Genomic DNA, 72,089 nt, shown 5'->3' on the forward strand with positions numbered 1-72,089 from the left:
CAAGAAAGCTGAAGAGGGACTTTTTACAAGGGCTTGTAGTGATAGGACAAGGGGGAATGGCTTTAAGATGACAGAAGGTAGATTTAGATTAGACATTAGGAAGAAATTCTTCACTGTGAGACGCTGGCACAGGTTGCCTGGAGAAGTTATGGACATCCCATCCCTGGAAGTGTTCAAGGCTAGGCTGTACAGGGCTTTGAGCAACCTGGTCTACTGGAAGTACAGTCAAAAGAAATATTTGGAAAATAGTGCCCTTCAGAGAGAACAGATTACAAATGCAAGAATGCTTTCCCCCCTTTCACAACCTGGATGCGATTCGTTTGTAAGAGCACGCCTCTGCAGACCCCTGAAGTGAAGCAACAGTTGCTGGGAGTGAGGTAATTGAAAGGGGGAAGGGGGCACATCATGGAGCACAATGGTAAAGCCCAAACTTCTTATCCAGGAAATGCTCCTGGGGATGCTATTGAGTGCTGAATGCTCACGCGTTGTTCAACGTAACTGCCTGCGCTACAGACAATATTTAGTCTCTATAGCAGCAGCATAGCGGGAGCTGGAGATGCAGCCGCAGGAGCAGGGTCGGGGGTGGGGACGCGGCTGGGAACGGATTTGGGATGGAGTCGGGCCTCGGCGCGCGGGGCCTCGGCGCCCTCTGTCGGTCGCAGCCGGTGGTGCCGGCTGTTAGGGGAGGTGGGGTTACTCGGGTACCCTCTCGGCTCTGGTGCTGAAAGCAAAACAGCTTGGAAGAGTATTTTGTCTTGTCTTGAAAAGACTACCGCTGGCTGGCGTAGTGTGTAAAATATCGATAAACTCCTTCCAGTTGTATTGACAAGGGGGAATAGAAGCGCTGGGGGGGGTGGGTGTCTGCAGCCAGCCGCTAAAGAGTGAAGGGGTGAAGTGCTGTGGGAGACAGACACACTGAGAATTGCTGAGCAGTGGGCGAGTTGCTTAAGTCTCACGGCGGTCCACAGCTGCACGCTCCAAGCTGGCCACGCAAGAGCGCTGCGGGTCGGTAAAACCCCACTGACCTGCAGAGGCACAAGCCAGGCTTGCCGCGGAGCCTTGCCGATTTCGGTCTCAGGTACACAGTGAGGGCTGGGGGAGGCCGGACTGCCCGCCCGAGCCTAACATATGCCCTGGCTCTTAGACCCCAAACTGCCTAGGCTGGGTTCTTCCTCGGCAGTTCCATGCTGTACCTGTCAGCCCTAGGTGCGCTGACACCTTGCTGTTCTTTCCAGATGGGCACTTTTACTTACCTTGTGTTTCACCAAGGACATAGCTTGTGAAACATCACCACAGGTCAAGGTTTCATTTCTGGTGGTACCTGGAGCCACCACCTTCCCACAGCAGACAAAACAAAACAAATGCTTGTGAATAAAGGCCAGGTTGGATAGGGCCTTGAGCAAGGGAGGTGTCTGTTCATAGCAGGGGTTAGAACTAGATGATCTTAAGGTCCTTACCAACCCAAACCATTCTATAATTCAAGGAAGTTCAGATCCAGATTTGTGCATGCAATTGCATTGTAGTATTTAATTTTAATGTGATCCACAACTTTCTTTTTATACTATTTGCACTCAGTCAGCTTTTAACTAAAAGCACAGTTCTTACAGAAGCACCAGAACAACCACTTTAAACACATACAAAGGTATAAGCATCTAAAGACACAAGGATGTTTCATGCCTCCATTATCATCGTATTTCTAAAGCTCTCTTCACAGCCATGAAGCACTCGACTCTCAGCAACACAGACCACAGAAGGAAATTTCTAAGCTCAAGCGTTTCCAAATGTCCCTTTAGGCTGACTGTAAATGGCATGATTCACCTCCCTCAGACTGTCCCCTAGCAACGATTACAACTATCAACAAAGCTCCACCATTCATCTGCTGTCTGAAGTGTAAGTTGCTGAGGGATGGGAATAACAGAATTCTCAAGGTTACAATACAGGAGTTTAAACCCATGGTAATCAGGAAAGGCCTTTTTCTCCTCCTTTGCTTGAGACTGTCCTTAGGCAGCTTTCTTGTAAATATGATTCTACTGTTCATCAATCAACTTCTCATCTATGAAGCAAGTTTACTTTAAATAGACTCTGGAGCTGTAAACAATGGGTGCCAGGAAAAAAAAAAAGGTGGCAAGATCACTTTGCTCCTCACAATATCCGATTCTGAAATGCTGTCTTCAATACTGTTCATTTTGTTTGGACAAAGGTGGCAAAGAAACTGTGTTAGATAAATTTGAATGAAAATAAAAAGAAACAGAACTATATGTGCAACCAAAACACAAACAAAAACCCAGAAGTATTCGCTTACATTCCTTAGATGAATCTGAACGTGGGTGGGGATGCTGGTGATTTACAGTCTCTGTGGCTGGCATCTGAAACAGAATGTTGAGAGAAACTCCCACAAACCTAACATTAACCTGTGTGGGAGGGCAGGATGTTCACTGAAATTTAAGCCAGCTGCATAGGCTCCTGTAAGATTAACATAATACAGAATCTAAAACAGAAGGAGGGAGTTTAGGCAGAATGTTTCATAAACATCTGAGTCCATAGAAAATAAATATAGAGTCAAATACATGTGGCAAACACTAAATAATACTATGCAAAAGGGGAGAACAGGAAGGGGCAGCAGTGGTTTATGGCTCTGCATGAACTTGAAAGCAAGAGAGGAGTACCCACATCCCAGGCAAACACAGCAACGATGGCATAACCTCCTTGACTTAAAGCTTTGGAGAAGCAATGAATGCTGTAGCAGTGGAAGAATCCTCATAGGCCTGAAAGAGAACAAATCCATTTAAGTTAAACTCCTAAGCTAAAGAGGTGCTAGAAACAAAGGCTAAAGCAGTGAGTACAGAGTGTGGGAACTACATGTCCAGCAAATCGTGAAAGATGTCATATGAAGCAGCAGCAGAAAGGGGAAGGTGTCCTGTAGGTTTCAAATGCATGATAGGGCCTGGTCTGTTGAGGAGATGATTACTGAAGGACCACAATAATTGTGTAAAGGTTTGGGGATGTTATCCAAAAGCTTGCTTTCTCACCAAGGCACAGAACATTGCCCTGCACATTCCTCTGTTTCTCTTTGGCAGGAGAACTACACAATCAACATTAACTGAGATTCATGAGGTGTACTGAAGAATCAATAGAATTCACTCCTGTATGACAATCAAGACAGATTTGGGAAGAACTTTAAGAATTTGAGGAACTAATGAAATGAAAGACTCCAGTTTTGAGGGGTTGTGACAGAAGGCACAAAGGTAAGGTTGTCCATTGGTAGCCCCAAAGGGTTTAGATAGCTGTTTTACAAGAATATGGTAAAAATTGGTCATTGGTGGTTTATGTATTGTGTGCACTGACTTAACATGCTGAAACACAGAAGGTGGCTTTGATTCTAGTTGAATTATGTGGAAGATGAGAGACAGTTGATGTGAACAGAAACTTACTTTAAGTCACATGGGCTTGGCTCACTCTCTTCGAAGGAAGATTATTTTTCAGTTACAGATGGAGAGAATTGTTTTTGCATTGTAACATCACCAGTGTTTCACAGATGTGGTGACTGTAAAGTCACTGTAGAGGTGAGTTGGGTGAGCACATGCAGTCACTCATCAGGTCTTCTACTTTGACAGCTTATCTGGAATGGGTTTTGATTTCCTCAAGGCAGGGCAACTGCAATACTACTTACTCCAGCACAGACAGCACTGCTCCAGGACACCTCTGCAGCTGTAGAACAGCCAGTGAAGGTAATGCTAACCTTCTGTGGTGACTCTACAGGTGCCAGAAAACATAACTGAGCAAGGCAACCAGAGTAACTTGTGCTGGGTTGAAAGGTAGCCAATTCCTTCATGGAGCCACAGTAGCAGTATGACAACAGATTCTTACTCATTTCTGAAATTTGCAGAGATGTTAAAACACAGCCAAAACCCATCTGAACAGGTTCTTCCCTGTTTTGTTAAAGGATTGGGTCTACTTGACAATTCCACGAGAACATGACATCTCACCTGGGAGGGCTGTGAGAGATGGATGAATAGTCTGATCTTGTTTACCAAGTAAATATAGTACAGACAGGTAAATTTTAGAGGCAACTTCTGCTAGATATACCAGCTTTCAGATCCTCCCACCCTCATGACACAGGAGATCGTTTTTTTAGTGATATGCATTGTTACCTGAATGCAACTGCCCTCTGTGTGCACTGGAAAAAATTCTGAAAATACTCCAGATTAACCAGAATTACTGTCATTAGTGTGAGGGACCAGGTACTCCATATGCTTTTGTCTGGTATCCCCAGTGAAGCAAGGCTAAGGGCTGGGCAGTGTATATCAGAGTAACCAGCATCAAGTTTTTCAACCACTGAAGGATTATAGGGACCTGCACTGATGATTCCAGCACATTGTATCTTGCCTGTATGATTCTTAAGGGTTTACCCTGTAAACCATACTTGAAGATACAGTTAAAACACAATTAAGACAACTGAGCCATATTTAATACAATATCCACCCAGCTCTCTTGGGATGTGGACAAACTGTTTTAAAACTAAGAATAGAAAACCCCAGCAGCCCAGAGAAAGATCTAGAAAGAACACTGTTTGTAACATTTTTTCTACATCTTAACTCGTACCTTTTTTTTTTTTTTATCCATCACTTCTCACAATCCCACTATTTCTTTTTTTTTTCCCCTGAAATATATTTCGAGATTTCCATGAAAACAAAAGTCACTGGGAATAGCATACCCACCACTGTCCCCAACTCACCTACTTCCTGGCTACTTCCAACTCCCATCAAAGTGTAGATATGTCCTGTCTGGCCACACACATTAGGTACTTGGGAAGACAATGATCTGATTACAAGTCAAGACAGTATTAAAAGATGTGCAGCTTAGTACTTTACCAGTCCTTTAGAGCATCATAAAAATATAGGAAGTTCAAAACCAGACCTATTTCCATTATTATTTTGACCCAACCCAGGAACTTAAGGACAGCATTTCTTCTGTTAAACACCATACTTCAAGTACTGGAAATCCAAAATTACAGACTCCTACAAGTATCATGAAAGTATGTGAAAGATTAGAAGACCGCAACATCACACATTACAAAATCAAACACTCAATAGCCGAAGGAACACAGTAACACATTAACAAAAAATGTTCCTTCAACCACACCAGAAGAATGCCTTCCTGAAATATAGCTGGAGAACATAAAGATGACTAGATGGATGAATTTTGAAAGCTTTGTGCTCAGCAAAAGTTTGACAGTTTGGGAAGGATTTAAATCCAGGCTAATTAAGAAAACCTGCAAAATTTCAGACTTCTTTGTTGTGATGCCTGATCTGACGCCAAAGTTGCAAAAATCAGGTTTCAGGCAGATCGTTGAGACAGCATAGGGTTCTCCCACTGCAGCAGAAAATTGTAGTGACCAAGTGCTCATCTCTTGCCTTCTCTGTAAAATTTACTGCTGAGAACTGCCCTGTCACAGACATTTCAAACACACTGTAAAAACTCAACCTTGGAAAGTGATTTCAAATGAATGTCTTGAGGAAAAGATGGCTAATATTTCCCTAGTGCACACTCTTATTTAGATCTGAAATTACTAACATGTATTAATAATGTCCCAGTGCATAGGTATTGACTTATGTAGTTGGCACAGAATCTGCCATGCAAAACACTATTTTCAGAAACAAAGTACTAATCTACACTGGGGTGCAATCATGTATGATCCAGCCTCAGGTTTTAATTTCTCTCACTTCTATCTGTATGTGATACATGAATGCGTAACATCACAATTGTTGCAACATTGGTGCTTTGAATGTCCAAAAGGAATAAACTCCTGAAAGTACATCTAAGAAAGGCTTTCCTGTTTGCAAAGGAACTGAATAAACTCTCCTTCAAGCTATCTTCTGTAAGTGCAGTAAAGAGGCAGGATATAACATTTAGTTTCAAATGAATAACTATTTAGATTTTTGGAAAAAGGGGAAAAATGTCATCACTGAATGAGACCCAAAGTTTAACTGCTCTTTTTCAACTACTGGGATAAATTTCAAAAGATGGTATCCTTGTAAAGACTTTATTCTACAACCATCTTTGATTCACTAAAACTGGTATTCCAAAGGGAATCAGAGGTTTTAAAAAAATACCACTAGTGACATTTTTCTTTCAGCTTTCATTAATAATTTTTTATTTTTGTAAGTCAAATGAGTCAATATATTGGTATTCCTAAATCATCCATCTTGCATTTTGATGAGTTAGTTTACCACTGTTGTTCTGAGTTACGAAATTTCAAAGTCTCTTTGGAATACTAATTTCATATTTATAGGTTTAAATTTTTTTATTCCTATTTCCCTGAAATTTTTCTTGACAGTTGCTGATGTAAAATTTAATATAAAATATTTAGTCACAAAATAGTATTGCTTTTCTGCACATTGTGGTAAGATTTTTTTTTTCTCCCAATAAAAACTATACCATCTTCCATAAAATCCTAAACATTTTAAGAACTGTGATGCAGAACAAAATTACACAGGGTGAAACAGGTACCAGCACAACAGTGAGATTATATTACATCAAAAAATTTTAATGGTCCCAAATATATACTCAACAACTAAGCATACACTCAGGGGGGCAAAAAAAAAAAATCTGACACAAAAGTGACCACATCTAGAATTCCACTCAATCTTTAATCAAGAAGGGACAAACAAATCCCTCACCTCCAAAAAAAATTCTGCAGTTTAAAGGGCAAAGGGAACAGATTTAAAAAAAAAAAAAAAAAGAGGAAACTTTATATTCGGCCCTCCCCCATAGAGGTTTTTAAAACCTGTTGTAGCTTGAGTAAAATGTTCAGAATGTATGATTTCAAAGGCAGGTCTCTTTTATACAAAGAAACTGCTGGCATTCTTAACTAGTGAAGAATTAGGGCAAAAAAAATGCCTCTTCTTCAGAAGTCTCATACATGGTCCAAGCATATTCTGATTGTAGCAACTGACCAGCCAATCCGGAGTTCCACTAACAAAAGTCCTGCCCTGTTGGCTTTTTTGTTTTTGTTTTGTTTTCCATTTCCTTCCCTGAGAAAAGGGCAACATGTGGTCCAAGCTGGAGAGCTCAAAGGCGTAAGTCTTTCCCCTAAATGAAATATTTCCCCTCCTTCTGCTCCTTTGAATTGGCACTTGATTGGCAGAAATCCATTTGTATAGGTTGATCTGTGTCACACACAGTAGTTCACAAAAGATTGCTGCTTTGCTGTGGTTTTGTTTTTTTTTTTTGGATAAAAGATCCTTCCCCCAACTAGTAATGTTCTTCCGCAGTTGCCATTATGACGACTCAAGCTTTGCTTTCTTTGATAAAGGTAAAGTTTCCTCTTTATCTTCATCTTCATCATCCTCTTCATCATCATCAGGATAATCTACAAGCCCGACAAGGCCTCCCTACAAAGACAGACACAATTACTACAATTAAAATATTTGCACATATTCACATTTGCATTGGAAAATGATGTCTGCATGGAATATTACCATAAGTATACTGATTCAGGAAGTTTTGAATAAAATGAAGCAGAACAATAATAAACCCTTCAGGAAAAATTGTCTGAAAAATGCTTAAATGAAGAAATCCAAAATGGGCTTTCACCTATCCAACTGGATGGAATTATTTCCAGTTGAAATTTAAGGAAATCCAAAAATCTGCTTGGTTTTTCTAAATGCCACTGCAGCTCTATCTGTAAAGATTTAAACCTTTTTTTAGGGAGCACGTTTGAATGCAGCAACGAACAATCTGGAAGCACCTCAGAAACAAACAAAGAGTATCCTTCAATTTGAATTTCTGAATGACAATACTTTTAGAGCATAGTCTGTCCCAACAAAAACTAGTTTAAATGCATAGTAACTTAAACAATTTCTTTGTGTAATGTAACTGAATGAGGTGTATGAGTTACAGAATGTAAAAACTTGGCAGATGAAAATTAAAGCATATCCAGTAATATTAAAAAATGCCTTGTATTGCAAATAAACAGAAATTTTAAGAGCAGGTGTTATCAGCAGAAGGTAATCCAAATAAACTCTTAAGCTATGTTTGACTATAAGAAAGAAAAGGCCTAGAATACCATTTACCTTTACTACAAGTTAGGTGAACAGAGTTATTCCAAGGCTGCGTGAAAACTGAGATACAAACCTGGCCTTTCTTGTTATGAAAGTAAATTCTCATTACCTGAACTACACTGTACAAACACTACCTTATCTGTCCCCTGGTGCTGAGAAAACACCAATCACTCTGTCTCCTTGACTTAAATAAGTTTAAATAGAACTTTAGCAAAAAATACAATAAAATCCAACCAGTGTTCTAAAATATATAAAAAATGATGGTTTGGGATATTCATTGCAAGTTATAGTGACTCCTTTAAACAGGATTTCTTCTTCTACTTCAGTATGTTCCAACCCAAAACTATACGTTATTTCAAAAGATAAGAAAAGTCACACTAGGATATTAAAAATTGTTTACATTTTGGCAACAGAAACCACAGCTACATAATCCAATTTATTTCTTTCATATCTGCCAGTTGTATCGTTCTGAACAATATTAAAAATGGTAACAGCAGAAGTTCACAGTGGGGGTGGTGGGACATTGTGGAAGCTAACAAAAGTTGGCAATGTTTCCAAAGTATTTCTATATTTCTACCTGCCAAATACCCTGCGCAATTCAAAAAAAGTAAAGTGTTGTCTGTATTTCAACGTAAATATCACTGCAAACAGCAGCTAGTGCTATGGCTCATACTTTAAGAGTTTGGGCATTAAAAGAGCTGTTATTTCTTCTTTTTATATACATTCACATCTCCTTAAAAATGCTAAAAATCAGATAAAATGTACACACAAACGAGATAGTCCATTATCGCATAACCTGTCAGAATTCACTCAAACTTGGGAGATGATAAAGCAAATCCCTAGTCTGTAACAATTAATTCAATCTACGTCCATTCAGAATTACCTTAGTTGTGATAGCTGCCATCTGAGATGTGCTTTTAGAAACTGATCCTGGAGATCCAGGCGACCCTGGGGACCCAGGTGACCCTGGGGACCCAGGCAGATTACTTGCAGATGACTGGCTGGTAAGGTTAGATTTTGTACCACTGGAAAAGGAAAGCTTGAAACTTGGGCTCTGACGACCTGAAAGGTTAGTTTTCAGAAGAACTTCCTTTTCTTCACTCTCTTTTACTGGAGAGAAAAAAATAAACACAAAAAAGTGCAAAAGTAGAGCAGTATTATTTAGCAAAATAATTAATTACAAATCACTTTACTGTGTGGGAGAAGGCTTAGCACTTTATGTACTACTTGGTAAAGTGAGTAATCATAGACTTATTTTTCTCATACTACTATACTAGCTACCAGTCGTTGTCATTGGCCAGGAATGGACACTTTTATTCTGCCAATGAAATCACCTGAACATCTACATAGAAAATTTTGAATTATAAACCTGAATAAAACACAGGAAAACTTGACTATCAGCTAAGATTGCCTTTCAAATGCTTAAAGAAATCTGTAACAGTATTTTTGTATTATGTCTCTTTTAAAGACAACAAAACCTGTTTTGAAGGGGTGGTCCAACAACTTGGTGTCACAATTGCAAAATCTAAGAATTGCAGAATAAATATATGCAAAACCTTCAGTGCAGTAGGACTCCAGAATACAAGTTATAGCTTCTGCATGAGCCATATGGTATTACTCTTCTCATCACTTACATTTTTTCCTTTCCATGAATTTACTGATAGGGTCTATAATATCTTCATCATTTTTAGTTTTGTCAGAAGGGGGCACCACTGCCTCTCCATCTTCCATATCATCTTCATCAGTATTAAACCACATTTCCTCCTCATCCTCCAGGGTTCTTGCATCCCTTCTGTATCTATGGTTTCTCAAAATGGACCGCATGCTGCCGAACAGTAAGTTTAAAATTTCTGATTCAAAACCCAACTCATATTAATAATAAAACTCCTACTCAATATTTACAGTGACAGCTTACAGATACTAGTATTAGAGAACAATAAAAATACCAGCAAATCAATCTGTAATGTATTTGTATTTTCAATGCAAAAATCATTAAAAACATTATTTATAAAGAATCAAATAAAGTACGATTCTGCTCATAGCACATTCAGACTACTCTGTCCAAAACTGTGTTGCACTCAGTCTTGGATTAACAGTTTACACAGGTAAATAAAAAGCTGCAAACCAAAGAGTCTGGAAACTATAGGTTTTTAATTTTTTTTCTTCTTGAAAATACTTTATAACTCATCAGTATCTAGGGTCCAATGTGTTTAAGAAAAAAAGGAAAAAAAAACCAGCACACAACCTCCTCCTCTGCCAGTCTAACTTGAATATAAATCCAGTTTAAACCAGATACACTAAAAAGACAGCTATCTCTTCCTGCCACATCCACTTCTTACAACTTTTGGTCACTATCAGCATTTTCCATTCTTCACAGCCCTGGATACAAAGTGCTACCTGTCCCTCCCCATTTGATCTATTATCAGTGTTGATCTATCTCAGCTCCACCTTCCTTTTGCTCTCACAGAAGCAGTATTACGGCCTTGGAGAAGAGGGACAGTGATGTGCACCCTGAAGAACACAGAATCATTGCCAGATGTTGATTCTAACAGTCAATTTTCAACAAAAGCCTGAGACCTTTGACAAATTTCCTGTAGTGCTTCTTCAAAATTTACTGGCCACAATGTAAGTCTGAGATTGAATGTTTATCATTAAGTCTCTGTTACTGGAATTAAAATTTTAATAATACAATCTAGGTTTATTCTGTTCATGGAAAAAATCTTGCAGTACTGACTGCAGGAAAAAGCCAGAAGGGAAAAATCAGGAAATTACAAGGTATCAAAAGAGAACGCTAAACGTACTTTTAAAAATAAATCTAATTCTGAATAACCTGCTTGCCAAAATGATCATCTGGATGTATACATACTGCATGATTTGACACTGCATTTAAATTCAAGTTCTGTTAATAGTGAAAAACTACACTTAAGTGGCACTCTTACAAACACTTTTGTGGCCCACATCAACAAAATTTTTGGCCTCCTCCCTTACTGAGCTATTCTTTACTAGAGTATGTGAACAGATTCTTGCTATCTTTGCATTTTATTATTTCTGGGTTTTCACTCCAGAAATTATGTGGACTGTGACACGGCTTGTGCAGCCACTAAACAAGATGTGTAGGAAGAAGGCAAAAACTGGGCTGGTTGAGCTACAAAGCTCTTGAAGCTATAATTTTCTGTTGGACAAACTCATGCAAACTCATACAACTATACACAAATCACTTAGCTCAACTTAAGCCAAGCTAAGACTAATGTTTTACTTCCTAAACTGGATGGAAATTACTGAAGGACGTAGTTGGGTGTCCCTTCCAACACGTGCATTAATGTAACCATTATACTGAATTTAACAGGTAAGTGATAAGCTTAGCTGACAGAAGACAAAATAACAATGTCTCAGGTGTAAAACACTAGTACTCAAAATTGCAGATCTAATGCATACCCTTTAATGTGCCCAACCTGTGATTATACTCTGATTTTAATTGTGCAGTACGTCTCACATTTAAATGCTGGTTAAGAAATCTTGTGGCAGGAAATAACTCAGAAGTCTGAAATTTCAAGATGTCCTTGTATGACTGATCAGGATTACTTTTGTAATGTGTTTTCAAACTAGTTCAAGACAACAAGAACAGGTCTTGCTAACAATTCTGAAGATTAACTCATCTAATTCATGCAAACAGTCCGTTTTGTTTTAATGAAATGACATACAAAAGTAGTATCATTTGCCAAAAACAAATGGGAGTAAAAAGTCTTAAACTTCCTATTTTTATACACCCTAACCTTTTAAACTTTGGTAACTGCTGTGTACTAAGGAAGGGAACTTCTGCTCTGGCAAACAGAAGTGATTCAAGTGTTGCATCAGATTGGTTTTTACTCCATCAGCAAATCTAACAGTGATAAAAAAAGCATCCTCTGAGAATTTCTTTGTATATTCTATTTCTCAGTCATTTTGGTAGAGCTTGAAATAGCTACTCCCACAGCTACCTAAAACAAAAGAAAATATGATGTGAATTTTTTGAGGAAAAATCCACTGAATGATAATTCAGAACTGAACAATCTTTCACATTAAACAATGGAAATTAATTATTTAAGCAAATGAATTCCCAATACCTGATAGGCTTCCAGCCTCATTGCAATGGTGTACATTAAGTTTAGGATATGAAAACTTAGCATTATTCCTGAGGGTCCAGCAGCTAATGTTAGCTGAAAGCTGATCCAAGAGTTTGAAGCAACACATCTGGGAATCACACTTTTAATCAGGTGAATTCAACAATGCGCAAGATGCAAGCAGGAGTCTAAATTATTTAATTTCCTATTATTGCAGAACAACTGACCAATATTAAAGAGTTATAACACTAATATACTAATAAGAGTATTTAGTGCATTTTACCTGTCAAGTTTTGGATTATCTTGTCTTTCCCTTTGTTGCTCAAATCGTAGTTTCAGTCCTTTGAATGTCTGCACATAGTCTACATCTTCCAGTGCCTTCCAGTAATTTTCAATTACATGAGCCGTTAACGATTTTATATCTTCCTATAGGAATGAACAACCATAAAGTGACTTATTTAAATTCAAATTACTTTATTTAATAAAATATAAAAAGTAACTGAAATGAGAGATGATTTTAGACATTACAAAGGAAGTAGCACATTAACTAGCTTATGCAAAAATGAGTACAAGTGTAGTTAAAAATCTAGAGCTTCAAATACCTGATCAGCTAACAGGCATAATAGCAGCAATTTTCTAGCAGTACCTCCTTCCAAACTCATGAACAGAACCTAAAACCCCAATAGAAAATTATACCAAAACCAACTCTAAAAGGTCTTTACCACTGTAACTTGTAAATATTTTTAGAATTATATCAGTCACTGATATCTGTTGTCATAATTCAATTAAAAATATACTTATGAGATACATATGTAGTATTCATATTATTTCTTTCCTCACTGCAAATAAATGATGTAAAATAATTATTCGATGTATTTGTTTAGGATGAGAACAAGGAAGGTATTTTTCATCAGGAAATAGCATGAAGTTTCTCCTCTGTGGCCATACGGTGCTGGCCAAGGTTCTTTACAAAACCCTCCCAATGGTTCTGTTATTTCGGTTTAGGGTTGTGGCTGCCCAAAGCCACTCTAGGCAGCTGAAACTAGCACAGGTCTGCATACTGCAGCAGGGAAACTGCTCCTAGGCATTGTTTGGCTTTCTTAGCACAGCACAGCCCTGGAATACACCTCAGAATAAACACCTTAATTACCAGCTAATAAGGACAAGCAAAGAAACATGAATCTTAATACACTGATTGTTTTTCTTTTTGGTTAGGCGCTCAAAGGTCTCTTCTTATGAATGGTTATACATTAGTAACAATAAAAGCACACTTTTTAAAAATTTGCTCTCCTTATAAAAAAAATGAATTAAAAAAAATATTACAAAATTTACAGATACCAAGAACTATTTTGGAAATGTGACCTGGGGATCTATGTGAAAAGGGAGATAACAAAATAAAAGACAATTTATTTCCTCATAGCATGAACTACAGAATCAGCACCAAATCTCACGGAGTACTGAAAGACCACAGCACAGAAGTCAGGACCATCCATATGGATTAACTTTTTTCACTGCTACAAAACTCTTCCATGATGATCAGGTCATCTCAGTCCTGAATCACCCTGAGTCTCAGCTCCAAGAGAAAAGAGGTCATTAGCACAAAAGATTTCAAGAGGTGACCAAGCCTCCTGTTTTCCTCACCCACTTACTCCTCCATGACTGACTGCACCCTAGCTTAGCCCTGCTTACCACATTTAGGGTCTGTACAGCACCTTGCCAGAATCTGGATGCAGACAACAGTGAGGAAAAAGTACTGTGCTGACAGCCAAACTGGCATGAATATTTTAGCAGACTCCCCACTGAAAGAACTTGGCAGCACTCTACTAATATAATCAAAAAAGACTGGTATTTTTTCCATATGTCTCCATATTTAGTTGAGTTGATGTTATAGAGCACAGCTAAATTGGATGGTTTTGTAGCAGTAGTTTTAAATTACATTCCTGTGATAACAGGCCCATCCAATCTGCATGATTTGCACACCTGCGAATACACACTATTGAGTGAATTTAACTATCAAGTCACAGTACTGTTTGAACATAAGAAAGTACATGTACAAATATGTAACAGTGATACAAAAGAAAGCTGATTTAAATACAGTATCATACAGTCCCATTATGATAGCATAATTTAGGGTACAAGTAAAAAGAAAAGTCATCTTGAATGACAAGATTAAACAATATAGTAATTGTCTTCATCATGTAACAGCACTCACCACTCTGATAAATTCAAACATCTCTATTATGGCAGAGTTCATCAGATTATAACGGGAACCATTATTTAGAAATGCTTTGACCACAGGTTCAAATAAAAAACTTTTCATTATGTAACGGTTGTAGAATTCATCCTTTAGCCCAATTATCTTTCTTTTGAAACGAAGGGCACCTGAAACAGAAGTGGTACCAAAATATTTTTTAAATTGAAAAAAAAAACCTAGAAATTATTCAGCATTACTCAGGACAATATGCAACCTCAGTTCTTACACAGCATTAAATTACTAGAACCAGGTAATACATTCAGTTATTCTCTGCTTCTCAACAGTCTTGACTATACTGCTGAGGATTACTTATCTATTTTATCATAAAGAAACCCTTCATCATAATTGCAGGAGTGAAGCCACCTCTGTTCACTGAAGAAGTATTATACTACTGTTTAATTATTCTAATGTAAAGGTGTATTTTTGCCTTTTTAAATTACTTATGACAAAGGCAAAATATTTTCTCAGAAGAATTAGAACATTTGCTTATTAAATTGCCATTTATTTAATTTACTTATTGTAAAAGTTCAATTACATTTAATTGAGTCCTTATTTGATTAGGATACAAACTATCTCATTTTGAAAAGAGCAAATGACATTTTCTTCACACATATAGTAAAGCGAAGACTTTATTTACATGCAGTTTAAAGCTCTTTCTGAAACTCCAAAGTGTACACAAGTATGTGAATGTCCATGTATAAATAGAAAGTAGAGTTTCAACTCGATACGAGGCATCACATTTTGGTTAGCAACTAGATGTAAATGAAAAAAGATTATTCAAAGGTTCTAAAACCTAACTCACGCGATTCACTTACAAATTTAAAAGGTCATTTCTTATTGTATGGTACTGCTCAGTCAATTTTAGGCTTTGTTTTACTCTATGTGCACAATGGAATTATGGAAAAAATCTCTTACTTGCCTCCAGAATAAAGTCACACTGTTTTATTATTACTGTGCTGAGCATGGTTATTAAAATGGTTACTAGAGTCTGAAGAGCAGCACAGAGAGCTTTTGTGCTGTTTAATGCACTCCAAATTACAGATCTGTTTAATCAAATACCTCTGATAATTTCTACTAAAAAAATGTCAAAAGTTACAACGGCTATCAGTATATTCAATATTGAGATACCATCTTTTAAATTCACCTCTAGACTGAGATTAAGAAAAATCCTTCTGCTTTTTAGGAAAAATAAAGCATCTATAAATTCAAAACTATTCACAAATACTACTGACATAGCTAGAAATTGGTATGAGTAACACAGAGTATAACAGAATTCGTGTATTCAGTCACAAAATGTCATCATCTGTGAACAGTTTACTTCCAGCAGAATGACGACATGCAACACTTCACGTTCACAAAGTACTAGTTTATTCTTCAGGTTTCCAACTTACACAATGCCAAGAAAGCATGCTTTGAGGCCATGAGAACGAGTACCCTTCGCAGGATATCTTTGTTTATGATGTAGTTCTTTATGTGATAAGTATGATGTTCTACACAGAAAGTTAGCAATTCCAGTATTAATGCCAAGAGTTGGGCTGTCTGAAAATCATCTACAATAAAACCAAAACCAAAATCATTAAGCGTACCAAGGATATTGCCTTCAGAAGCTAACTTCAAATATCCAGCTGCAGTCTGGTAAACATTTACAAGTTCTTCTGTATTCCCACAGACAGTTTAGGAAACATGCCGCAGGATATGTTTAGTCTTTAAAACAGAAACTGAACAATCTTCTTATGAACAGAGTATTTTCTATTTTTATATATATATATATGGCAGGAAACCCTCTTAAATTACAGAAACAATTACATTTTTTTTTAACTCAGTGTTTGAAGGTTTAGAGAGGACAGAATGTAACAGTAACACAAGCATCAGGCTTTTACCAAATCTTATTATGATGTCTGTATGTCTATATCATAAAGTAGTGCCCTATATGCAGTGCCTTGCCTACATCTGCACCAAAAATATGATCTATTATCTCTTTTAACAAGAAGAATCTCAGCATCTTTTAATACTTCTAGGACAACCATATCAGCATATACAAAACATTAATCCTGCTTGTAAGTACAAAAATAGTAAGTTAAATATTAGATTTAATACCTTTTTTAAAAAAATGTAGTTCTACCTTTTAAAAGTATTGCCAGACAGTCGACCATTAAAGAACAGAAGCAATTTAAATAATAAAAATCTCACCTTCAATCTATCTGGATGACAGTCAAGATAAAATAGATTAATTTAACTAATCCCTTGGAAATCCATACAATTAATTAAGAAGTTCAGAGAACATTTATGTATCATTTATGTACCTCCTTTTACATCCATTTTGGATGTGCTATACAATTAACAAACAGTACTGCTGCTAGTAGCCAGTACGAACAGTTACTTCATCACTGATCTCCGCTTTCTGACTGATTTAGAAAAAATACCCTCAAATTCAGCACAGTACTGTGATACACACCTTCTCAGCGGCAATTCTGCATCCTCTCTAGCAATCCCTGACCTTATAAAACTTTTACATGTTTACAAGTCTGCCACTGAACAGCCCTCTGAGTTACTAAAAATTATACAGGATTTCATTTTTTGCAGAAACAAAATCTGCAGCAAATGCAATTCATTTCTTAAATCATGTCTCTGCTGAATTTTATAAATTATGCAAACGACTAAATAATGAATCAACATTTTACTTTGAACTATCTATCACAGACTCAGATACTCTTTAAAACAGAAAACATCCTTTGACAGTTACTTTATTTTAAACATTGACATTCAACAGCCTTGATATGTTCAAAATCCAGAGCAGCATTACCTTTGCTAGGCTTGTCCTCTGTAGTATTGGCCAGTAAAGGCGCTGTCAGAACATGCATACAATGTTTGTAGAAGAAACCCAAGAACTCTGTCTTTTCTGTTTTCTAAAGAATGGGAAAAAAATATGTATCTGTGTAACACATATCACCAATAATCTAAAAACCAAATGTAATTTCACTTTAAGGTGTTTACTTACATTGGCAGTGGCAAGCATATTTTCTGGATCAACTAAAGTACGAAGCAAACCCATTAGTAGCACTGCCCCTCCGAGTTCTGGATCTGTGTCACAAATCATATGTTCTATAATGAGGTTGATGAGTAATATATCCTAACAGGGCAGGAAAAAAAAATGCAAAAATCAGTTCTAATGTTCCTCCCTTGCACCAAATCCAAATTATCTTCCAAAAGGGTTAGCGCCTGGTTCAAATGGTGCTCTATCAAAATTCTGCAAGATGTAAACAACTACCAAACAAAAAAATCCAAACTTAACAGAAACAATTTAACTTTACAGGCTACTGATGCATCCTGGTCAGTTGTTCAACATTAAGAAGGCAAGCACTGAAGAATCTGTCAAAGCAACTAAAAATGGTTCTGAAATTAACAATCTAATTTTGAATTCAGTCTGAACTGAAATGTCAAAAGGTAAAAAGTAGAGACAGGTAATGAACAGTCTCAAAACACAACTGATTTCTGGAAGTGTTTTCAGAGCACAGCTTTTATTTGCACATCCCTTCCTCTCCCCCTTTAGAATACCAAGAATTTTACTTCTACAAACATACAACAGTACATTTTATAATGCTATTGAACTTGATGAGATTATTTTCACCTAAAAATAACCCCAACATGTATTAGCAAAAATCAAGAAATACACATAAAAGTAGAAAATAGTATTTATATTTAGGAATCCCTACACTAAAATTGCTTGGTTACCACCGTCCCCCATGAAAGAAGACAGCCATCAGATCCAAGTAGCTGGAAAGACCAGCAATATTCCCTGTCCCAGCTGGCCCTTTCTTTCAGTACAGAAGTAGCAGCACCAGCAGCTTCCTGTTCTCTGGCATGTTTTTAACAGATAGGAGAAACGACATTAACTATCTCCTCTAGTGAAAAGGCAGCACAACATTTTTTTCTCCACTGAATACCCTTCTTGCTACTAGCTGTGTGCTGCCTTTTGTATCTATCAGCTAGAGAGGATCTCTGGGAAATGTAAACCCCTGTTGAAATGTGATTTTGAACACTCAGGACCATCATTCCACTTGCAACAAGTGAGACAGTAAATGAAACACAGGTTTCTCACAAGTAAATTAAAAACACATGTGTATGCTAAGATCAAGACTGAAATTTATATTTTGCATTTTAAGGAGGCCATCATTCACAACCATTCTGCACTGCTTGTGTGACAGCTAGGTTAACCAAAATGGTGGTTTATGGTAACGTGTTTTAAGGAACAAGAATATGTAAACAGGCAAGCATTCATCTCACCAAACAGAACTGTTAAAAACATGGCAGTTCAGTGTCCTGTAACCATCATGACTATATTGCATATTTTTTCAGAACTAGTGTTCAGGTCCTTAACAGAGCTGTAAATATAAAATAATAATTTCAAAAACAATACACACATTTCTAGGGACCCTCTACTTACATCATCATTCTGCTGCGCTTCCTGCATGACGAACTCTCGTACCATGGATGGGTTGTATTCAACCAAATATGAGAATATATCAGTGGCTGCACTTCGTACTTGTGCATCATCCATCCCCTGGAGAAGTCAAATAAAATCATTTATGTTTCCTTTAAAGAAAAGGCTTAAATGCAATGAAAAACACAAAGCATACAGCTTTTAATTCCTACTTACAAGTCATACCTAACTATTACTAAAACTGTATTCTAAACCTGTATTGACTATAACCTCTTCTTTGTACATTTGACAACTGTTGGGAAAAATATGTTTTATGTTTTCCTTGCTCTTTGATCTATTTCCCTATTTTCTAACTTAATAGTACACCAAAGAGCATATAAAGATGTAAAGTGAGCAAGAAAACAAAAACATAAGAATGCCAGGGCACTTACCAATGTCATACTGCAACTGGCTTTAAAGTTTTACAAAAATATTTTAACCCAAGCTAAGACAAGAGAATGAAGCAAACACTTCAGAAAACCGCATGTCTGAAGTTTGGCATACTTGTTTTTTTAAAACAACCTCTCTGCACATACATAAAATTGTTACCACAAATAAAATGGAACTGACTTACCAATATAACTTCTAGTGCTGGCAGTATGCCCATATTTGACAAGGTTTTGAAAAATGCATCTCTGTTTTGAGGTTGCAGTGTTTGAGAGAATGCACAAAACTCTTTCAGAAAGTTTACCTGAAAAACATGAATAATGCACTAGTTAGTAATTAAAAAAACAGATGCATGCCTCACTTTGTAGTAACTGTCCCTTTCATGTATGTTTTACATATTTCTTACCAATTCCTGTCTTTTCTCCTCATCTGTAGCTTCATCTGTTAGCTGTGCAAACAAGTCTGTCAGAAATTTTTCATCTTCCTACAAAGGCAAAACAATACCATTTGTTTATTTGACAGTACCAAAAAAGATCCAAGTATAACATAAAGTTCTTCTAAACCATGCTTCATGTAACTTGAGAGAATATACACTTGTGTACTGTAGTTAATCACACCAGTATCAACTTTCTAACTCAAATTTCAAACAAATTAGTATCAATCTTGGTTTTGTGCTTTTATGATGTTCAACACCACTCCAACCCCAACACTTCACTCTCAGTTACGACGTATCTTGTATTGCCTTTGGCTGTCCATTTTCTAATTTTACTGCCAATCTCATCAATTTGTTCATGACTTTTCTAACTAACTTCCCCCTTGTCACATGCCTGTCCCCCAAACCACACTACAATACCCTTGCTTCAACCGTTTACATGTATTTATAAATATGACCTCCCACTTGGCCCTACACATACATGTATCTTTGGAACCTTGAGATCTTTGCAGGAGACAAAGACACAACAAAGAGAGTTTCCTAACAGCAGGAAGGAGGCAAGATTCTTTCTCCCCAACTTTGTGAGACGGGTGAACTTCAGAAACCAAATCAAAGTGTTTCTATTATGTACAGCATCTACTGAGCATTCTGGGTGGCAGCAATCAAGAAATGTTCCATTATTTTTCATGCTGCTGTACCTTAGCAAAACTACAAACAGCAGACAACACATTACAAACGTGTATTTAGACCGAAAAAGCAGCAATATGTAGTTTCTCATAACCATCACAGTCCTAACAACTACATAATCATTAAAATGGAAACAAATCTTCCCCATCCTTTCCCCAATATTAGAGTTACAAGACAGCACTCACTTGAGAAAGCTGCTTGTACATCAGATAGGAACAGATTTTTTTCAAAAAGCTGCCAGTGTTATTTCTTGTGAAGTCAAGTGACACCATGTGCAATATCCCTCCACCCTAAAACCACAGTGCTAGAAAATCAAACTACCTCGCTTATGTTTACACAGCATAAAGCAGAATCATGACAGTACTTCAGATACATCCACATAAAGTTTCTGAAACTACAGATTATCTAGGTACCTCACCCAGGGTCACTTTGCAGCCCTGTTGAGAAAATGAGTACAAGTTCCAATAGCACGCCACACTAATGCAGCTATAACACTGTCACAACCCAGTCCAGGATCTCTACATAGCACTGCATAACACAGATAAACCCAAAATAGGTTGCATGAGTTACCACCCTAGAAGGCATTTAACCACACTGCAAGGCAAACCCTGTATTTGGGATATGCCGCCTGTTTCCTCTTGTTTGATGCTGTGCCGTGCTTCCAACCTGACCCAACAGTTTACTGATAATAAAGAAGAATCATTTCTGCACGCAATTTCAGGTGCTATTTCTGTGGCTGCTTCAAAATCAAAATGAGATAGGACAGGCTTCATTTGAAGTTTACTGAAATTCACTCTGGAGGAACAAGTACTGAAAATGCAAAGTTTGACTTTCAGATTTCAACAGCCAAACATGTTCTGAACAACTATTAAGGTCTTAGACTTCAAGAAACGTAAGTTCAGCCGTGACGAAAGAATACAAGGATGTCTGGCTACCTGCCATCCAGCTGTAACATGGCTTGGTAAGATTTCTATTATAATATCTAACTCATTAGACATTACAGGTAACATGACAAACCCACAGTACACCTATCAACATTTTTTTACTGAAATTAAAAAAAAAACACAATAAGCATAAAAATATAAAAAATAAATGATTTTTTTGAAGAGCATGCAAGTTATTCTCCATGATTAGCAGTGTATTTAAGAACAGGCTAAGTAGTTTGCTTTCATTTGTCTTTTTGCGATTTTTAATCAAGATGTAGAACTAATCTCGTCTCTTATCAAATCTATTGAGAAGATGCATGCTTATCCAAACTGAAAAAGTGTAACCCCTACATTTCCAGTCTCACTGTGAAATGAACTTTTCAGTTCCTTCATAATACTTGACAGTAACTGCAAGCCAATACCACAGAAATATCTTAGAATGATCATTAGGAAATAATAGTGGAAATTTCAGCATTTCAGTATATCAGAGTCAAGATTAGTGTGCTTCTGCATAAAAAAGGGTACACAATACTACCCAAAGTTGGGGTTTTTGTTTTGTTTTTTTTGTTTTAAGTGTGGAAGGAGAGGAGGAGACCCTGTGGTGCTGGTGACATGAGGAATCTCACTTGTGACCCACTGTGGAGCCTCAGAGACAGCGGCGGCCAGGGAAGCTGCACCTCCAGCACTAACAGCAGAGCCCGACAGGCAGGGCCTTGCTGGGCAGGACCCCAGCTGCTCTCTGACAGGTCATCAGGTTCCTGCCTGGTTCAGTACGCCACCTACAGGAGAGACCAACCCGCTCACCCTGTTACTGGGCTTACAAACATCTGGGACTTGTAGAGGGGACTTTCTAACACCATGGATTCTATTCAGAAGTTTAAAATCGGAAAAATTAAGATGAATCTGAGTGATTTGAAACATCCCATTCTTACATGGATAACATGCAGTAAATGGCAGTTATTCCAACAAAAAAAAACAACAAACCCAACCTGTTACTAACTTTGCAGTTAGGTCTCAGCCCTGAAATGTGTTTTAGGCGCTGTCTCATTCCAGGATGCTTAAGGAAAGGTAGACAGGTTGTTATTGATGGGAAAACTCCCAACACGCCTATATTATAGAAAACTGTGATTGCAGTGGACACTCTAAATACAAGATTCTCTCTCTCAGGGTGTAAAATTACTGACATGGGCAAAATACCTACAGATACATTCCTGGACAACACTACCAGAACCTACGGAAATGCAAAGTCTTAAAGCAGAGTCTGCATATATTAGAAGTCACAAAGCACCAACACCAAATGCTAAAATTCCACAAGCTTAAGTGTTTCCCGTTTGGGGTGTTTTCCAACTTGAAAAAATCCCACAAAATACAGCTGTGAAGTGAACATAGCATAAATGCATAATTCTTTGTAGTATCTGGCCCCTTTGTGCAGACAAGCACTAAAATCCATTTGGAAGCCGTGAAAGTCACAACTGCTTCTAAGAAAATAAAACTGCAAACGACAGTTTATGAGGCAATTATAGAATAGGTATTTTCCCCATGCACAGAAATTAATTAAATGTGCAATACTTAAACTATGCATATGCCAAATACTAAGTGTATTCATTTATGCTTCTGCAAAATCCAAGTAGATGCTCCTTGGATTTAACATATTTCAAAGTTCATGAAGATAAAATTAAGTCAGGCTATCTATGCACTCAATCATGTATGACTTTAAAAACAAGAAAACCCACAAAGTAGGATCACAAAAAAAGACACTATTTATATGTGTGATTCAACTTTCAAAGCAGTCCTCCCCCTCCTACTAGTAGGCATTTAAAAAGGCATTCTTCAAAAGCAGGCCTTTCCTAAATATAATTAACTTGCACTTATCAGATCCTTCATGCCTGTGATTACAGATAAATGGCAGAAAATATGCCTTACTCAAAAAAACTTTCAAGAAGCTCTGTGACACCTGAGCTGGGAAACAGTACACTTTCCATGCTGTTTTCTACCTCCATATTCAATCTTAGGCAGAAACAATATTTCAGCTCAAGGAAGTTTCATAAAATGTTACCAGCAAACAGAATTACAGCTTCAAACATACATTCCTTCCTGCTGCCACAACAGAGGATTTTATAGTTTAAAAAATGTTTCAGTCTCCTTTATCTCAGACTACCTTCCCACATATGCCTTCATTTGCTATCAATACGCTATTTACACTTGAAACAGCATGCTGAAACAGCAATAGGATCCATTTATCACGTTTGGAGTTTCTGTAGACAGTGACAATAATTTTGTAAAATATAGAAGTTAATCTCAGAAATCATTAGCATGCACCACTTCCAAACTTCTTTCACTGTCATTTTCCCCAGAAAGTGGCATCCTTTTACACCTTACTTGCAAGGTAAATTTTGCTGGGAGTGGATCTCCAGAGTTACTCCTGAGCCAACTACAAAACAGCAGACTGGCAGAAGACATTCTAGTCCTAATACATTTGTGTAAAGCTACCCACATGCACTGACACAATTCTGTCTCTAAAACAACTACAGATAATTATACTTGCATCCACGGAGTTCTGTAAAGAATTAGTAACTACCTGTAAAACCACTTTCAAAATCATAATCAGCCTGTTGTTATATATAAATCCAGCAAAATATACCTAAATGTATATACCTAAGTGTACTTTAATGCCTACAATTTTTTAGCTATTAGCTATTAAAAAGGGATATAGGGACTAACAGCAAAATGTATTTAAAAATGCTAATTTACCAGTGCAGTAATGCCATGTGATCACTGCTTTCGTAGGCACATGATTTATTTTAACATATGTCCAATGTTCCCATTGTACTCTTGACTTTCCTCAAAACAAAAGACTCTGAATATAAGTCTAAAAGCACATACCCCAAAGTAATCCTAACAATATTCTGTACTGTGGATAAGTAAAACACTGCAGGACCTCGCTAGCAAAAAGAGCACGCCAATGAGAAAGGGGGAATAGAACAGAAGGAAACAGTGTTTGCTCACTCTATGGCGCAGTTTTGCAAGTTTTTTTTGTTTGTTTGTTTTTTTTTTTTAAGAACTAGTTAATAATACAAAGGGAAAGAACTGGTGGCCTCCAGTGTGAACATTACTGTATATTTTTTTTATTGCAAAAGAGCGTCATATAAAGTAAGAAACACCACTTACCTGTCCCACCCCCACTCTCAAAACTTGGCGAACTCCATGTTTCAGAGAGGTTTCTTGGTGGCTATGACATCTCAAGACTAGAACAGGCTGGACGCCAAGCAGTAAGAGCATATTAGGAGGGGCTGAAATTGGAAAAAAATGTTATATACCTCTTTCGTATCTCATGTACAGCGAATCACAAAACCTGTAATTGCAGAGGTTTCCAGAGCAGTTAATTCTATAGATTGGAAATACCGGGCTTACTATCCATCATGAACAACAGTTATCTAGTTTAGTGAGATCTCCACATAGTTACTTAAAATTACAGATCTTAGACAATTAAATCACAAATAAACTAACCTCAGTTTCTTATAACAGCCCATCAGTGTAAACATTTACATAAAGATTATGGGAAAAGCTAACCTTCGTAAAGGAGAGAGGAATACAGTTCATAACCCTAAATGCCAAAGGCGCTCCTTTCCCTATTTTTATTGTTTTACCAGAGAACAGCCAGAAGTTATTTACCTACCAAAGGAAGCAAAATCATGGAAGCAGGTATCCTCCATGACTGCAGATGTATTTTTTTTTCCCAAGATGTCCAAAATCCCTAAAAAAGCCACAATTCTTAAGAATCTGCATGTTCTTATTTACAGAATTCACTAGTTATCTGAAAAATTGACCTTACATGTCCTATGCTGACATCAAACACCTTAAATAAGACACAGCGGTAATTTTGAGGAAAGTCACCTGGCCTGTCAAAAAGCATAAGGCAGAACCTACACAGAGGCTTGTACAAATTTCTAGTCGCTTCTCTGTAACTAAGGTATGGCTCAGTTCATTTGAAATGAGGGAAGTGCAGTGTGCCATTTTAGTTAATATACAGCCTGACATGAGAAGGGCTCTGTAGAGCTTCTCTGTTTTGTCCTGGTGGAAGTTACAGTTTTTCTTGTCCTTTCCTTAACAGTCAGGAAGAGAGAAAAGAACAGAATATAAAACAAGTCAGTTGCACACACAATAGCTGCAGTATGTCACAGGGTATCAGCTGCTCATGGACTTTACTTTTAACCCGAGAGGTAAAATTTCCTAAAGAGATCACTCTCCTCTCAGTGGTCCAGGAGAGACAACCTAAGGTCAACAGCTGAAGCATTAACCTGCACTACACATCAACTAAGAACTTGAGACTCATCCATGGGTCTCAACAAACTACCAGGAAGCATCCCAGAAACTCCTCAACAACGATTTATAAAACACCAGCTTCTTAAGTACACATGTAAGGTTAGTGAGCGTTGGGATTTCACAAGATCTAAAACAATGAATGCCAGAAACTCCAGAGACAAGTTTAAATCTTTCATGAAATAACACCCCCCACCACTGAAATACCATGATAGAACCAATAAATAAATGTCAGGTAAGTAGGCTTAAACCTTGGTTTAGAGCTACACTGTCAGAACTAGAAAAATCAATCTATCAACTGATCGATCAAGCCATTTAATCTCTTTGAAATGCAATGGGTGTATAATTTGTGATAGCCTCTTTTAATTCCCTCAAAAGCAAGAACTGATCATGAATATGATATAATTTCCAACCGTCTTATTTATAAACTCAGGGAGTAACCACTCAATGCTATACAGCTGTACTGTGAAAGGTCTAGGAAATGCAATGTAACACAGAATATGTGCTCCTCCTCCTGTGTTACCACTTGTGGCTGCTCAGAACTGTAGAAAGCACTTGAACAATTTGAAGGATTTACTTAACTTTGAAAGTCATGCACTGCTAACTATTCTGGCCCCACCGCACACATAGTACACTTTATTCTCAACCACAGACAACAGCAACAGAAGTGAAGATAATGCTCAGAAACCTGCGGTCACACAACAAATCGAAATCAGACCTGAGCCTCTGTTTCAACTGTAAACTGCAACTAAAATGTTTTTCAACTGCACCAATCCTTGATATTCTAACCCAAGCTTTCCTTACATCTATGAACGTAACATAGGATGCAAGAGAAAGAAAAAGAGGAAACTAATCAGCTACTCAATCAAGTTACCCAAGTCACCCTTAATGATTTTGCAGCATCAGGTCCCCTTTTTTCCTTGCCCAGCTTCCTTTTCAAGAGCTTCTCAGAATCAGCCACTAACACCAACACTCCTGAATAATTCTTCCATTCCTCCTCTTCAAGCTAAAATATATGATCCTCAGGACTTTAATTTTAGCAACCCTTGCAAAGAGGTCTAGATATTTTAGAGACACAGGTCATACTGGATACTTAAGCTAAGATCCCTTAACTGAATTATTCAGCACTCGCAACATCAGACTTGTAAGCTTTCTCAAAATGGCCACTCCAAAATGCTTCAGGCCTTCTGACTGTTTCAGGTTCACATTTGGGACTTTATTTATCAAGGACACACATACAGACATGAAGAGTTTGGTTCAGCTGGGTGCAAACTGGTGTCTAGTACTAACAAAGAGGCCCCTGATGTTCTACCAGCCTTCCACCAGCTGCTGCAGGAAGTAATGGTCTGCCCACAAGGCACATGCCTCAACTGCTAGGCCTGGGTGACATCATGCACATCTGGATGCTTATCAAATACTCCATGCGTGGATATAAAAGATTAAAGCTCCAATAGAGCGGATTAAATAATACCGGTATTCTGATCAAATGAGTGTGGTGGATGGAAGGTTGGGAGGTTTTGCTATGAGCTTGTAAAAGGAATTTTCACTCTCCTTTGCTGTATATTCCGTAAAATTGAACAGGATGTATGCTGAGATTCAACTTTAGATAAATATGATTAAGGTCATCAGATAAATATGATTAAGGTCATCAGTAACATCTAGCACTTTGCACATTTCTCCAGATAAGACAGCCCTTACAAAGACAGTGGCTATGAATTTACGAAATGTTAGAAGAATTAAGATAGCGACAATTAACAAACTACAATGGATGTGCTGTAACACTTTGCTGAGTTTGCTGAAAGTGTTAGGAAGCTCCTATTACAGACATTCCACCTATTTCTGAGGAGTTTGGGAAGTTCATGGGTTGGTGCAGAATATTTAAGACATGTAAGCAAGGTATCTATAATCATCATATAAACTCTTTACATTTGCATTAAGACAAACATCACAAAAACCTGGCAATTATAAGCAGTATTATTTAGGGACTTAAAAGACAAACTAAGAAAACATTCAAGCACCTAAAGCAATGTTATGTTCTGAACCTGTTCTTTCCAAACAACCGATTTAATTTACTTCCAAATCAGAAACAGTTTTATCCTGGTATGAGATTGTATTTGTGAAATCTGGGTGAAGTAATTTTGTATTTTTTTTCTTGTCATGGTAGCATGACAAAAATTATCCTTAACTGCATCACATGAAAAGTCCCAAAATACAGAAAAAAACCCACTAACCCCTACAAAAAATCAAACCTGCAAGGTGCAAACAGTACTATTCATTCCAAACCACCTCACTCAGGATTCCACATATGTTTTGCTCCATTTAGATCAGTTACAGAGAATCTAGTCCAGTATCTGAAATTTAAGAACATATACTTAACAGCTCAGTACTTGAATCCATGCCTTTTATGTCATACTTCAAAATTACTTTTGGAATCACAGAAATGAAGGTTCCACTGAAGCATCTCAATCTTTCCAAGAAAAATTATCCAACTTTCTCTGCACAAGCACAAATAACAAATAAAGAGACTGTGAAATTCTGAAACTTACCTGTAACATACCAACTATTTCCACTTTATTAAAAAAGATGAAAGAATGAAGTGTTGATAGCATATTCTCCTCAAAAACTGAGGGAGTGGGTAGGACCATATCTTGAATATACTGTACTCTGTATGTCTGATGTATTTTTTGCTTCAGCTCTGGATCAGATATAGGTATCACCTCTTTAAATTTTGCTGTTTTAGTCAGAAATTCCCTGTGTTTCCGTGACTGTGATAAAGATGGATCATATTCTAGGCATCCAATTACGTCCATTATACATTCCTCAGAAAACATGACTTCAAATAGTGCAGTTCTGTTCAAAAGGAAAATTCCCTTGATAATTTCATATAAGTGGTGTAGTCCTTCAATGTTCTCCAAGTCTTCGCACACATGAAAGATTTCTAAGAGCTTCTTAATATAGCCCTCATTTTCCAGTGCTAGTGCGAGTTTTTCACGACGTAATGGTGAAGGCAGTGAAGATGCCACAAGTTCTGCAATTTCTTCTAGCCGGGTTAATTCACAGGATGGCAATTCTAGACCTGGTGATGACATGTCATCAAAACGCTCTTCCTCAGATTCATCGACAAGGTCCTGAGTAATATCGACAGAAGGGTCTTTCCCTTGAACCTACAAAACAAGATGCACTCAAAAAAGTGGGAGTTTAATGTTTACTGCTACCTGAACGCTTTTATAAAAATACCGTTTCAAACATGACACACTTTTTCTTGGTATGGCCAAAACAGAAGTGCAAACATAAGTCTGACACTGAGTACAACTGGTTTGGAAAGTAAGAGGTAATGAAAAGATTTCTGCAAACAGAAGGCTTAACAAAATTATTTCTACATGAGATAATTATTTATTTTCTACAAAAAGGAGAGAGAATAAAGAGAAAAGCTGTATTTCCCGAGTATTCCAAATAAAAAAGGAAATTCATAATTACTAGTATGGACAACTTCCTAACAGGCTACTGCCCCTCTACTCTTCTCTTGTGAGATCCCACTTGGAGTACTGTGTGCAGATCTGGTGCCCTCAACATAAGAACGACATGGAACTGTTGAGACAAGTCCAGAGGAGGGCCACGAGAATGATAAAGGAGCTGGAGCACCTCCTGTATGAAGAGAGGCTGAGGAAGGCAGGGCTGTTCAGCCTGGAGAAGCTGCACAGAGACCTCGTAACAACAGCCTTCCAGTATCTGAGGGGGCCTACAAGAATGCTGGAGAGAGACCCTTCTTCAGGGACTGTAGCAAGCTGACAAGGGGTAATGGGTTCAAACTTCAACAGGGGAAGCTCAGGTTAGATATAAGGAAGAAGTTCTCTACTATGAGGGTGGTGAGGCACTGGAATGGGTTGCCCAGTGAAGTTGTGAATGCTCATTGCTGGCAGTGTTCAAGACCAGGTTGGACAGAGCCTTGGGTGACATGGTTTAATGTGAGGTGTCCCTGCCCATGGGAGGGAGGCTGGAACTAGATGATGTGAAGGTCCTTTCCAACCCAAAACAGGCAACGATTCTATGATTCTCTGCAGACAGATTTTCAAATGCAAACCAGTATGGTATTATTGAAGTTATAACTTCACACATTTATCTACAGGCTATTTAAGTGCTCTTCATACTTTTCAAAGCTTTTGCTACCTCAAACAGACAAGAGAGGCCAGTCTTGCTAATCTGTTGTTTTCAATTCTGGGGAGCTGCAAGTCAAAATCCGTTACTGCGAGCTTTCTAAATACTCAAGAGAGGCATAGCGTCCCCTCTTAAGAACAGAAAGCACCAAACAAACATTAATGAAACAGCAGTGGAAATCTGGAGCCGTCAGCAAAACAAGACACAAAACCTGCAAAGATCCCTCCAGAGATACACCAAGACTGCGGAAAGAACAAATTAGTGAGGAAAGAAAACAGAGACAGATGCTTGGGCACCAGTGTTTCAGCTTTAATGATATCTTTATAGTAGTATCTGCTTGGTGTCTGGAATGTCAAATCCAGAAAAGCATTGCCATGTAGACTGGTAGAAGACAGTTCTTTTTCATCTTGAAAATCTTCATGGATAACAGCAAGCCTATACTTAGAGTGAAATCCAGAATGCTGTCAAATTCCACATACTGTTCTGCTTATACATCAGCAACCACTTCCAGTACAAGTGGTACCAAGGTTTTCTTTTTAAAAGAAGCTTTAATAACTTAAATAATGATGATGAGATCATGAGATGGTCAAGTTTGAGATCCTCAGGACAAGGAGAAGAGCATGCAGCAAGCTCACCACCCTGGACTTCAAGAGGACAGATTTTGGCCTCTTCAGGAACCTGCTTAGTAAGGTTCCATGAGATATAGCCCTAGAGGGCACGGGGGCCCAGGACTGTTGGTTGATATTCAAGGATCACCTGCAACAAGCTAGGGAGTGCTGCATCCCAACTAGAAGGAAGTGCAGCAGGAGGGTCAGGAGACGTCCTTGGATGGATAACAGAACTAATGGAAAGGGGTAGAGCAATTGATGTCATCTACCTGGACTTGTGCAAAGCATTCAACACTGTCCCACATGACATCCTTGTCTCTATATTGGAGAGACATCAATTTGATGGATGGACCACTCGGTGGATAAAGAACTGGCTGGATGGCTGCACGCAAAGAGTTGTGGTCAATGGCTCAATGTCCAGCTGGAGACCAGTAACGAGTGGTGTCCCTCAGGGATCGGTGCTGGGACCGATCTTGTTCAACAACTTTGTCGCTGACATGGACAGTGGGATTGAGTGCGCCCTCAGCAAGTTTGCCGATGACACCAAGCTGTGTGGTTCTGTTGATACGCTGGAGGGAAGGAATGCCATCCAGAGGGACCTTGACACGCTTGTGAGGTGGACTGATGCCAACATCATGAAGTTTAACCATGGCAAGTGCAAGGTCCTACACCTGGGTCAGAGCAATCCCAGGCACAGCTACAGGTTGGGCAGAGAAGAGATTCAGAGCAGCCCTGCAGAGAAGGACTTGGGGGTGTGGTTGATGAGAAAATGAACATGAGCAGGCAGTGTGCGCTTGCAGCCCAGAAAGCCAACCGTATCCTGGGCTGCATCAAAAGGAGCGTGACCAGCAGGTCGAAGGAGGTGATCCTGCCCCTCTACTCTGCTCTCATGAGACCCTGCCTGGAGTATTGTGTGCAGTTCTGGTGTCCTCAACATATAAAGGACATCGAACTGTTGGAACAAGTCCAGAGGAGGGCCACGAGGATGATCAGGGGACTGGAGCACCTCCTGTATGAAGACAGCCTGAGAAAGTTGGGGCTGTTCAGCCTGGAGAAGAGAAGGCTGTGTGGAGACCTCATAGCAGCCTTCCAGTATCTGAGGGGGGGCTATAGGGGTGCTGGGAAGGTTCTCTTCATTAGGGACTGTAGTGACAGGACAAGGGGTAATGGGTTAAAACTTAAACAGAGGAAGTTTAGATTGGATATAAGGAAGAAGTTCTTTACTGTTAGGGTGGTGAGGCACTGGAATGGGTTGCCCAGTGAAGTTGTGAATGCTCCATCCCTGGTGGTGTTCAAGGCCAGGTTGGACATAGCCTTGGGTGACATGGTTTAGTGTGAGGTGTCCCTGCCCATGGCAGGGGGGTTGGAACTAGAGGGGCGTTGGTCCTTTCCAACCTTAACTCTTCTATGATTCCAACTGAGGAAGGTTAAAAGCTTTAAAGTACACGAGACACAATACAATAGCGTGGCCTCAAAACAGGATGTAAAGACACTGGTTCTTACAAAAATGCTAGATCTTTACATGAGGCTGAGGAAGCTAGGGCTTCTTATCTGCATGTTTCCCAAGAACACAGTTTCCCCCAATTTGTTTCTTTCCCCAACTTTCGGTCTTTTGATGGTTAAGGTTCCTGGAAATATTTCTGTACTTATTTACATAAGTAGTACTTATTTCCTGATTTAATTTTAAATTCTAAAAAAATGAATCATCTATACACATGCAATTGTAAAATCAGATTTCTTCTGCTTTTTTCTGAAATCAGTGAGAACAAGTCCAAAAGACAGTGGAGCAAGCTCAAGGTTTGTTAAGAACAGAAGAGTCCATAAAGAGAGAATTAGACAAATTTTGAGAAATGCCACCTAATGTATCATAGAAATTAAGAGAAGTTGTAATGCTTGGAATGGAAGAAAAAAAACCTAAACAAGAACTGACAAAATTAATTGAGTACATTGACTAAAATCTTCCAGGTATTGGCCAACAGTCAATACCTAACCAAACGTTACCCAGAAACAAGACTGATTCAGTGACTATATTGTCAGGTGGTCATAGTGGTAAACCACAATGAGTTAATTAGTGCATTTTAAAATATATATATGCTATATATAAATAGGTTCATTTCTTTAAACTGCAAGAACTATAGCTTTGAGGGGATAATGAAGGGACAGAGCTATCTCTTACTTCAGAGGAACTATCAGATCAATCTTCCATACCCTGACAGTCAACAGAAGCATACTGTCATACTTACATGGAAAAGTTCTATTGAGAAACTCAATATTGCCCTCACCTGAAACAGCAGAATGAGATAAGAGGAAGAGAACGAGAAATGTAGATACAGAAATGTGAAGAAGATATGGTTAAGTCTATGAGAAATATGTTGTAAAATTCACTAATAGCTCACATACAGTCTTCTGTCTACAGCAAAACTGTGGACAGGTAACCTTTTCCTTTTGGCCATCCTGGGAAAACTTAATTACAAAATTAATTGTTATGAAACGTTTTAAGCACTCATTTTTGAGCTAAAGTTTCTTGGGCACTAATAGAGCTAAAAAGACCTGAAAATACTGTAAAAAAAACCACTGCAAACATACTTTAAGTTCGTAACAAATTTCTGGAGGAAGAAGAAAGTTTTCAAACTCAACAAATGTAGAATTTGGGGGAGGTGGCTACAATGATAGTTTGCACTTTCTATCCACTGTGTTCAGATTCATCTCTTAGAACAGTCTAAAAATTCTGAACACAAACATTAAGATGATTTAGGTTGTCTCAATCTTAGACTTGTCAAACTTACCTGACATATTTTTTCCCATATTTCATCACATCCTGCTTTTTCTTGAAAGCTAAGTGCCAAATCATAATTTTCAGCTTCAGACCACACAATCAAGGTATCCTTTAAAGAGAGGAAAAGTATTTTAAGACAATGTTACTTCAGATTTTGCAAATCTGAAGAGTGTTTGAAGTGTAAAAATTTAAAATAAAAACAGTTTAACATCTATTATAACAGGAGAGTAATATACTACAAATGCAATCTCATACTTTGCAAGACTTATAAGTTCTGAGATTCTTAGAATTACAAACATTTTTGCATAAATTAAGGAAGTTCCAGAAACATACTGAAAGGTTTAGTTAATTCAAATTACCATAATACTGTAAATCTCAAAAAGGTTGATCTAGAGTAAGTACTTCTACCTCAATGAATCCTCTGATAAATCATGATTAAAAAAATCAACTGGCTTTGGTTTTGATTTGCTTGGGGTTTTTTAAATTTTTTTCAACCGGACCACATAAAACTGCATATCTTTCATAGGAACTAAATTATGATCCTTTTTTTTTTCTTCTCATTCTTATAAGCCCCAGAAGTCACTGTGCAGAAACACAGAACAGCTGCTTAAAAAGCAGCCCCAAGATGCCTACAAACTGTAAATGAGAACAGCAACTTGAATATGCACACAGCTAACTGCCTAAGAGTATGCATACATATTACACTGAACCACACGCACCATTTTTACACATTCCAAATTCTGAAAGGATGTTTTGCCCTAGATTTCCACAAGTTAGTTGAAACCACGCTTAGCTATGTTTACTACCCAGACAGTTAAGCTCTCATCTACTTACTAGAATAGTTCAAGAGTTTATCAGAGCCCTCATACTGCATGCAAAAACAATACATGGAAGCGGAAGCTGATGCTGCAAACAGTGATATCGCACACTGATAAGGTATTCGATGGAGTAGTTTACAGTCTGCTAAACAACTCTTAGACTAAAAAATAAACACGAAAAGAGAATATAATCTGCATTATTTACACAGCAAATCAATTTTAGTTTGTCTTTTGTCTTCTTATAACAGCTAGCTGAAATACAGCCACATCAAACATATATATGCAACTGCATTACTTTAATGCTAAAGCGTGCATTTACTCACTAGCACAAGACACGATAATTTTTCCACTTATATTTCAATGAGAACTATAACTTACAGTATTTTTGCATCATTACGTATAAATTCTGCATAAAGTGATTATTCCTAAAGGAATTACTTTTAAATATTTGCAAAAGCACTAAAAGCTGCCAGACATAGATACAGTTTAAGACAGTTTATTAATTAGGCTTAATTTATTTCAAATATTAAAATGAACACTGAGGATAAAGAGAAATCTTACACTGAGATTCTGATATACACTTACTAGAAAACTCCTTTAACTATAGTCTAAAGAGCACAATAAGGTAGCTCCATTAGGATTCACTCAAGCAATACAATATAATCAATTTGCCATTACCAGAGCAGCTATACTGCTTCAGAGGCACAAATGGCTTTACCTTGCAAATGGCAAATAGTTTACCTTTACCTTTTCCAAAGGGTTGAGGAAGAGGTGGTACACAGAAGAAAGGGATTTAGGAAGACCACCTCCAAAATACAAAAGGAAGAAGAAAGTCACAATTAATACTTCATTCTCTACAAGACAGGTCATGGTGCAAATACTCTGGTAATAACAGATTGACAGCACCTAGTACTGCTGACTCCTACAGAGCCAGAAAAATAACAGGCTACAAAAATGTAGAAAAGGAAGGTCCTAAAGAAAATTCTGGGGTTTTTTTTTGGGTTTGTGGTTTTTTTTTAACCATCTTTTAAACATAGGATGTCCCTTACTGCAGTATTCATTGGAACTATCAGGTTCAAACTGTAATACATTAATCTCTGCAATTAGTGCTCATGCTGTAGAAATTTTAAGGCCGCTGTCTCATCAGCTTCCCACTGAGTAGCACTTACTTAATATTTGCAAAAACAAACCTTGACACTAAAGCTTAAGTAGACCCTAGCAGAACTTGCAACGCTCCTATCTAATTATAACACCATTTAAGTAAAAGTGGTTAAATTTCTAAGCAAGCCATTTCCAAAAGAAGATAAAAATGTAATTTTTTCTTTATAAAAACATGACTAACAAATAGAGAAATTACTAAAAGAATAAAAATAAGGACAGCATTAATAATATTGTGGTAAACTGAATAAACAAAAGCTCTTAAGTCTCTGAATAAAATCCAGCACAGGACCAAGACAGATCAGTTGGTTAGTCTCTCTTTTTCTTCCAGGGACAGAAGAAATAGAGGGAGAAAGACAGGCAGAAAAAAATGAAAGAGAAGACACAAACGTAAAGCTGCTTTGAAAACTATAGTCACAGATATACAGATGTGCATTTGGCTATAGTATAGCAACTGTTCTTATAGCTACTATATCAGCTACTATCATATATGGGAATTCAGACTATTTTTTTCACCTCTACACATTCTGATTTTTCACTTTTTCCTTGTTTGGAAAGCAAACCAAAATCTGCTGAAATAAACTGAGCAACAAAACAGTAACACTCAAGTTACATATATTAGCATCAGAAAAGTATTTTCCAATTGCCAACATTAAAAATTTCTAATGATTAGTTGTATGTTGTCTTATCATACAAGGATTTCATATCATAGATTCTTATCAGTGCCTCAACTGAAATCTATCAATTGCTGCTCTCTGGATCTTTAGGAGTATTTGTACATTCTTCCTTGCCTCAAAAAGCTTTTAAAGAGAACGCAAAGTGAGAAAAAACACTTCACTCTGGTGCACAATATACAGTTCAAAGTTTAAATTCATTGTTAAATGCACACAGTTATTAATGCAATTTTATTTCCTTAACCATACAAAGCTTTTAATCATCAAAAAGAAGAGCATGACAAGAAATAATATGTAGTGAGAAGTGACTAAAGGGAATTCTAGATGCAGTTAAAGATAAAAAAAAATAATAAAAATCTAGTTTCTGCTGCTTTTATTTAAAGGAATCTTTCTATGTGTTTGATCTGAAATCTCCTCAGTGTAATGTGAATCCACTATCTACTCTGGATCTCTCAGCTATGGAATAAGACTATCTGTTGCTTCGAAATGCCAAACATTACTTCTTGCAACTCCAAAAAGCAACCACAATTTCTCAAGACTGCCTCTCCCATTCAGAGAGAAAACAGCAGTGTGAATACCAATGCTTAGGAGAAGGAGCTATTGGTTAGAGAGGTAAGGAGATGAGTCTTGCAAATTACCCTTCTGAGCATAAAATCTTCAATCTCGTATGATTCATAAAAGCAGTTCTGGCTCAGTTTGATCAAAAACATATCCTTTTTTTCATTATATACAAAATGTTAATCTCTAGACAAGGAACTGGATGAAACGACTAACACAAACATCTGAAACCTGTTCTTGTCTAGCCTGGCATTAAAAACAATTAAAATGTGAAATTGCAGTATTAAACCATAGCTATATTGTGTGAACTATGCCATAAACATGGACACATTTTATCACTGAAGGCTTTCACACCAAGTACTTTGCCAGAATCCTCGGATTCTAGCTCTTAACATTCTTAAAGATGCACTTGAGTTCTTGGCAAGATTTTTTTTAAATAGGCTGATAATCAGGAAACTATTTATATAGAGTTCTCAACCTTATTCTGTTTGAAAATCACTTGCTGCTTCACAAAACAAATATCTTGACAATAGTGCCAGTTGAATGGATCATCACAATCTTAGCCTATACAAAATTTGCTGTCTCCTTAAGACCATTTATATAAATTCATGTTCTTCCACATTATTGTTCATTATGACTGCTCATATATAACCAGGAGTTTTTAATTTTAAGCCAAAATTCTTATCATGGCCTCTTGTTAGAAGACCTGCATATATAACATTCCCATAAAGAGGTATACAGCCTTTCTACCAAAGAGGTTGCACTCTTATGCTTATAAAGATACAGCCTGAGGCAAAACTTCTTCAGAATACAGTTGGGGATTCCTCTGCTGCTTGTCTCATCGTTTGCTGTATCATACCCACACGGAGCAAGCTTTGGTGGTTAGTTAGAGGTTTGCAGGGAACACTACTGTGTCCTACAGTTTTATTTAAGACTTCATTTCCACAAAGCTGAACTTCAAAAATACTACTCCAATAGTTTGAGCCAGAACACAGTGCAACTGTATTTAGATGAGTGAGGCTTAGTATCTACCATGTGATTCCCCTCACATTTTTTTTTAATTATTTCCTTAACAGAAAGGTTGTTGAATACACACCATCAGTCTCAAGCTCTTGACTAACACTCAGTAGACATCACATTTTTATTAGACATTCAATAGTTTTATTTAATTATTAGCAAGCTGATCAGCAGGTGCATTGTACAGCATTCATACAACCTCCAAAGCAAGCCCTGGGATTTTATAATGAAGAATTTCAGAGCAATCAGTACTCAGGATTTGATTCTCCTGTAAAATTGATTTAAGCTTTCTTTCCTAATGCGGTAAAATTTAGAAAACTACTACTGTTCGACAGTGGCCTCCTACTAGTATTCACATCCAGGGAGAATGATTATCAGTCTTCACAGCAGCTCCGAAATATTCTCTTGGCATCCCTGTGAGATTCAAGCTACTCTCAAGAAGTAGCGATTCCCAAATTACACAGGTCTTTCGTAAGTGCTTGCTTTCTGTCTTAAGAAGCAAATTAATCTCTTCCTTCTAGTCATCAAACAATTCAGGCCTGTGAAACTTTCTTGGATCCCACTGGAAGTTCAGCACAGGAAGTTTGTTCCTCCCCCTCTTGGACTGCCTGACTGATAGTCTTACTTATCAGAACCCTTACACTGTTTACAGTTGCAGACACTTCCACATGTCAAGCCACCTTTCAGCATCTTGCTAGCTAAATATTTACAATCAAAAGTACAATTTCCTAAGCAGATTTCTGCTTCAGAAATAAACTACTGGTGCTACCCAAGCTTTTTAAGTTTATTTATACAGCTACCATGTTAGGTTTCACCAGGATCTTCTGGCTATAAAATCCCATCCTAGTAATGTAATATAAAGGTTCACTTCTGCATTTGGTTTTGTGCATTTATTCACCTGAAACTGGAATATCTGAATGTTAACCCCAAAATTGGGATAATATATTAAAGCACACTCAGTCTTATGGCAGAATGTATTCTGTTAACTTCTATGAAAGCTCAATAATCATACATGACTTTTCAGTTATCAATTTCATAGCTGCATTCCCACGAATCATGAAATAAAAACCAGTTTATTAGTTCTGTAACAGAAAGGACTCACTGGCCTAGTGACCATACCCAGAAACAGCAGCAGAATTGGATTTCACTGGGTAACATGTGAAGATAATGGAACGTGATTATTTGAAATAGATGAACCAACCCAACCAAACCCAAGAGCAGTCACTCTAATTGCTTCTCCTCTCACCCTGCAAAACCACACATTCTTCCTTACTATCTTTGCTACAATAGGCACAAATTTTATTGAAATAGTTTCACTGTTGACTCGCTTGTCCTGACAGCAAGGGCAGGAAGTTCATCTTCTCAGAGTATTCTGCCGCTGCCTTTTTGGATCTGTTCAAAATGTAGCTTTGTTATTAGCAAGTCTGCTCTCCATTATACAAGGATAACTACTTCTAAACTACGTAGTTAACAGAAGGTACTCTAGATGAATGCAAGTTTTGTATTCTTGTGAGGAAATGAAAAGTAGAGAACACAAGACCCTGAAGTTTCTACTGCAGAAGCAGGACTTCGCAGCTGGAAGCAACTCAAGTCCTCCTTGTTTCAGGCACAAAAGGGGATGTAATACATATTTTGTCACTGGGTTACAGGATGTACGTGGATGTATTTAAAATAAAGAATGTGAGTCTTTAGTGTTCTATAGCTAAAGTGCTGCCAAAGTATATTTAAAGTATATACCCCAGTCGACACCCGTACCAGTTTTCTCCCTAGATAAATGCTAAGTATATAGAGTTTATTTCTCCTCTAAGGTTGCATAGGAGGTAATGTGCTGTTCTAAAATACTAATGCAATTACTCATTTTCTGAAGAATGTTCATTTTAGAACAGCATCTCTGACACTAGCATTCTGGAATTGTGGCATTTTAATACTTTAAAAAATACCCAACAATGTAAGAAACAGAGCATGAACTGAAGTGTGTGTAAACTGACTTCACCAGGGCATTGCAACTAAAGTATCTTTTACCTTTACTAGTATATTAAGAAAACAACACCAGAAGAGTTAAACTAAGTATTGTATGTGTTGTCCAGCAACCACTGTATAATTAAATTACCCTTATTAACAAAATTTGCTTTTAAGCTCTATGCTACTTACCCATAATTAAATCCAGTATATTCCATACTGAACTTATCATCATCATTATGGTAACATTTAAAAATAAGAATAATAATAAAACTCAGCATACAGTCCTAAACAAGAAAAAATCAGGAGGCTGAGTTGTACTGATGCACATTTTACTTCTTCAGAATAAATCTTCTGACTACAAATCATACCTTAAAAAAAGAAATATTAGTCCTTTTTCTGAGCCACAAGGCATTAGTTTCTCAAGATGTTTTCTTTCTAGCTTGATTTTCCTCACATGGATTCCTTTCTTCTAGTTCTAGTATAAGTAATGACGAGTTTGCCAGGAAGCATGCAGATCAGAGCATACAAAAACTGCCACTGGTGAGGTTCACAGACACATCTTTCTTCATGAACGCAGCAGAATGATTCTTCATGGTGACAGAAAGACTTAATCTAATTTATCTGACTCTCCACATGTTTCATACTTTAACAAGTTATTCCAAACCTCCAGATGGTAAGTAAGTCTGGGAAGACAGGGGAAGTATCTCAGGACAGTGCTGATGCATGAAAAATGAGCCCCCAAGCGATACCAAGATCTACCAAGTATTCTTCTCTCCAAAGGGCAGACATTTGCATCTACTACCAATCAGATCAACATTTATGTGCACACAGAGACCTGACTAACCCACAATAAAGGGCAGTCAACGCTTTCAACTCTGAACCCCAAGAAATCTAAAGCAGACAGTTTGACAAAATGTTATGTCAGGTTCACAGGGTATGGCTTCTGTTGTTTTGGTTTAGTTTTTTTATTTATTTGGTTTTATTGTTGTTTGTTTGGGGGATGGTTTATTTGTTTTTCCATGGATGTCTTACACACCAAGACAAAAGTGGCAGCAAGGCAAACTTGTACTCAGGTCTTCACACTACCATTCTGACAAATAATGTTCTAAGCTGTGACAGTTATCATTAAAATATGCAGATGTATACCCTGAGACTGCATCATTTTTGATACCAACAATTAATGAGACAATCATTTTCACAGTGGCATTAACAGTGCAGAGTAGGTAGAAGGTTCTTTCACCAGTGGAAGAACTTCACTGTTTATTACAAAATTCTTCTTGAAGAACTCCACTGTTTATTACACTGTTTATTACACCCCTATTATTATCTATAGGGTTGGTGAAGAAACCAAATCAACTGGCATTGAAAGTTTCCCCAAGAACTTCTCATACCTCTCCTTCCTACCAATCACAAATTATATCAGTTGGTCCAATAAAAAAATTGTTCCTTCTTACAAGCCTCATGTCAGCTGAGACAATAGTCATCCAAAGACCTTATCCACTAATTCCATTAGTTCAATTAGATATCTGAAGGCCCACAAGGCACATGCTAAGTACGTCACAGTAAAAACAGATGTACTGCTGCATATCTCTTTAAAATGGAATGGAGGCTCACCCTCACAACAAAATTCAAAGATAAAAGGTCGGTAAGACCATAACACTGGGAAGTTAACTTTGAAGTTTTAAGTCTTAGTTTCTAGAAGATTGTTCTCGAAACTTTATGAGCACAACTGGCAGGCAAACTCAAAGGTCTACCTCAGGCTGCAATTTCAGTAGTAGCTTAGGTGACCTAAGTGGCATCCTGAAGCCAAAAAGGAAAGATTTCTCACTCTTCCATCTCACAGTTCCACAAATGGGTATTGTGTGAGGTTGCCTGAAACTTCTGCTCACAGAGACAGTTATGAGTCTTTGAAGAGGGATTTGGAGTATTGTGGTTTAGTGAGTTTAGGGAGTTCAGAATTCTATGAGAGCAGCTGTAAATAAGCAACTCTTCCTTTCAGCTGTTAAATTCCTAAGATTAGCTCATATGGAATCAGGTTTAAACTCTGCACTTGCCTTTTAATAAAGGAAAAGAAGGCCTCACATAAAAGAGAATGTGCTATAAAGCAGGATTAGTACACCCACCAAGAAAGATTTGGTATTTGTAAGGCTCAGAGTGGGGCCCTACATTTAATCTATATTAGTTACTGCTTGGCTTAACTATTATGAAAAATCCACCTACAAATATAAATTCTGTCTATGCAGCATTTGAAAGCTTTAAGAACAGCAATTTTCTTTCTCCTGCACAGAACACATACAGTGCTGTTTCAAAAGGACAGATTCAAGTTTAATATTCTTATTTTAGTAACCACAGTTTCACAATCACCAGTATTGACTTGTGCAGTGCCAGATCACACCACATGTCTGACTCTGACCCAGAGTAGCCATGACCACAGGTGTGAAAGGCTGTTGCACACACAGGCACGTGTGGGGGTTTGCACAGATCTGACAATTTTTATGCCTACTTTAAGTAAGCTTCACATCTGATCTGGCATTAAGCCTATTGATACAAGGCTCACACCTCAGTGCCTTTTCAACAGACTTGAATCAGCTAAGCAAGTTTACACTAGAACAGCACTTTTAGTCATAAAGCTGTGAAATACTCAACGTTGTTTTAGGAGTCCTAAAGCTTGAGTTACTGTATCATAGAACCATGACCTCAGGACAGTCAGGATTACAACCAAGAGATAGTTTACTTAGCATTTTTTCTGGTCTTGTCTTTTCTTACTCCCTGCAATTGATTTTCCACTCTCCATTGGCCTTATCAGTTGTTCAGTACAGACTGCTGATATGGTGCATTACTAATTATACCAAGGGGCTGATAGAGGTTAAATTTTTCAAGGAAGGGCATTTTAACCCAGACTGGTTCTCCTCATTCAGTTCAAGATAAAATCCAACAAGCAGCTGCACAACCACTGGGTCTGCCTGTGAGCAAAACTACAGTACATCTATGCTTATAATGAACTATTAAAGGTGAAGACTGAAAGGTATTTTAATACATTAGCTGCACCTTACCAGATTTTAGCAAGTCTGGGCTGACTAGATGGGCAACAAAATACAATCTGGTTTAACATTTTTAAACCTCTAAGGGTAATTCTCAGCATCCATGAGAGATTAACAGAAAAGAAAATTCAAGACCTACAGTTCACTTCTCACCCACCTCAGCAGCTTTCTTTCAGGGCTTCAATAATTGAAGAAAGGTGCAAGCTAGAGGTGAGAAGCTGCTTTTGTGTACAGAGAATGCTTTGAAGCTTTAGTAACCCATATCCATCTTGAAGCAAAAACCAAACAAAGGTAAATACCTAAATAGCTTTAAAGCCTTCTAGTCTTAAACAAAACACATCGCAAATTGTAGTGTCTGAAATACAAATAAAAAAGCCAGATGATATTAAATTTCTGATACTATAATCCTCAGGAACCTCAGCTACTTTGTGATTTTCACACCTATGCTTTGCCTGTCTCTCCCAAAGCAACTTTTGATGTAAAACAGAGTGCAAGTTATATAGATAACTTCACAAACACTGCAGAGAAATAACACGCGTATATTATGAAATGCACAAAACGTTGAGAACTACTTTGTCTCCTATGTTTGGTACAAAAACATAAAATAAAATTTGAAATAGAGGCAAAAAAAAACCCAAACCAACAATCAACTATTGCTGAAGTTAAAGAACCTGCCTCCAAATTTGAAGAAAAAGCAGTATGTTTACCTGTTGCTTCTGGTACGCAGTGTTAGGGTTAATTTTCGACTCCAGAAGAAGAGAACCTAGAAAAAAAAGTTCCACTTTACATGTGTACTATTTACATGTGTATTAAATTCCAATTTCAACATGAATCTTCTGATCACTCTTTCCACAAATAGTTACACCCTTCCTCCCAACAACGAGCCTGTGAAAACCATATTCTACAGCTTTGTATTTTGTTTTTCCCTCAAATATATTTTTCACATAGTACAGAATATCCAAGACTCTTTTGAGGACTGGATTTTGAACTGCTTTCTTATTCAGAGTAATGACTTTTCAGGGAATGTTTTTAGAGATTTTAAAATCAGCACACAAAAAGCATTATAAGTGTATTTCACAGATCACCCCCAGTTATTTTGTATGAATTTTGCTAATCATGTGGTATTTGTTCTTAAAGTTTAGCTAAAACACATTCTTTTGCTGGAAAGCATATACAGAAACTAATGCTTAGAGTAGCAACCCTTGTGACAGCCGGACAGAGAAGGAAAATATCCTAGATGAGCTTTACTGATGACTCCAATACACTAGTACTTAGGCCACAGTCCTGAGATCTGCATTTTGGGTTTGCCTAGTGAACATCTAAAACCAGCATACCCTTTTTGTTACAATCATCTCTTACAGGCACTATTTCACTTCAATCTTACTTTCAGTTTCAAAGCCTCAGCTTCAAATACATGAAGTTTTAGAATATTATTTTCAGCTATTCACCCAGCTAACTTCTACAAATTCTTCACTATCTAGAAATATTTAATAGCAGCAAATACAAATCAGAATCGTAAGAATTATAGCAATTGATAAATTCAACAAATTTTAACTGCTGAACACACATCTACAGACATGGGAATCCTGAAATTAGCAGTCTTGAACACCATGTTTGACAAAATACTTGAAATAAATCTTGGAAGACAATGAATGAAGACATTTCATCTTCCAGGCTAGAAGGAGACACCAAAGAATAATTTCCTTACTACACTTACCACAGAACATTTATTCTCCTCTTCTGCTAAAACTGATGTTTGCAGGAAAGACAAATCGAGCATTATAAGGCTTGACTTGCTTCTCATTACTACATGATTCAACTTATTCCTCACCATTTGTGATTCATAACTAGAAAAACATACATTTGGAAATAGAAATGTAGTGAAGTGTAAAAGGTGTGCCCTACACCTAACAGCTGCCCCCAACCCATCCTTCTGAAGGATCTGATGTTCTATTTGTGCAATTTGTTCTAAAATGTTCAACTACTAAAAAATCAGTGACTATTCTACCAGTTAGTTTAGTGAGCCTATTTTCCTATACTAAGTTTTACAGGGTCAGGCCCCTTGCTGGTATGAGACAGTCTTAGGTCTCCCTTAATTTCTTCTGTGAACCAGGCAGCAGTAATAGACATCTGTAACACAAATATATTCTTTGGAAAAAAGTTACAGAAATTCAACATACCCAAACCAAAGTTCTCCTCCATTCAAAATCAGTATCAGTACTGATTCCTAAACACAGATCAAGATGCTTAATCTCGCATTTGTCATAAGCAATTACTTTCTCTGTAGGTATTTTTCTTTTGGTACTACGCTAGAATACATTAAGACTATCCAGTCTACTTTATAAAAATACACCAACAAAATTTCATCTTCACTGACCCAATGACTATAGTTAGGTAACACCTGAAAACTCACCTTAATACAAGCTATGGTTTTAATAAACTCCCCAAAATTATGCAGATCTAATTATATCCTTGAATGAATTTATAAAGGGAACTGCAAAACACTGGTGCCAGAAAGTAACATTTGAAACCATCTAATAAAGAAGAAAACACTGATTTGCAGAATTCTGTTATTTGCCACTGTAATGCAGAAAGGCACAGCTGGTTTGTTTTGTAACTACACCATTCTATGCTGAGAAAGGAATGCGAGTACAGGGAACAACTTGCTCAAAGAGATTACATATACAGATATACAATGCTATTTTCAAAGATACTTAGAGAAGTATTCTGAGCCAGTAGCCTTCATCTACAAATCTGCAGACTTGTTTACATATATACATATGGAAAAGACCTGCTGACATGGAACACTGCTCCTCTCCCATCTAACTGTTACGTGGATCCTTCCTCAAAAGCAGAAAAGGTACAGTGTCACTCACCTCCCTGCACCAGTACAAACACGGGTTTTTTTTAAATGAAAACTTCAGCTCAAGTGCTGTTTTCTGCAAGATGCACAAAGAGGTTTAAGCTCTGCAATCAGTTCTGCTGCTAGTGATTCACAGAAACCAATCCACTGAAACACAGGAAACAGCTCAAACTGAGGTCCAGGAATGCACTCTGCATTTGCAAGAGACTATTCATCAGTCTAATGTATTTCTGAAGGTTCAAACCCAAACATTAAGGAGAGGGGAGAACCAAGAAACAAAAAAAAGCCCATCCCCAACTCCCATGGTTTTGTTTGGGTAATTTTTGTTTTGGTTTGGGTTTCTTGAGGGGTAAGGGGTGGCATTTTCGTAGAATCATAGAATAGTTTGGGTTGGAAGGGACCTTAAAGATCATCTAGTTCCAATCCCCTGCCATAGGCAGTGACACCTTCCACTAGACCAGGTTGCTCAAAGCCCCATCCAACGTGGCCCTGAACACTGCCAGGGATGGGCAGCCACAACTTCCCTGGGCAGTCTCTCTCAGGGCCTCACCACTATCACAGTAAAGAATTTCTTCCTAGTATCCAACCTAAATCTCCCCTGTTTAAGTTTGAACCCATTCTCCTTTGTCCTGCAACTACATGTCCTTGTAAAAAGTCCCTCTTCAGACTTCTTGTAGGCCCCCTTTAGGTATTTTAACCTAAAGTAAGTACATAACCACAAATTTTTTGGTGTTGCTTTCCTATAAACAAACAAAATTAAACCCTTAAATTTGGAGCAAGGTAAAACAAACAAGACAAACTTTGGCTAAGCTTTCTGCCAGTGTTACAGGGTTACTGATAACTAGTCTAAAGAAAGAGTGAGGATGCAGGTGCCTGCCCTGTGACTAAAGTCATTAAACATGGCCTCCAATGAGGGAGTTCACTAGTAAGGACTTGTGAGGACTAGTAAGCTTCAATTAAAAGTTTAAGCCTTCAAATTAACATGACTTAGCTGAACAGAAAAGTTCATTACAGAGGTCACTTTAGGCATCCGAGTTCTGAACAAAAAAAGTGATGTGAAACTATGCAGTTAAAATCTAGAAGCACACAGACATTTCAAGAATGAGGCAGGCCACCACAGCCTCAAATACCATGTGAGAAACAGGTAAGAAACCAAAGGCTTTCAAATACACACAGAAACTCACCTGGAAGGTGATTATTTGTAAGAAAAGAGTTCACTATTGCCCTACTGCAACTCCAGTAGCATACAGTGCAACTAGGAATCATACAGCGAAACTTTTCAGAGTTTTAAGTAAAAAAGTTAACAGCTGTTTAAGTGTAAAAAAACAAAATCAGAAAAATCAATTCCCTGTTTAAAAGCATAATATATCTGATCTGAAAGCAGTTTATGCTATTTCTGTACAGTAAGAGATTACTCCAAATAGCCTGCAATGATTCTTAAAGTTTAGTGCCTTGGGAGCATTAGACATCTCAGATAACAATGTAAATCATCCAACTGCTCTCAGCTCTTAAGATGGTGTTAAAAAAAAAAAACCAAGAAAAACCCAAACCACCACCAACCCAAGGAAAAAAAAACAACCAAACAAAACCAAATCCCAATTACTCCTATAGATGAAGAAAAAAAAAAAAAATTGCACTCTTACTCCTCCAATTTCAAATGATTGCTTACCTTGGACTTGGCATACTGCCCCCCTTACCTGAACCCCCTGACCCTGCCATAAAATCTCAGCCACTCGGAAAGCAGCTATGGAGCTACACCAAGTCACAGCTGCTCAATCAAAAGACTGAACTATGTGCTAGCCCCAGTGATCAGCCAAATGAACCTCTGGTAATTCTGCTGTCACGCTGTCCACAGCCGAACTGGCCTTTTCACATGACTGGCAATTTCCCATCCACAGCAAGAACTCTTGCTAACATCCCCCATAGCCTCCCCCACTCAGGAAACAGAGCTTTTAACTTTGGCAGATCCCAAGGTTTTCAGTCAGCTTCCTGAATAAGTCAGTAAGAACACACCAGCATGCACAGGATAAATCTCAGCTCTAACGCTAGGAAAAGCTAGGAAGGAAGAAGTTTCATTGTGGAACGAGAAGGAGCTGACAAAGAAAGACAATACAAGAACGCAACAGAAACATGAAGACAAATGACGTACAGGTCAGGTTCCCAGTACTTTTATGTTTCTGATAACTGGGAGGGAGAGAGGGGTAAGAGAAATCACAGTGAATTACTTCATTTAGTTAAAAAAGCATGCAAGAGAATGCACAAATTGTGTAGTACCTAAAACACTAGTCTGGTGTTACCTTTTCCCAAAACATTTGCTCACACGTAAAAATGACTATGCTTGCCTCCAAAATCAGCCTGTAAACAACTGCCACGTAGAGTACACAAAATAAATCGATTTTATGACGTGCTTACAAAAGCAAGCTAGACAAACTAGCCTATTAATAGAGTGCACATTTACCCAGGACTGATACTACCTACTAAATTAAGAACTTAAGCTCTGTATTATTCAATACTCTTGAAATATGTGGATTCTGTTTGAGAGAAGTCTAATGCGAGTATCCCATTAAATAACTTCCGTGTATTAGGTGCAATTAGTAAGTTTGAGCCAGTTTTGCTTTGACAGAATATCTTAGCTATGCAACACGAAGTAATGACTTCATCTTTTCTGGGGATCATTTATACCAGTCTGTATTTTCTTTCTTACAGATGCTCATTTACAACAAAGAAGCTGGCAACAACAGCCCAATTCAGGTTCTAATCAGTCTTATGCATCCATATCCCAATAAAAGTCAATAAAGGGATTTTAGTTTGAATGGGCTATTTCTTCACAAGCAGGTTATGACCTGCAGTTCTTTTGCTTTCTTTTCTAAAAAGAATTTAAAAAATACCCAGCGAAACAAATAGGAAACTGTTTAGTGTGCAGAAGACATAACAGTTTTTAAACACAAGCACATCAACTATATACACAGCAACTGTATCTATAATAAAATATACTGTAAAGATCAGCCTAAAAACGTAGTGATAACCTTTTTACTTCCCTTCTCACACTGAAATGAAACTAAGTCTGTTACCATTTCAAACAATTTCTGTTATACTATGAAGATGGCCAAACTATAAATGCAACTTTAGTGAAAAATAAAATCAAGTTATCAGTTTAACATCAGTTCAACTTTTTAAAGTATAATCAAGAAGCTACAAAATCCTGAGATTTATGCTTATCAGCAGCTCTATTATCAAAATCCTGCTCAAAGTTTCATTCTTCCATATCAGTTTATGATCTGTACTGTACAGATTACAGTTTGTCAGTACTTTTTCAAACAGTAAGATGTAATGATTCTCAAGATGCTTTTTCAACTAGTTCCTAAACCCAAATAAAGAAAGTTACAAGGTCTGTTGACGGTCACAAGCTACAACTAGATCTACAAGTCACCAGATACAGCCAGCTGTATATCTAATGAAGTAGTAAGTCATACACTGACAGACTTTACTATCAAAATGATACATGCTAGATACTGCAAAGTATGTATTTTACAATCTACTCTGATCATAGCAGTCATGAAGTCACTTAACCAATAATCAAGACTAGCCCAAACATGTAGCTGCAGGAGCAGATGCTACTACTCAACCTACACAACTGTTACATGCTGTTCAGAAAATATGAAGGAATTTAATAATGCATCGTTTTAAATGTATTTACAGGAAGATCTAGAACTATTGAACGACTGAGAAATACCATTCCATAAAAAAAAAAATCTCTGAAAATGCTGTTCTATCCACTGTACTGTCTTTACTACCGTAACAAGTGTCCTCTGAAAACTGTTGATAGCAAGAATTATGCAAGACATTCTAAAAGCTATCAAAGAAAAGGGGGAGGGGGAAGAAGGGGTGGGGGGGAAAACGTGTTAGCCATCCAATCGCCTTTCAAAAATTTATGCTAAAAAACATGATCTAAGTTTTGAACAACTCCATTCACGAGATCATTTCCAGAAACATCTAAGGAAGGATACATCATAGTTATCAGTTTTGAAAGTGGAGTACATTCGGCATGTAGTGATAGATCACTAGATGGCCAAACCCATTCCAGCTTTACAACATAAGCTTCAAGTATTTTGTATGCAACACACTATTCACTATGAACCAAGTGTCTACTATGCTTGTACTTCATGGCAATCTTCCATGTCTTTCACTTGGCCTACCACGAATGAACTCTGGTTAGAGCGTACTTGCTTTTAGAAATCACATTAGAATTACGCAGCAAAACCTTAAGGCAACAGACACAAAACTAAGACCAGCTCCTTTTCTGGGTAAGATGAGGAAAGACTGTACCGTCTAACATACACACTTACCATCACTCTCTGCCCTGACTAGCAGGGACATGCCCTTGAGCCTCTCCACGTAGCAAGAGGACACATGCCCTGTGCCTCGATCGTCCCACTGGCGGTCTTCATTTAGCGTGTAAACCTTCACCCTCCGCCGGGTGTCAGTCATCCTGCCGCCTGCCACAACACAGCCACCACTCTTGCTTACAACTGCTGGACAAGCAGGAGGCTACTCGGCGGCTAGGCTCCCCTCAAAGGAGGGGAGCGGGAGATAAGGTAGCAGCCCCACACAGGCACACCAAGCAAGCTTTTCTTACTCCTCTTCAGTGCTCCAAGGGACTCCTCATTGCCGAGGGTAACAGGGTTGGGGGAAGGGGTTCAAGGGAAAAAGGGGAATGAGAAAAGAGGTGGAGATGGAAAAAGGGAGCTGCTCCAGGTACCGTCAGGCGCAGCACAAAAGACGAATAAGCCTGCGCAGAGGAGAGAGGCTCTTTGGAGGGTGAAGGGCAGGCAGGAGAGGCGGTAAAGAAGGGCTCCTGGAGGAGAAGCGGATCCACGGGAGTGGAAGCAGCGGTGGAGAGCAGATGGCACGGGCAGCAAAGGGCAGCCAGCCCGGGGTGACAAGAGCAGGGGACCCGGGCCCTGGCGAAGGAAGCAGGCGGGAAGCTGGCGAGGCTGCGGTGAAGCAGGCGAGGGGAGGCAGGCGGGAGAGGGGCCACTCGCCCGGGCCTGGAGCTTGGCTCTATTGTGCAGCAGCTGCCCAGGCCCGAAGCCCCTCGCTCGCAGTCCGTCAGCGCGGGGCTCCGAGGTGCCGCCCTCCTTCCCGCCGGCGCTGGCCGGGGCCTGTAGGCGCTGCCTGTCCCGGAGCAGGATGAAGCGGGCTGGCAAGCTCAGCACCTCGTCTGCCCCATGAGCTCCCGTCGCAGGCAGCGGCTTCACTCCCACTACGACTCCGCCGCCATGTTCTTCTTCTTCCTCCTCCTCCTCTTCCTCCTCCTCCCGGTCTGCGGTGGCTCAGTCCTGACTCCTTTGTGCACCGTGCGACTGGGCTGCCCTCCAGGCACTCAGCAGCCCGGCCAGCAGAGAGGCGCTCTGTTCTGCGGAAGGGGCGAGGAGGGACGGCGCGGTACGATGCGGCCCATCCAGCCCGGCTCCCTCCGACTCCGCCTCAGTCACTGCGCGGCCGCCATCTTGGTTTCACCTCTCACTGGAAGCGCGGGGTCTCCCAGCCAGCGGCGGAACGGGCCGCCCGCCAGTGCTTAAAGGGACAGCCGCCCCGAGCGGGCACCGGGAAGGGTTCGCGCCGCTGGATACGGCGCTCTACTGGTGACTTCACGGAGCACTGGCAGCCCCGCACCGGCACCACCGCCCCCACGCAGCGTACTGCACTGCACTGCACTGCACTGCACTGCACTGCACTGCCGGAGCTGCGCCAGCGGGACACCCCTGAGACCCGGCACGGGCCGTTACCGCGGGCCTAGGGAGGGGCGGCACGGGGTGACAGCGCCCCCGGCGGCGGCGCCGGCTGTTCCCGCGCTCTGCGCAGCGCGCTGCGGGGCCTGAGGTGACCGCTGTCGCGGCGAGACGGGATGTGTCCCGCGTGTGCGCGGGCCGGGAATGTCAAACGCGCAGCCCCGGGTCCCACCGCGGAGGAGACATCGAGCTGTGTTCAACCAGGTTCGCGTTTGTGTGGCTGCTCTGCGAGCACAACCGGGATGGTTATCTCGCAGAAGGGTTTTTTCCTTCCTTTTTTTTCCTTGTCACACATTGCTGAGTGAGCCTCAAGTCAAACAGCTTCTGTCTGAACGGCTGTTGGGTCTCCATAGGCAGAAACAGGATCTAACAATCGCAGTAACAAACAGAAGCTGTCGAGTCTCTGCTTTTGCCACTGCTGCCAACATCTGAACATATGTTTGACAGATTTCCCTAAAATATGCAAACACAGTAGTCATTTGGGACCCTGCAGACACACCACTGTGTGAGTCCACCTTATATTCTAGGTACACTACACACATGGGAGCTCACTGTAATTTATGTACTCTATTAGATTGATTTATTTTTTATACTTTAAGGCAAGTACTGATACTTGTTTATCAAAGTGAGTTATACCCGTGCTAGTTAGAGCCAAACCCACAGGTGATGAGCTTTCACTCCAGAATTCATTACACTCACGAGGAGGCCTCCAGTCAAGCACTGTTTTCCTTTCTCCACTTTCTAGTTTGCTTGCCATGTGATGAAGTCAGTGCTCAGCTACAGAATTGGTACTTGGCTCCCCAGTGGCTCAGATAAACCACTCGCCCTTTGCTTTAAGGCCTGGCTCTGTTGCCTGAGGACTACTTAAGAACACAGATGCCTTCAGGAGTATTGTTTGGGTGCCCTTAAAGTAGCTGAAGGCATGTTGTGCTGGCTAATGCAATGAAAGCTTTGAAAAAATTTGATTGTCAGAACTGCAGGTTATGGGCCCCAATGAAGGGAAACCTCACGCAGCACATGCACAGAAAGGCACTTTTTACCTTTGTTTAACCACCTGTGCAGCCCTTGTAGGGACTTGCCCTGGGAAGTGCTGTGCCAGAATTTCTTTCAGGCAGTTCTGGAGATGGATTCTTGTGACTTCAAAAAGGAATGAGGACACTTAGAGAAACCTCCGTGGGACCATTACAGTCATTTACAGTTTACAAATTGTACCCTCTTGTGGCCATCAGACTAAGCATAGACCACACTGTTAACTGCAGTTTGGTTCTTTCAGTGTTTCTTGTGAATTGAAAACAAGAAGTTGAATCAGATTTCAGTTTACATATTTTGCTATCTGCAGATTTTGGGTTCAGCTTCTCTTAATTGGCCCTGTATTATTTTGATACCAGTCTGAAAAATGCTCAGCCCAACAACAGTGCCCACTTCTCAGGGTTTTATCCCAATTCTCGTTATACTTAGCGAAGTGTTTATTTTTTTTTCAAACATTTCCACCCCAATGCTTCCAAAAGAAAGGGTGGGTGCTGAGGGCAACTACCCATCTTGGAAAGCAGATGTTAAAGAAAAAAATCCCACTCAGTTTATTTTTCTTAGAGTCATGAGTTAGAAGGCAAACGTGTCAGGTCATACCTCAGTACATTCCCCCCACTTCCAGGGGTTTGGTGGACTGTGTCCAGAAAGAAATATCTTCAGGGATTGTGAGAGGCCATTCTTAGCTGACTTAAAAGGTTAAGCTCCTTAGTTCCTGTAAATAATAGAAGACCATGCCCTGGCAGAGGTTTTGGCCCACCAGGAATTGAGTAATAAGTGAGGAAATGGAGTACTGAATACAGTTTTAAGCTTCTCATATTCACAGGAAAGTAACTGCATGTGGATCAGTGTAATAGGAATAAGCCTAAACTGGGTTTACCAACAAGGGCCTCTTGCACAGCAGTCCAAGAACAAGATAACTTCTTTCATTATCTGCTTCTAATCTGGGGAAAGAAAATGACATTGTTATAATGAGATCAGACATGTAACTTGGAACTATGCATTAAAGCACTGTTAAGAGTTCCTAAAACTCCTAGCTAATTACTTTATGACAAAAAAAAAAAAACAAAACCACATATTGGGGAAACTAACAATTTCAGACTTTATTATGTAAAACTAACTGCTAAAATATTAGTCAGTGCTTGCCTGAGTATTTTGATATGGTTACATTCAGTATGTGCAAACAAGGTTACAATCCGTATTGTATATACACACATGGATACTGGCTATGTGTTCTTGTTCCCAAGACACATGTTTTGACTTTTTCCAGAAAAAGGCTGTGGAAAATGAACGACTGAGTGAAAAGAAAAATGACACAGAAAAACTATATCAAAGTAGGGGGAGTCTATAAAGACGTCTCTAAAGAAGTCAGGATATTGTGATCAAGAAAGTGGGGAGATTTTGAAACCCATATTGTCATCTTAATTTTCACAGTGCTGAAAAGACCCTAGTCTTGGAAGCAGAGCTTCCTTTGAGAATTCTGTGCAACTGCATAGCTATGCACAGGCTGTGTTTTTTTTGAATTCCTGTATGCCTCTGGAAATGTTACACTTTAAATGTGTAGGCCTCATCATCAAAGACTGAAGAATTTCAAAGCACTGGTGAAGCTATTGGATGCAGAGAACATGTCTGGGTCATTTATTCATCTGATAGTGAAAATTCCTCTATTTCTGAGAAGGGAACTCTAAGACACCTGAATTATGCTAGCTGTCACTATGAAATGTGTGTTTCTATTTTTACATTTATTATTGTGTCTGTTGGCTGTATTTGTAAACCTTTTTAGTAAGATGTTATTGAGGACTATTTTCCTTTTTTCTGTGGCAGAGTTCTATTGCTAACTTTTGTTCCTTGTATGTTTTTTTTGTTTTGTAATTTTTTGCAAGATTTCCAGTACTTTATCTGTGACTCAGACTGCAACAGGCTTCTCCTAAACCCACATGGTTACTGGTCTTCGAGAAAATGATGGATAGAGCGGAAGAAAGTCTGAGATCCATGTCGTAACTTTGTTTCCAAGAAGCTTTGAAAGCCCACTAAAAATCCAGAAGAGTAAAAAAAATAGCCCTTCCTATGATGTTTCTACCTAATCACATAAAAAAAATTATTAAGCAATGCAATATTCTCATTAAAATAAATTCCTCATTACCTTAGTGCATCTTAAGGTGAGTCAGGAAACTGTTAAAGCTGTTTCCATTTGTGTAAATAGGTGGATTTAGAGCGAAAAGGGAGAAAGACCAAAAATGGAGGAGAAGGGACATTGTCAGAGCCAGAGCAAGACACAGAAGCACATGAACACAGACAGAGAGACTCTCATCCCTATACATATACACAGGGCCTCTGTAGGCTGGTACTTTTAGTTAAGGAAGTCATCTGGGATGATTGGGCTCAAGCTGTGTAAGTTTAGTGTCAGGTTCCTGTACAAAGCTGGTGAAACCAACAATATTTTTCTCTATATATATTAAAAAAAAAAAAGTCAGAAACCTGAAAAGACCTTCTGGGAAAAAAAGGAGGAATATGAACTTTTTGAAGGAAGCATTTTAGAATCAGCCATTGTACTGACAACACCTCAAATATAGGCTTTTTCAGTTTTAAAAGTTATGAGTCACTTCAGTGTTTGTGACAATGATGACCTTAAAAATGCAAATAATTCAAGACACACAGAGCAGGAATGATTGTAGTACAAGTTACGACTAGGTAATATGAATAGCACACAGATGGGGAGCACATCTAGCTACTAGAGAGATTACTAATTATCTGTAGGCGCTAGGATCCTCATTTTTGTATATGAAACTAATGAAGTAAAAGTGAGAACTTGGCACCCAGTCTGTGTAGTCTGTGGATGAGCTCTGCAGTGAACAGCGGCAAGGCATTTAGGAAGGGTATGCTCGATGTCATAGAATCATAAAAGAGTTAGGGTTGGAAAGGACATTAAAATCATCTAGTTCCAAACCCCCTGCCATGGGCAGGGACACCTCACACTAAACCATGTCACCCAAGGCTCTGTCCAACCTGGCCTTGAACACTGCCAGGGATGAAGCATTCACAGGTTCCTTGGGCAACCCATTCCAGTGCCTCACCACCCTAACAGGAAAGAACTTCCTTCTTATATCCAATCTAAACTTCCCCTGTTTAAGTTTTAACCCATTACCCCTTGTCCTATCACTACAGTCCCTAATGAAGAGTCCATCCACAGCACCCCCATAGGCCCCTTCAGATACTGGAAGGCTGCTATGAGGTCTCCACGCAGCCTTCTCTTCTCCAGGCTGAACAGCCCCAACTTTCTCAGGCTGTCTTCATACAGGAGGTGCTCCAGTCCTCTGATCATCCTCGTGGCCCTCCTCTGGACTTGTTCCAACAGTTCCATGTCCTTTTTATGCTGGGGACACCAGAACTGCACACAATACTCCAGATGAGGTCTCACAAGAGCAGAGTAGAGGGGCAGGATCACCTCCTTCGACCTGCTGGTCACGCTCTTTTTGATGCAGCCCAGGATACGGTTGGCTTTCTGGGCTGCGAGCGCACACTGACTGCTCATGTTCATCTTCTCATCAACCACAACCCCAAGTCCTTCTCCGCAGGGCTGCTCTGAGTCTCTTCTCTGCCCAACCTGTAGCTGTGCCTGGGATTGCTCCGACCCAGGTGTAAGACCTTGCACTTGCCATGGTTAAACTTCATGATGTTGGCATCAGTCCACCTCACAAGTGTGTCAAGGTCCCTCTGGATGGCATTCCTTCCCTCCAGCGTATCGACCGAACCACACAGCTTGGTGTCATCGGCAAATTTGCTGAGGGCGTGCTCAATCCCACTGTGCATGTCAGCAACAAAGATGTTAAACAAGACCGGTCCCAGAACTGATCCCTGAGGGACATCACTCGTTACTGTTATCCAGCCGGACATTGAGCCATTGACCACAACTCTTTGCATGCAGCCATCCAGCCAGTTCTTTATCCACCGAGTGGTCCATCCATCAAATCGATGTCGCTCCAATTTAGAGACAAGGCTGTTGTGTGGGACAGTGTTGAATGCTTTACACAAGTCCAGGTAGATGACATCAACTGCTCTACCCCTGTCCATCAGTTCTGTAACCCCATCATAGAAGGCCACCAAATTGGTCAGGCAGGATTTCCCCTTAGTGAAGCCATGCTGGCTGTCACCAAGCACCTTGTTGTTTTTCATGTACCTTAGCATGCCTTCCAGGAGAATCTGCTCCAAGATTTTGCTAGGCACAGAGGTGAAACTGACTGGTCTGTAATTCCCCGGGTCATCCATTTTCCCCTTCTTGAAAATGGGGGTTATATTTCCCTTTTTCCAGTCATCAGGACCTTCACCTGACTGCCATGATTTTTCAAATATGATGGACAGTGGCTTAGCAACTTCATTTGCCAGCTCCTTCAGGACCTGCGGATGGATTTCATCAGGACTGACGTACTTGTGCACGTTCAGGTTTTTAAGATGATCTCAAACCAGATCCTCTCCTACAGTGGGCCCAGTGGGCCTAGGGTCTTCATTCTCACAGTCCCTGTGTCTGCCTTCCAAGACTTGGGTGTTGTGGTCAGAGCCTTTGCCAGCGAAGACCGAGGCAAAAACATCATTCAGAACCTCAGCCTTCTCCAAATCCAGGGTACCCAGTTCTCCCAGTGTAGGGGGCCTATATTGTCCCTAGTCTTCTATTCGCTACGTACCTTTAGAATCCCTTCCTCTTATCATTAACATCCCTAGCCAAGTTTAATTCTAACTGGGCCTTAGCTTTCCTAACCTGGTCCCTAGCTTCCCGGACAACGTCCCTGTACTCTTCCCATGCCACCTGTCCTTGCTTCCACTTATTATAAACCTCTTTTTTCAATTGAATTTTCCTCAGCAGCTCCTTATCCATCCAAGGAGGTCTCCTGGCCCTCCTGCTGCACTTCCTTCTAATTGGGATGCAACATTCCTGAGCTTGTAGTAGGTGATCCTTGAATATCAACCAACAGTCTGTGGCCCCCCTGCCCTCTAGGGCTATATCCCATGGAACTTTACTAAGCAGGTTCCTGAAGAGGCCAAATTCTGCTTTCTTGAAGTCCAGGGCAGTGAGCTTGCTGCACGCTCTTCTCACTGTCCTGAGGATCTCAAATTCGAGCATCTCATGATCGCTGCATCCAAGGCTGCCCTGGAGCATCACATTTCCAACAAGCCCTTCCCTGTTGGTGAGCACGAGCACCTCTCCTTGCCAGCTCCTCTATTACTTGTAGAAGGAAGTTGTCTTCCACACAATCGAGGAACCTCCTGGATTGCTTGTTCCGGGCCATACCATCCCTCCAACAGATGTCCTTGTATTGTATTTCTTTAGCCAAAAGTGAAGCTAAGTAGACCAAATGCAAAATTGGAGTTTTTGCTCTTATTGTCACCTAGAAAAAACAACCTAAACTATTTTAGAATGGGTGTGCCCATTCTAAATAATACTCCTGATTCTACATTCCCAGCCTAGTCCCCTGATTTTCCATACATCTTGGCTCCTTTCTGCATCATGCCAGAGACAGAAAGTTGGCAGATGTTTGTAACATCTTGAAAGGCATGAAGAAAGTCAGCAAGGGTCAGTTTAATGTCTTCTCCAATACAAGAACCGAGGAGCAAGAGGTCCAATGAGTGGATGGAATGGTCAAAGGAAGAAAAGAGGTCTTTTTTTGTACCTTATTGAAGAAGGCGATGGAATGCTCTGCTGCAAGGTGTCATGGGTGCTGAACTCCAACATACTAGTCCAATATACTAATCTAATACCAGGCTGTCTCACAGAGAGTATGTGTAGCATGCACAGCCTCAAAGCTGAGCTCTGAAGTCAGAGACTTTCTGTGACTAATGGGCAAAGGCATTAGTGGCATGTGGGGATTATCAGCGGATGTGCAGGAGGAAGAAGGCTCGGAATGGTGTGCATGCTAGTAAGGTCTGTGTCAGTGAGGTGCAAAGGGGGTGTGGCAGCTTTCACGCTCCAGTGCGTTGAAGTGTAGTGTGAATGCAGTTCCACATGCCACAGTGCCCTAAAGCCCCTGCTGTGTGGCTTTACCCATGGAGGTAAATAAACACGGCTAAGAGCACACTTGGACATTGCTACTAAAGGTGTAAGTGTACACCATTTCATAAATAAGTGTACCCTGAACAATTGTCTAAACTAATTAACATTCAGTATTTATTTATGAGGTTTACAGTTCTCCTAGGTGAGAGAAACTAAGAAAATAATTATGAGAGAGTCTTAAATCTCTCAGAATATATCTTGGTTCTACCTGTTTATTTGTGTTTAATACTGACTAAAACAGGATGGTGAGAATTAGTTACCTTCTCTGAAATCAGCGGTATAAAATATTTTGTAGTCATGTACTTTTTGGATATTGCAAAACCAATTTGGAAATGATAACTCAAATTTTAATGGAAAATATACATATGTAAAATTTTTTTACATATGTAAAAATTCTCAGAAGATTAGAAATATATTACCAAATCAGGAGCTAATTTTAACATAAAGAATCTGTAAGAGGTTCAAGAAACACAAACAGGAAAAGAAATAACATACTCTTTGGGTATCTTCTTGTATGTAATTTGGAAATACTGCTCCTACATCTAGGCAGAAGTAGCCATAGCTGTATTTGAAGTTTGTAATGGTGAGCCTTTGTTGTTCCCCCTGAACTTATGTTTTTTTGTTCTTTATGATGCCATCATAATTTTGTCTCAGAGATGCTGCAAAGATAATGCCCACTAATAATACAATTTCTAAGATCCAGGTAAGGTTTTTTTTCCAGAAAAGGTCATCATCAACATAAATCTGAAATAGAAAGCATTTAAATATTTGTTATTCAATTATTACTAAAATTCTATATCAGTGTTTTAATGCATTGAATGTATTACTTCAAAACCTAAATTGTTCTCATCACAGAGATAGAAGACTATGGCCTTTTTCTCTCAGATGGGAACAACAGCAAAAGAAATTTTGTTCTGCTTAAAAGATTACATGATGCATAAAATATAACTCCCAATTTATCCTGTTCAGGTATGTGCCCAAAATATAAAATATAAATGTGTTGTTGAAAAGATATTTCAATTTACATTGAAACTGCCTTAAAGGTAAATGGTGTTTAGTTCTGGAACTGTGTTTGGTATCTGTATTTTTGTCATAATAATTATTTTAATTTTGAATTATAAGACTTAGCTATGTTTAAGAACATAGACTCTGGATTATATATGGTAGCCTGGAGTAATTTTTTCCTGAACGGTCTTTTGATTTTTTAATATTCTTGGTACTTCATCTCTATCTGTAAAATTAGAAGGCCCAAAAAAACCCAGTTAAAAAATACTTTCAAATTTTTGTTTTCCCAGATGTATTGGATGCACTGGATGTAGGGTTTGGTTTCACAGACAGATAGGAAAAAAGAGTTTTTTTTTTTTTCTCTGACTTTTCCCCTATCTGATTCTTGTGAGGCACTGAGTGCTGTCTCCCATTAGGTGACAGATTACATTCATCACTGACAGAGGCATTCAGGGTTGTTTAGAATCCTGTCTTTAATACAATGCTCAAGGATCAGGAGCAAGCTGCTGACTGTGAGAGATTGTCCAAATATATAAATTGAAGATTCATAAGAAAGAGAACAAAAATCCAGCATGTCATGCATGGTCCACACTTGAGTCATCATTCATAGACTCCAGCTCAGTCCGATCACGAATCATCAGTGCTGGACAAAAAGAAGCCCAAATTCCTTGCAAGCAGCTATAGGTGTTACTCATACTACTGAGACATTTCAGTAGCTGTAGACTTGTATCTTTAGGTCAGCAACTGGCTCAGGATGCTATGAAACCTGTTTGGAGCCCAGTACTGGAGGGTAAGCTGGATAAGCAATCTAACCCCCAATAATTTGGCAAACATAGTATATATATATAAAATAGTATATATATCATAGTATAATATAAACAGTATAGTATAATATAAACAGCAGCAGGAGGTGTCACATGCGTTCTTCACATTCTTGCAGCAGTTCATAGAAAAACTCTGGTCTTGATTTTTTACCCACTTCTATTTGTTGCCTATTAGGCTTTTGAGTTTTCCTAGGTATTTGAGGCTCACTGATTCCAAGACATTCTCTCATATTTCAAATATTTAGTACCATAACCATTCAATTTAATGCATATGTATGGGGACAACAGAATTGCCAGCTGCCAGTAGGCACTTGCTGAGGTCCCCTGAAACTGGAGACAATGCCAGACTAGATCCATGATCACCTAAAGATCTTAAAGTGCTTTGCAGGCATGAGAGAATTCTAGGACAACTAGAGATAAAGGAAAACAAGACTAATTTCAGTGAGCAAAGCTGCAGCTCTGATCCCTTCCTGCTTTCTGCTGTGCTTCTCACTTTTCATAATCCCATATTACTGGGATTATGATTTATGCTTTCCTGTTACCTTTTATATATCACATGGAACAGCACTAAATCCCTTCCCTGACCTTCTCACCTAGGTAACCATAGATCCAGTCAAGCTCATCTCCATCCTTTACTCATGCAGTTGCCCTCTTTCTATCTTTCTATCTTTACTGCATTCCTCCTGATTCCTTTCAGCACACCCAAATGATTTGTGCTTAGGTTATGTTCTCACCTGCCATTCTGCTCATACCCAAAACTAGTTTGCTGCTATAGGACTAATCTCTATACTTGCAAGGCCCTATACAACTTCATTCCCTCAACCCAAATACATTCTTAGTGTTTTTACTATCCTCCTTCCTGTCTTACACTGCCTTGAAGGCCTTCTACTATCAATTAGCCTCTGGTTTATTCTATTATAGTACCATTTCTTCTTCATATTGCAAATGCTGTTCTCAGTTTTGCAGGAAGGGACTTTTTCAGAGTGTCTGCACACAGCCTTGTAATTTAGTTCAGTCTAGGTTCTTCTTAGCGGGGTGGCAAGGGGGAAAAGATTCTCAATGTTGCAAAATAACTGTATAGAGAATCCAGTGTAATCATAAACTACAGTGAAAGCACATACATGAGAAGTCATAGTTTGGGGGAAAAGGGATGCTTTTCTTAAAGTAATACTCAGAAGGATTTCTGGCTTCTGTTATTATGCAGTGACCTTTAAAGACTGTGATTCCTGGTTTCTCTGAAATTACTGGGTTTTGCTGTGGACATATTGGGATCAAAAATGTTTTATAATTTCTAATTTCAAATTATCCTCGCATTTGACTTCCCAGCCTGTCTTCTGGTTGACTTCAGTAACCATGACAAAATAAGGGAAGGAAAGATTTCTAATGGACCTGAAATGCTTAAGTTGGAAAGGGATCGGAAGCATTTTAATTGGATACATCATTCTTAGAACCTGAAATTTAAGTTGTATATTGTTATACGTCTACATTTAAGAAAAAAGAAGAAAAAATGCTCTGGTTATTTAAGGCATTCATTAAGCTTTTCAAGCCTTGGTGGTGGTTTGGAATGTCTCCTTTCAATTCAAGCACAATTTTCCTTGTGCAGTTCTTACACTAATACTGGTTGTGTGTCTAGCTAAATACCAGAATTTAGTTTAGAGACAATAATTTTGATAATTCTGCTGCTTTATTTATTACTTTTTCTGTACAATCTGAGAAAGCAAAAGTGAAATGTTCTCAGCCAAGGTACAGTTGCATTCAGCTTGACGCTAATGCAACTGCATTCAACTGTACACCTAGTACAGTACACATCTTATACAATTCAGGAATCTGTGGAAAGAGCATGAAAACTAATTCTACCTCAGTTTCTTGACTAAATCCTGAACACCAGACATTACAGAAGAAGCTATGAGTAAACCAATGCCGATATTGCTATGTGGTGTGGGTGATTTCAAAATGATATTTGCTACAAGTCACATACCAGCAGATATAAGGCCAAACATTTTATTTCACTTCTAATCAGGAAAAATCTTTCATTTTAGGATTTTTCAAAGAATCTGATGCTAAAAAAAAAGAAGTTTTTCCAGACTTACAGAATGTTTTTGTTAATATTTAAAAATTTCATCTGTGCGTTATTTTTTCCACTAATATTACTACATCCAAAAATTCTGATCTTTTTAAAATTTCAGTAATTTTCTGTCGCAGTGTTGACAATATTCTTCCTTTTATTGAGATGGGATTTTCTAGTAGAAGATTGTTCCATTAGGGGAGAAAAAAATGAGCTGTGTTTGAAATTCCTAAAAGACTCTCTGGAAACCGTAAGACCAGCACTGGATGGATCCAACTCCCCCTGCTGAAACCAAGGATGAGAAGGGAATGCAAGGGGAAACACGAGCTTCTATGCCATCTTCCTACTTTTCATTGCTGGAGAAAATACTGCTATTTGTATGAGCCTTTCCCTTCAGTAGCATGGGAGCAGGAATAAAGGCCTACGCATATGGGGGCCAAGGGCATAAGCAGTGAGTCCAGAGCCTACTGGTACTAATGAAGCTCTTCCGGGAGGACAGTCTTGGGGAAGCTCCTCTGCTGCCCCCATGAATGTCTGGGCTAAGCAACGGCTTTCTGTACTCATTCCTTAAGCCAGCCGTGCCTCAATGACCCAGCTGCTCATCTGAGATTGCCTTTAGTCAGCTCCATCTTATTGCCAAAGTTCTGTTTCTTTAGACTGACAATATGGTGACAAACCATATATAGGGCCTTTCCTGGGACAAGCAGAAAGTGAGCCTATGCTGTAGCTGTCAGAAAGTCTATAAAGAAGAGATCTTTACACTTAGAAACCTTTTGTAGTGTAGGCAAAAGCCAAGAACATGGAGAGGCAGGTATGAGTTTAAAAAAATACTTGCGAGCACATTCTTCATGACATTTTCATAGAGGAAAAATTCTGCTTCTTGGTATGGCATCGACTCTGTTAACTTTTGGGGTTTATTAACACACAAAATGCTCCATTCCTGGCAGTGTTCGAGCCCAGTGTTGGGTGACATGGGCTAGTGTGAGGTGCCCATGGCAGGGGGGTTGGAACTAGATAATCTTAAGGTCCTTTCCAGCCCTAAATATTCTATGATTCTATCTGTTTAAAAGTCTCATTCAGAAAACTTTGATGCAAAAGCTGTTTTTTTTTTCCCCCATATGTGTTACAATTTCAGAATTATCAAGACTGACACACTATGCCAGTCGTTTTATAACAGCGTCTTGGCTAGGTTTACAGATATCCTCTCCCATCTTTCTAATTTAACTCATAACATCGTATCAGTACCTCTGCCAGTGGTGATGAGAATAAATCTGGAGTGGAAACTCTGACGCAGGTGCTTTCCTCATTAATGACTATGACTTAAGCATTTAAATTAAAGTTACCTGATTTTATATTTCAGTTCCTGTTTTGCCCCACTGTTTATCCTTTCTGTTAATGTAATATTTATCCTTCAGAGTATGATGTAAAAATATGTATCCTCCAATAGCATGTAATCAAAAGGTTTTAACTTAAAGAAAATAAGCTCCAACAAGCACACCACTGAACTGTCCTATCTGTACAGTCTGCTTTTCAAAATGCTGATTATTAAAGTACATTATGGAAAAACAAATACCACTGTGTATGAAATAAACAAAAGTAAAATAATTAATTTTAAGGTATGTCCAGTAACCATGGAACTATTACAGAAGACTTACTTTTGAATCCTTATGATAATTTGTTGATCTTAGTTTTCTGGGACCTGAATTATAAATGTTTTCATCAAGTGGAATAACAATTCTCTCTTCAAATACACATCTGTAGTTTACCTGCATATAGATGTACCGCAAGACAGATGGACATAGATTAAGTATACATTTGTTGTGCAGAAAGGAAGATAAAAACTTATTCTTAATGTCAGGATAACACAACACAAGTAATGGTATGGTGTTAAGCTCCAAAGCATACAAAACAAAGGAAGCCATTCATCTGTATCAAATAGTTCAGTTCCCAGGAAGCCCTTCAGAGAAAAAGAAATTGTTTGGGTTTTTTCATTCATAGCCATCACCTCAGCAGTGACAACTGAGCCAAAAGGTGTTTGCTACTCGTATGAATTATGTGATTAAATATATGGCCATAATTTCTTGACTGGGTTCTTTTGACTCAGGATTTACAGATGATGTCTCACCTCCACCTGAGACTGCTCAGAAACCATGTTCAAAAGACACCAGATGCTTTCAGTCCACCATGACTGAACCCTAGAGGTCTTCAGCATATATGTTATTTTTACAGGCTTGCCTTAAGTTTAAATCAAAGAGATGAACAAAGTATGTCTTATTTATGGAATAAAATCAGAAATATAAATTTAATATGAGTTACAAGTTCTGTTAATCGGTTGCAATTTAAACACAGGACATATTTTGTAGTTTTATAATAGGTCAAACTCAAGACCATGCATTTCACAAAATGAAACAAGAACTTGATAGCAAAAGAAATCTTCAGCCATTGAAACAGGAGATGTTTATGGAATGACAATCAAATAGTACTTTTCAAATAGTAGCACAGTGAGTAGTATCATAATTGGGAACTGTGCTATTTCTTGCCTCCAGCTATCTCAGTTCAGATCTTTCACAGTAGAAGAACTTAAGGATCCTGAGGGAAATTTCTTCTTTTTCCTTTTTCAAAACACTGTACTGAAAATAAAACCGCTGAGAGGTCACAGGGTTACATAGAAAGTACCAGTTTAATTTATTCAACCTAAATAGCAAAAGAAATATTTTAGCATACATTAAAAATAGACTCATTTTATGCACTTGTTAAATCTAGTGTCTGATTTAGTCTGTTGATTTATTTGTACACAATGCATTCTTGCTATAGAAATTGGTAGGCTGCTGTTGACAACTTCTTCAGATAACCATGCCTGTAAGTATACACATGCTCCTGGCTCTTTTGCAAAAATGAGTGCACAAGGTAGGAGGTCCTTCTGTTTCTATACCAATTCCTAGGCACCACCTGATAGCTGCTTAGTTTTCTTATTGAGAGTTCCTTTATGAGAAGAAAACCATTTTTATCTTTTGTATCATTCTGTAGCCGCAGTCCGGCAGCCATTGGAATTAGAGAAATGTAGTGAATTGATTTCTCACATATGCTGCTGCTCTTCACTGCTGTAATATGTGTTATCATAGCACAAATACACAATGCTTCTGGGATTATCACAGCTATTGTATATTTACCTTATAGGTAGTTATGTTGTGCAAATAAATTAGCACTCCCAAAACAAAGATATTAAAACCATTAAAAATGTATGGTAAACACAATGTTTGCACTGATAGATATATCTGTGTTGCAAAGCTTGCTCCTCTTGCCTCACTAACCTAGTGGAAGGGTATAAAGGGACTTGTTTGAATTCACCTTTGAGCCACTCATTTAAAAAGTGGCTTTCTCCATTTGTAATGCTCCCACAGTAATGATCAGAAGACCAATTAATTAATCCCTCTTTTTGTTAGGAATGGATTCATAGCAGAGTGTGCTTAGTGAGGAGTTTTTGACTAAGAATTTATAGTTCTAGTTTTAAAGTAACAAAGCCTGATTTTACTAGTTTTCAGTGTATGTGGTGATGCCGTACTTCTACCAGAGAACTTGGGAAAAGCAGTTGCCAATTATGAATTGGTAAAACTGATAACAGAAGTGATGTGGACAAGTATGGTACAAGTGGATCACTGCCACACATGATTGGTGTTGATGTTATTTATGGGCTTGTGTATTTTTAGCTACTGGCAATGCCTGCCACGGTAGAGAGGGATGGTAGATACAAACGGAAAGAATACTTTGAAAAGGATGTTATTTTTATACCAAACTTCTCATATTGCTCAACTAATGTTGCCTCAGCAAAACACTGAACACAGTCAAAGAAAGTGTCTATCACAAGACTGTAAGAACTGCCACACTGGTCAGACCAAAGGTCCATCTATTTCATCATTCCGTAGAATGACCAGTTGTGACTCTTCTGAGACAGAGTGTGAGAAACAGGATAATAGAAAGTGGTCCTTATTTCTGACAATCAGTTGTTAAAGCATTTCGAGCCATAGAATTCAAGAGCAATGGACATATCCTCCATATATTTGTCTAGTCCCTTTTTAAACCTAAAAAAGTATGTGTATGTACATGGTTGTGTTAGCGGTGTTCAACTCACTAAGGAAAACAGCGTCTAGATAAGAATTTGACATAATCAGGAGGACAAAGACCTTCAAAGACATATTTCCTAAAGATTACAACATTTATAAGTACAGTTGCCTCCGGGAAACTAGACAGATTTATGCTCCTAGACCTCCAAGGCACATTTGAAGATCTCAACTCTTACCTATATAGACAAGACCAAGTCCTGTCCTGTGCAGCTGATATAACATGATCATATACACATATTTTCAACAAGTGGCCAGTTAGGATAAAGTCCCAACTTCAACTAGTCAAGATGAGTTACTGCAAAATCACCCTTCTCAAGTCTGGGTGAGAGATGTTTATCTTAGTGATTATGCTAATCTCCTAAACAACTTTACCATGCAAACTTTTACCAGTAACTTGCTTTACAAGAAACTGTATGCATTGTTTTGTTAGACTAAGATTCTGTTTAAGCACCAATCTCTGTACTTACATTCTCTTTGACTTGTTTCTAATTTGACTTATTCAGTGATCTGCTAAGAACCAACTATTTAAGAAACTGTGTATATGAGTCAGAGCAGTAACGATGTCCACATCGATGTCCAGTATAATTTTCTTAATGTGTGGTATAATTCCCTAAGTAAAAAGCATGTGTCTTTCACACTGTTTTTATAAATTCTAAAGAAAAAGTCTCAGAAGCAAAAGCAAACTGGCAAATACCAGATGTGGATACCAGGTGACTTGCACAGATAAAATGCTATTTGAAAGCAGGTCCTCATAATGCTACGAACTGGTGGGAGACACTTAGATTCTTTACTTGTATGCTCTTTGCCTGCTGAAAAGGACAAATAGCAATTACTTGCCTTCCTTCTAGTGAACAGAGTTGTCTGTAGGCTTGTCCATATATATTCTGCAGCTATTAACATAATTACTGGCAAAAGGTATTGAGTTGTTCAGTGAGTGAAACAGCTAAGAAACACACTAAAATTACTTACAGACTTACTGTCTATATGCATATATATAGATGTGATACATACATGCACATATACACAGAATACGGTTTCCAGAATTTGTCTCTTTTATGGAGTACTCATAAAAAACAGCAGAAGTTGCTATTTCTTTGCTAAAATGCACAGCAATCTGCCTTGTGGCCTCTGAAAGATATGTCTCAGAGCACACATTCATGCAAGGTGGCACATACTTGAGCCGAAATTGCCTGGCCCTTAAACAGGTCAGTAAAGGCAGTGAAGAACGTAAGAAATTTCTATACAGTGACATCTGAAACACAGAAAGCAATTTCTACCATTTCTTCAGAATTGTGGTTTGGGGAAGACAACAGATGTGGGAATTTGTTTCTTTAAAATGACAGAATTTCTAAAAAAAAAAACCCACCAAAAACCAAACCAATCTTTAGACTATTATAAAGAAGGTTAGTTTGCGGTACACGTGTAAACTTGACAGAACATGGTAGAGACGTAGCGTTGACAGAACACAAAGTTTTTATACTGTTGATTTGCACATGGATCAATGATTACATTTAAAAGCAGCACGGGAATGAATGCCCTGTCTCCCCTCCATGCTTCTTCTTACCTCCACCTATCTATAAAAATTAGGAATACAGTTAACTGATACTGCTAAAGAGAAAGGTAAAATAGATTGGCTTAACAGTGGACACACTTGAAGAATTACTTCACACAGGCCCATGTTTGTGAATCCAGTGAACTCTTGAGGAAGAGAAATACATGTTTAGTAAACAAGGATGTGAAAAGTAGATATACAAGACAGGTGGAAACTGTAGAGTGACCATGTATTGGAAATTGTATTATTATTGTGCAGCTTCTCAGAATCACAGAATCATAGAATCATAGAATCGTTAGGGTTGGAAAGGACCTTAAGATCATCTAGTTCCAACCCCCCTGCTGTGGGCAGGGACACCTTATGCTAAATCTTATCACCCAAGGCTTCGTCCAACCTGGTCTTGAACACTGCCAGGGATGAAGCATTCACAACCTCCCTGGGCAACCTATTCCAGTGCCTCACCACCCTAACAGGAAAGAATTTCCTTCTTATATCCAACCAAAATTTCCCCTGTTTAAGTTTTAACCCGTTACCCCTTGTCCTGTCACTACAGTCTCTAATGAAGAGGCCCTCTCCAGTATCCCTATAGGCCCCCTTCAGACACTGGAAGGCTGCTATGAGGTTTCCCCGCAGCCTTCTCTTCTCCAAGCTGAACAGCCCCAACTTTCTCAGCCTATTTTCATATGGGAGGTGCTCCAGTCCCCTGATCATCCTGGTGGGCCTCCTCTGGACTTGTTCCAATAGTTCCATGTCCTTTTTATGCTGAGGACACCAGAACTGCACACAATACTCCAGGTGAGGTCTCACAAGAGCAGAGTAGAGGGGCAGGATCACCTCCTTTGACCTGCTGGTCACGCTCCTTTTGATGCAGCCCAGGACACAGTTGGCTTTCTGGGCTGGGAGCGCACACTGCTGGCCCATGTTCATTTTCTCATTGACCAACACCCCCAAGTCCTTCTCTGCAGGGCTGCTCTGAATCTCTTCTCTGCCCAACCTGTAGCTGTGCCTGGGATTGCTCCTACCCAGGTGTAGGACCTTGCACTTGTCATGGTTAAACCTCATAAGGTTGGCATCAGCCCACCTCACAAGCAGGTCAAGGTCCCTCTGGATGTCATTCCTTCCCTCCAGCGTATCAACCGAACCACACAGCTTGGTGTCATCGGCAAACTTGCTGAGGGCGCACTCAATCCCACTGTCCATGTCAGCGACAAAGATGTTAAACAAGACCGGTCCCAACACCGATCCCTGAGGGACACCACTCATTACTGGTCTCCAGCCGGACATTGAGCCATTGACCACAACTCTTTGTGTGTGGCCATCCAGCCAGTTCTTTATCCACCGAGTGGTCCTTCCATCAAATTGATGTCTCTCCAATTTAGAGACAAGGGTGTCGTGTGGGGCAGTGTCGAACGCTTTACACAAGTCCAGGTAGATGATGTCAACTGCTCTACCCCTGTCCATCAGTTCTGTAACCCCATCATAGAAGGCCACCAAATTGGTCAGGCAGGATTTCCCCTTAGTGAAGCCATGCTGGCTGTCACCAAGCACCTTGTTGTTTTTCATGTGCCTTAGCATGCCTTCCAGGAGAATCTGCTCCAAGATTTTGCCAGGCACAGAGGGGAGACTGACTGGTCTGTAATTCCCCGGGTCATCCATTTTCCCCTTCTTGAAAATGGGGGTTATATTTCCCTTTTTCCAGTCATCGGGAACTTCACCTGACTGCCATGATTTCTCAAATATGATGGCCAGCGGCTTCGCAACTTCATTTGCCAGCTCCTTCAGGACCCGCGGATGGATTTCATCAGGACCCATGGACTTGTGCACATTCAGATTTTTAAGATGGTCTCAAACCAGATCCTCTCCTACAGTGGGCGCAAGGTCTTCATTCTCACAGTCCCTGTGTCTGCCTTCCAAGACTTGGGTGGTTTTGTCAGAGCATTTGCCAGTGACGACCGAGGCAAGGAAGTCATTCTGAACCTCAGCCTTCTCCAAATCCTGTGTAGCCAGTTCTCCTGAGAGCTTCCTGAGGGGGCCTACATTCTCCCTAGTCTGTTTTTTATTTGCTATGTACCTGTAGAATCCCTTCCTGTTATCTTTAATACCTCTAGCTAAGTTCAATTCTTTCATGACTGACTGACTGTGGTGGTTTGTGCCCCTCTCCTCACCAAACCTGACCTTTATTTCCTGTAAATCAGCTCAAGTGATAACCACTAGTGGTGGTGGCAATGGTCTGTGTCCTGAGGGCTGCACCAAACTCCAAGTAGATTGGGAGAGAGAACAGCACAAAAGCCAAGGGCTAATGTGTGCAACATGCTTTCCCCTAGTGATAGTCTTGGTCTGACTTAAGCCAAGCTTGGGAAAAAACTTAACTCCTGTGGTTGGTATGCAAATGTGACAATGAGCCAATTATATTGCTCCATAAATAGTGGGGGGCACAGGGCCTATTGAGCTCTCCTGCCCAGTGGGAGGCAGTGGATCTCCCCTTGAGTAGGGACACCTTTGAAAATTCCTTCTTGAAGTTGAGAGATTGCTTACTGCATCTGATACTCAGTAAGTAATTAATATCATGCCAAACTTAGAAATCTTAGCTAAGTGATATAAAGGACTGATTTCACATACATAATCCTTTAGACATAAGTCATTGACAAAGTTTGGATCCAGCTGCACCTAGACTCCACTCTGAGATGTTTAGAAAGTAAGGGGGTCGTTTCTGAACATTGTGACTCAATGAGAAGGTCTCTCTGACAGTTTTGTCTGACCCCATCCTTTCTGCAGTAAATAATTAAGTGTACCCTGCCATCAAATATTGTTAAATTACTGTCTCATTTACTATCAAACTTTGTTATATTACTGTCAATATATATACTGTTATTTCTCTCTTATGAGTGAAGTGCATCACTCTGTTCATTAGGATGACACTGTGATGTCATCACACTGACATCTCTTACAATAACTGTCAAACTGATTTTGTCAGTGGGTGTCCTAGGTTCATATGATAGATATGACAGAAGTGGTGGCAAAATAAGATCTTTTCTTAGGTACTACTGCTACTAATAATACACCATCCTCAGTGATGCTGTCTAACTTCTCTTTCTCATTGGGTGTTTTTGAAAACACTAAAGATCAATTTCTGCCAGTAGTACTGATGCTGGATAACTATTACTTCAGAAAGTCTCAAAATTTAAATGAGACCATTGAGAGAGATGGTACAAACCCTGCAAAAAGTGAGGCCAGTAACTGAAAAATGCATGAAACTAATAATTTTGAGCTTGAATCCACTGAAATCAGCAAGAACTTTGCCAAAGCAGTTCTAACAACAGATTAGGACCATTTACTTCTAAAAAATAAAAATAAATAAGGTTAAAAAAAAAATAGGAAAAAATTAAGTTACCTCAAATTCAATATCACTACCTTCATATACATACCTCATTTCCATAAACAGAGGAAATGGTTGTATGGATGGAAAAACATTCCATGTGGCAAAAAACTGGTGTGTGGAAATACAATCACTGGAAATTTTGGATTCTGATACAGTTCGTGATCTCTTTGATTGTAAACATCAAGCACTAATTTTTCTGAAGAGAAATAACACATTAAGTATCAATAGCTGAGATACTAGTATAATGACTACACAGATATTATATAAATTACTAAAGAAGTAGGAATAAACAACACACAAGCTGGTAATGAGTTTAAAGTCAGTAGAAAGCAAACAGTGCACATATGTTGGAGAAAGAAAGCAGTAAATATTAAATGTATATGATTTCAAATGTGTATTTCCTTTATCCAGTCAAATACAACTACTCCATGGTCACCTGTAATAGTCAAGAAAGAATATTTTTTCCTGTGTTTGGAAGATGAAAAACTTTAAGAGGAAAAGGTGCTGTAGCTTAATCAAAGGAGGTGTAGCTGAATCTGTGGGAAGCTTGCAGAAGCAGATTGTGTTTCCAGCTGAATCTAAAATTTCATTCAAATCAAAATAATTGTGCTGATGGAAAGATACCATCACTTAAGTTTTTGGGTCCTGTGTATGGAAAGGAGGAAATAGCACAGTAATAAGAGAAAAATACATCATTCCTATAATTTTTAAGGCATCACTTGCAGAGATTCTCAAATTGAAAGATGAAGAAATTCTCTATCAGGCAATAGTACAACATAAACCAGAAAAGCACTAGCACCCTGTAAACCTTTGTCAGTCTTTTCAGACCGAATTTCACAATGTGAACAGATTCTTCTAAGTTCTTGCAAATTGTCCCAACTTAGAAACAGGAAAATTGGTTCACAGAGAAACAGAGCAATTTGTACAATGAAGAAGCTGAGAACACCACCAAGATCTCCTGGATTGAAGTTTCTTGCCTAAACTTCTCACCAACATCATGCA

General features: G+C 38.9%; 1 protein-coding gene across 7 annotated transcripts; it reads right to left on the reverse strand.

The window, feature by feature from the left end:
- Positions 1-6,995: 6,995 nt before the first annotated feature.
- On the reverse strand, positions 6,996-50,071 carry PPP4R3A (protein phosphatase 4 regulatory subunit 3A). Of its 7 annotated transcripts, XM_057413307.1 has the most exons (15): positions 49,627-50,070; positions 43,125-43,180; positions 33,200-33,298; positions 28,197-28,814; positions 19,691-19,768; positions 19,472-19,588; positions 18,862-18,978; positions 17,416-17,547; positions 17,221-17,323; positions 15,809-15,967; positions 14,376-14,545; positions 12,447-12,589; positions 9,698-9,888; positions 8,947-9,173; positions 6,996-7,394 (listed from the first exon to the last, which is right to left on the reverse strand). In XM_057413307.1, the coding sequence occupies exons 1-15, from the start codon at positions 49,766-49,768 to the stop codon at positions 7,281-7,283; spliced, it is 2,466 nt and encodes an 821-aa protein (XP_057269290.1). In that variant the 5' UTR covers positions 49,769-50,070; the 3' UTR covers positions 6,996-7,280. The 7 variants fall into 7 exon arrangements, with proteins under 7 accessions (XP_057269290.1, XP_057269291.1, XP_057269292.1 ...); XM_057413308.1 differs by lacking the exon at positions 15,809-15,967 and having other exon boundaries at positions 49,627-50,071; XM_057413309.1 differs by lacking the exon at positions 43,125-43,180 and having other exon boundaries at positions 49,627-49,646.
- Between the last annotated feature and the right edge of the window lie 22,018 nt (positions 50,072-72,089).

This window comes from Pezoporus wallicus, unplaced genomic scaffold, assembly GCF_028554395.1.
Source record: "Pezoporus wallicus isolate ANWC-B61680 ecotype Strahan unplaced genomic scaffold, APGP_CSIRO_Pwel_v1 contig_3017, whole genome shotgun sequence".
Classification (NCBI taxonomy): domain Eukaryota; kingdom Metazoa; phylum Chordata; class Aves; order Psittaciformes; family Psittacidae; genus Pezoporus; species Pezoporus wallicus.

Bases quoted from the DNA above. Each gene is read 5' to 3' on its own strand.
- PPP4R3A (XM_057413307.1), bottom strand. From the start codon at position 49,768: ATGACTGACACCCGGCGGAGGGTGAAGGTTTACACGCTAAATGAAGAC. The intron at 19,589-19,690 runs GTAAGAAATATG...CATGTTTTTCAG, and splicing joins AGGAGAAAAGACAGGAATTG to GTAAACTTTCTGAAAGAGTT. The intron at 17,324-17,415 runs GTAAGTAAACAC...CCCATTCTTTAG, and splicing joins ATATGCTTGCCACTGCCAAT to AAAACAGAAAAGACAGAGTT.